Source organism: Oreochromis aureus, linkage group 3 (genome assembly GCF_013358895.1).
Source record: "Oreochromis aureus strain Israel breed Guangdong linkage group 3, ZZ_aureus, whole genome shotgun sequence".
Taxonomy (NCBI): Eukaryota; Metazoa; Chordata; class Actinopteri; order Cichliformes; family Cichlidae; genus Oreochromis; species Oreochromis aureus.
In genome coordinates this window covers 55,101,734-55,169,483 of record NC_052944.1, presented here as the reverse complement: position 1 = coordinate 55,169,483, position 67,750 = coordinate 55,101,734, and the positions used below count along the sequence as shown (strand labels likewise).

The following is a 67,750-nucleotide window of genomic DNA, read 5'->3' as shown; positions in this document are numbered from 1 at the left end:
ACGCTGTTGAGATATGTCTCAAAAGTAGTAATCTCTTCTAGGGGTACTCAGCCCACTCAGGGAATCACCAAAATCATTAAAGTTATTTTCAATCACATGACAGTAAATGTTACAATAGATAAAGTAATGCCATTCTGTCATTCATATATAGTTCATTTTATATTGATGTACCCAGTGATTTAATCCAGATACACTCAAAATGATGTCAGGGAGAGAATCTGTTCATGTGTTATGATTTCCATATCTGCTTAAAATGTGTTCCTGCGGTGGAAGTATGCAATAAATAAATAACTTTAATGTACTGTAACTTTTGAACATTTATTTCATGTTTGTCATTTAATTGCACTCCACGGTGATGTCATATTATAACAGTAACAGATGAGAAACAGATGCCACAAAAAATGATTAAAGAGATTTAGAGGTTGCTTTTTTGTTGGAAATGGTTTAAATGGTAATAATAAAAATGTTGAATAACTTTACCATTTTGCAAAACAGAAGAAAGTGAATAAGAAAAAGGAAAAAGAAATATTACTGAAGTGTTAATAAGACTGCAGTTTAACCATGAAAATGCAGACTTTGGCATATGTGCAAATATATTGAGATTTAAAAAGTGAAATGTAAAAAAAAATATCAAATTTCTTTGAAATTACATTAGAAGTTAATGAACCCCTTTCCTCCTTAACATCTCCCCAACCTCCCCTTAGTAAACCAGGGTATGTGGGAATAGTACAATTTGAATATACAGAGGCTCAAACAAATGGGCTCATCATGCAACATACATTGAGACTATCACATTGCAAACATCATTTCAATTTATAACATCAATTTTTCACTTGGTGGCTGCATTACCAGGTACACCATGCTAGTGCTATGTTGGTCCCACTTTTGCCTCCGGAATCTTATTTTATTTAGGTTCATGGTTCAGGAAAAATTCTTCTGAGATTTTGGTCCAGATGATAGCATCACACAGGTCCTGCAGAATACTCAGTTTGTACTAATGATGTCAAAGTGTGCCAAGAAGTGATTCCATGCACCATTCCACCAGATGGTCACTGTGGTGGGGTGTGGTTTGTTGCTCAGTTGCAAGGAAGGGATAGAGCAGTGGGTTCAGGGGACGGTGTTAGGGATGGCTGATATCCATGTGCGCCAGACACAACTGGTAGAAGCCTGGCTCAGATAATGACATATATGGTGGGATTTCCTGGAGCGGGAGCAGGTGGCAGCACATAATCAACTGCCGTGTTAGAAGCTTTGGCTAGTCATCCTGGTTTATCTCCAGCGTTGTTGCCGCTGCCCCCAGCTCCGTTGGTGACTCTCCACTGTATGGCGGCGGGAGACCCCGAGGTATTCCTGGGCCACTCTCTGCCTTGAGGACCATCGATGAATCTTCTGGGGAGGTAGCATGGGGTTGGAGGACTGTCCCTTCATTCATGCCAGGTGTACATGGCAACCAGACTGTTGCAGCCCAGATAACATAGCAGGTCATCCTGGAGCAGTTTATGGAAGGGCTGCTGAAGGGGCAGCAAATGGGGTCTGCAGTTACTGGTTGGCTTCTCTCAGCTGCCAGCAAGAACTCAACTGATCCTGGCCTGGAGGGGGTACATGCCAGGCTTTGATGGACTCAGGCTGTACGCAGACCCTGGTCCACCAAACCCTTGTGCAGCCCGGGGCATCGCTGGAGGCAGAGTGGGTGGTAGTTGGATTTGTGCATATAGACATCCACAAATATCCCATAGTGCCACTGGAAATAAAATATCAGCGCAAGCAAGCATAGAGTAGAGGCTGCTGTTAGTTTGCACTGATGCATCCCCTAATTCTGGGGACAGATTGTCCAGTGGTTGATAACTTGTTGGGGCAGTGTGTGAGGAATGCATTCACGACCATACTCAAGCTGAGAGTAATAGAAGAGTCACACTGAGTCACACTGTACTCGGTGTAGCCCTACAGTTCTTGTGGTGAAGTAAGATGGGTCTATATGGTTCTATGTCAACTACTGCAAGGTGAATGAAGTGTCACAGTTTGACGACTATCCCATGTCCCAGAACGATGAGCTCATTGACTGATGAGCACTCACTGTTTAACAAAATTGGATTTAACCAAGGGATACAGTGGTCCCTCATTTATCGCAGGAGTTACGTTCTAAAAATAGCAGCAATAGGTGAAATCCATGAAGTAGCCAGCTTTATTTTTTTTTACAATTATTATAGATGTTTTAAGGCTGTAAAACCCCTCACTGCACACTTTATACTCTTTTCTCAGACAGGCATGAACATTTTCACACTTTTCTCTCTTGTTTAAACACTCTCAAAGTTCCAACCTTCATAGAAAAATAAGTCTAGTATTATAGAATGAAACCAAAGATCCAGAACATGGGAATAGAACACCTGACAGAGAATTCAACATTAATGAACCAATGGTATGGAAGTGGAGGAAGCAAGAAGAATGAGTTGAGTAAAGTTTGACTTATCTGACTGTTTTGTTTCGCTTAATGCACCTTATAATTCGGTGGTCCTTATGGTTCGAAAAATACAGTAACTTCAACCTTCCTTTAGCATGTCCATAAGTCCAAACTTTTGTGCGATGGTTAGCATTTTCGTTTTGAATATTTTTATTTATATTTTATTGGGTTGTGGTTTGCAGTGTTTTGTGTTGTTTCACTTTAAATAGCTGAAAATTTAAGTAGTTGTAAATAGTTAATAGTTAAATGTAAATAGTTGTTTTTTGTATTTTATAACTTATTACAATTTATTTGGAGAGAATAAATAAAAGTATATTTACGGTGGCCTCTAGAGACAAAGCACGTACAAACTCCGAAGCACGTACAAACTCCAAAACATGGGGGAAAAAATAAAAAACAGAAGTGTTCCAGGATGCTAGGGGCAGTGTTGAGCTTTTGTTACCTAGTGGCTTCACAAGCCGGGAAGTACCAACGACCGGATTTGGTGTGTGGTAGTAGCAGGTAAATGAACATTTTTCTTTTTTAGTTATCTGAATATATATGAGTGTTTGTGTATAAATACACATACAATACACATATGCTTTAAATTGTGTAATTAAAGTGATCTATGTAGCTTTGTACGTGCTTTGGACTTTTACTTGTTTTGGAGTTTGTACGTGTTTTGTCTCTAGAGGCCACAGTATATATTTATATATAAACATATATAAATAAAACCATGTTTTTTTTTTACATTAGTCATTCCTTTTGTGCATAATTTTATATTGTTGTTGATAATAAATTAATTAAAGCAACAAAACAACCTGAAGAGCCGGTTCGGAGCCGAAAGAGCCACTAAAAAGAGCCGGAATTCCCATCACTACTGTACAGCAGACACTGCACGGAGATTGTTTTACAGTGGTCTACAGCCAATCAGGACACAGAACACGATGCGCTGTTTAAAAAAAAAAAAAAAAAAAAGCATTTAAAATTGCAAAAATAAAAATCCGCAAAACAGCGAGGCCGCGATAACTTAACCGCGTTATAGCGAGGGACCACTGTACTAGCATAATCCCTTCTCTGCAGTGTCCAAGAAAACACTCCATACGGTTTGTACTAATTTGTCACATATCCATACGCCTTGTTCTGAGCCCCATCAACCTACCACCACCTTGTGCAGTGGATGCTGCATCCACACACTGCATATGCTGCTGCCTACCTGGACAGGGTTATCATCCACAACGGCACCTGGGCGATGCATGTGAAGCTGTTTGCTGCGATCCCAGAGTCCCTGAGGCAGGCAGGGCTGAAATGCCATCCCAAAAAAGTGGGCAGTTGGACGGAGCTAGGAACAATATCTGGGGTTCCTGTTAGGTTTATATTGGTGGTGATAGGTTTGTAGCTTGAACCTATTCGCTGGAACGTTGAAGACAATTTAATTACACAGCAAAGCAAGACACGAGTAGGCAACGTTCTTTATGTTTTACATGCACGGGAGAGAACTGAACAAGTGCCGTTCCTTCGCTTGACCCCAGTTGCTCTCGTCCGCTCCCCCGTAACACTGCTCCTTTATTGTGGTTACATGAATATGCATAGGTTCATTAACATATGACGTATACATAGGTATACATGAGAACAAAGAATACCTTGTGTGTGTGTGTGTGTGTGTGTGTGTGTGTGTGTGTGTGTGTGTGTGTGTTTGTATGTATATGCGGGGTCAGAGTGTGACCCCATAAACGACTTCCCTAAACCTGCTGGCCTGGAAGTCCAGCAGTTCATCTAAACAAAAGGCACTTAGCCTAAAACAGATATAGATACGTTTATCCTACCATAAAACAATAAGACAAGGTATGACCCTCTCCCATGCTCCCAGAATGTGGGTGTGAAAGCCAGAGTGCTCTGGAATGCACACAAAGTTTGCAGACTATTAAGGATCAAACCTCTACCAATCTAAAACTAATTATAAACCTCTAAGTATATATAAGTAGATATTTCTAAGCATAAATGACAATAAACAATACAAATCTAACAGGTGGATTGTCATTTATGCTTAGAAATATATACTCATATATGCTTAGAGGTATATAATCAATTGTATAGTGATAGAGGTCTGATCCTTAGCAGTCTCCAATGAGTCTGTGTGCCTTCCAGAGTGTTCTGGCATGCACACACATCCTAAGGTCATGAGAGAGGTCATACCTTCTCTTACTGTTTTATGGTATGGTAAACACATCTATGTCCGTTTAGGTATAAGTGCCTTTTGTTTAGATGAACTGCTGGACTTCCAGGCCCAGCAGATTTAGGGGAGTCATTCATGGGGTCACATCTTGACCCACACACTCTTCTCTTTGATCACATGTATGCCTATGTAAGATGTCATACAGTCGCGGTCCTAGCCTGTTTGGCGCCCCGGGCGAACACTCCCTCTGGTGCCCCCTCCCCCCCCAAATTGTTGCACCCTTTTTACACACGCTCTTTTCTACTCTGTAATATTCTTGTCAATTTTCTTAATATTTATTTATAATCACCTCTGTTAATCCTTGATATTTATAATTGAGTGATCTGTATATATTAGTGCTATTTCTTAAATGGGTAAAATCTGTAACACAAGTTTAGTCTGTTACTGTATACTACCATTTCTTCTTGGAGCAACTGTAACCCACATAATTTCCATAGGGATTAATAAAGTATTCTGATTCTGATTGTTTCAGGATCTGCTTACCTGTATCTTTTGCTCGTTTCTCCTCCTCCTCTTTTCTCTTTTTCCTAAACTGAGGACCTGATGGTTTTGAACTTTTCTTGTCCATCTTCCATTGGTTTTAATTTTGCACTCCAGTATGAACACCCATCCCCCAACTCGAAGATCAGCACACCATAACCTAATAGACCTACACCTTAGTTCACAGATTCACTTTGTCTAGGGTTTATTTCTGGGATTTTGCACAACCCAGGATTCAAATCATGAATACATAATGGGCTTGGATTTACAACATCATGAATAAAATGTGCTCTATTTGGAAGCAGCAGGTCTCCCTCCCCTTTCGACAGGTTGTGTGTGAGACTTTAAATCATCAAACTGTAAATTATAAATTTTAAATTGTTATTGATCCCTTTACCCCTGGTCCTAATTTTCTTACTCTTCTTATATTTATTGTTTGTTTACTTGCACTGCTGTAATTGGAGCCTCGTCCTCTCGTCTCTCTATATACTGGACTGTATGTAGCGGAGATGACAATAAAGTTTACTTTGACTTCAGCAGAGAGCAGGCGCACTGAGGGCTCTCGCGCTCACTTTTCGCGTATAGAATTTTGAAAAAACATCGGTGGAAATTATAAGTCTGTATCATGATGTCTGGTGTTTTCGTGTTTGTTGGTTTGTTTTTATTTTGTTTTAGTTTGCAAGTTGGTTATTAGATGCTGCTCCAGCCAGCGAGTGAATCCCCCGCCGCCCCGCCCTCTCCTCCCTGTGCTGCAAGCAGCAGGCGCACCTCACTGACGGAGGGCGCCCTTACTCCCAGCAAATGGGCGATAGAAAACCGATCGGTGGCTATGCCATTCCCAATATGGCATCATGTCGGGGCAGCATGAATACGAGTAAATTTTTTTTTTTTTGCCGATGCCCGTGATGCCGCCCCCCACCACGATGCCGCCCCGGGCAACCGCCCGTGTCGCCCGTATCAAAAACCGCTACTGATGTCATATGTTAATGAACCTATGCATATGTAACCTCAATAAAGAGCAGTGCTACGGGGGAGCTAACTGAGAGTGACTAGGGTTCGAGCAGCAGGAACAGCGCTCGTCACAGTTCTCTCCCTCGTGCATGAGATTACCCAAAGAGTTCAGCCTGGTGTTCCACTTGGGAGGCAGGCAGGTGCACCTGCAAATGGAAAGAACAGCAGCCATCACATTCTGCCAATGCCCCAAGACCAACAAAGAGGTGAGGTGGTTCTTGGGGTGACTTTGCAGATGTCTGGCAGCTGTTTTAAAAATTATATTTACATATATGACTTTTATATAAAAGGTTGCACAAAGTCCTTTCAAACTATGTCAAATTTATATTGAGTGTTATCATAAATTCATTTCTGACAAACAATAATTTTTATAAACTGTAGTAAAAACAAAAATCTATTGTGCATATTGTGAACAATTTAACAACATGACAACAAAAAGACAACATCAAAATGAACTATTTACAATAGTGCAATCAAACTTCTATGTGTTACAGGAACTTATATCCAGAAAGACAGTCAAATGTTATTGCTCAGTAGCCCCGGTGGAGCAAAAAACAAAAACAAATAAATTCAAATTTTTGCTAAATTTGGCAACATGACAATAAAAAACAAAAAGAAATAATTTACAATAGTGCAGTCAAAGTTCTAAGTGTCACAGTAACTTTTAGACAGAAAGAATTTGATAGGTTTGTAGCTTCAACCTATTTGCTGGAACGTTGAAGACAATTTAATTACACAGCAAGCAAGACACGAGTAGGCAACGTTCTTTATGTTTTATGTGCACAGGAGAGAACTGAACAAGCGCCGTTCCTTTGCTTGACCCCAGTTGCTCTCGTCTGCTCCCCCGTAACACTGCTCCTTTATTGTGGTTACATGAATATGCATAGGTTCATTAACATATGACATCTTACATAGGTATACATGAGAACAAAGAATACCTTGTGTGTGTGTGTGTGTGTGTGTGTGTGTGTGTGTTTGTGGGGTCAAGATATGACCCCATGAAGACTCCCCAAAGCTGGTGCCAGGAGTCTAGCAGTACATCTGAACAAAAGGCTCTTACACTCAAACAGATATACGTGTGTTTGCTATACCATATATCAGCAAGAGAAGATACGACCGAGACGTGTGATCTATGCCAGAACCCTCTGAAGAGGAGTGAACGCACTCCCCTCTTCATGCTACACAGACTTGTCACAGACCTCCTAGGATGAGACATTCTTTTCAATCTACAAATGATTATATACTTCTAAGCATATATGAGTAAATATTTCTAAGCATAAATGACAATCACAATACAAATCCAACAGAATTAGTCAAATATTATCCTTCAGTAGCAGTGGTGTAGGTGTGATAGGCCCTGTGACAGTTCCTGTCCAGAATAAAGCCACTTTGCATGCCACATACTTGAAGGGTGTGCACTTCCCACACAGCTTGCACTTCCTGCGCCCCTTTGTGGCTTTTTTTGACCAGATGCCCCTCCAACAAAGGCAACTGGGATGTGTTGGTGGCGCTTCGGGGCTGGTTATGAGGACACCCCACAGAGCTCACCAAACAACTACTCCTGGAAATTCTGGTGTGTCTTTGGCTGCTGCTCCAGTCTGCCACAGCTCCTTGCTGACTAAATAGCTGTTTGTGACAGCAATGTCTATAAAGTGATACAGCACTGTCACATACCACTTTCTGCTCTTTCTCCATGAAGAATACAAGCCAATCAGCTGCTCTGACACGTCAACTCCTCCCATAAAGCGGTTGTAGTCCTTTACACCTGATGGCACTGGCACATCAACTGCTCTGTACTGTCCTTCAACCTTGCACATCCTTTTCCCTGGGGGTGTCCATGGCTCCACGGGGAATGGTCAGGGAAATTCACACACACTCCTGTTCTGCCACACCTGACAAGACACTGCTCTTCACTCCTCCCCACATTTGTAATACAAACTTATGGTTGAGTTTTCTAGGGACAGGAAACATGAACGGAACCAGGGAATCGAGGTACGGAGACAGATGAGAGAATCAACACTAGGAAAGCCATCTAGGCAACACTAATGACAGTCATTTAATATTCCAACGATAAGAAACACTGAGCCACCGGCTTAAATGGTGGCCAGGAGAGCAGGGCCATGCAGAGATGTTTAAAGGGGTGGATGCTCAAAGTTAAAAAGGGGCACATAGAACCAGGCTGAAGAATGATAACCCACAGTACACACAACAATCTAATATGAAATCACATCATATTATATCACTGTCATCAGGTGGGAACAATGCAAAACAAACGTAACCTATGTTTTACCTGACAGTGTTGCTGTTGAGGGGTTGCTGCTGCTCCTGCTGCTCATAGTGCTGGAGGGCAGGGCTGTGCTGATCTGGGACTGTAGACTGTAAAAAAGTCCGTATGAAAGATGATGGCTGATTAAACAAGTGAGATAATAATAAAAAGCAGAGATTGGTGACAGTGTGTGGGTGTGTCCTACTATCTCTCCCGTACGGTGGCCCTGAGAGGCCACACGAACTGCAACTTAAGAAAACACCAGCAATAAAAAAAAATGCTGCAAAAGCACACACACACAAAAAAAACTGAAATAGGAAAAACGAAAACAGAAATGGGAAAAAACAGATTTCCAAAAGCACAAGGGAAGTGTTTCTGGGGAGACAATAACCTGACGGACCAGTTTTTCTGGGAGACAATTAAAAGAAGTACAGGATCTGTTGGTTCTGTGAGGAAAGAAAAGCTGAGAGGTAAGTGTCTTGTGGCTAACTATTAGCCTAAAAATCCATCCGTTTTCTTTTTTCCCTATTTCCATGTGTTTTGTGTGCTTTTGCAGCATTTTTCTTTCTGCTGGTGTTTTCTTAAGTTGCAGTTCGTTTGGCCTCTCAGGGCCACCGTACTCCTGCCTTAGGTGACATCTTTTTTTTGTACAGCTGACTCCCATCAGCAATTAGAAGTATTTAAGGCCAGAGAAAGGTGAGCTCTAGTGCCAGAGAGCTATGTGGTGGTTGCAGCAAGTGAGCTCTGCGTGCGTGCGCGTGTGTCTGCTCCTACTCGGTGGAAAGGAGTGTGTTTGGTGACTAATGCCTATTTACTTACTTTACAGTTTACTGACCGATGCCTGAGTTTTGGTTTGTTTTGCTGATAGCGGCTTGACCATCTCTTTTAGTTCAGTTATTAATTGAAGCATTAATAAAACTTGGATCAAGAATCTCTCCCTTCTTGTTTATTCCTAGTGCTATAATAATAAAGTAATTAAAAAATTAAGTAATAAATATAAAATAAAGTATTTATGATGATTCAATTTGTTTCTGGGATCGCAGGAACCAGCTTCACATGCACCGCCCAGGTGCCGCTGTGGATGATAAACCAACCACTCTGTGCAGACAGTAAGCTTATTAAATGTTTAAACTGTAGAGATACAATAATTTTGCTGCTGTAAAATCAGCATTTTGTCATATTTGTCATGTCATATTTGAAATATAAATCTATTATAATCTGTTTCTTAATCTATTTTCTTTAAGACATTTTTTTCATAATATTGTAATCCATAATTATGTGAATATGCATATTAGATCATTTTTAGAGAAATATAAGCCCTCTAGAAAGGCAGCAAAAGCCCTGTAACTTACTTTTAAACTAAATATGTTCCCTAAAATGGTGGACAGAGCTACAGACCCATGACACCATTACCCAGTTAGCCAGCAGGTAATGACCAGCACTACTTGTGTAGTTAATAAAAGGACGTGCAATGTTTGTTGTGCTGTTACACACACAGCACGCTCATTTGTTTCAGTTCGTCAGTTGTCACAAGTTGTTTACCAACGTGTACGTAATAACCTAATACTGCTGTGTGCTGTAGACTATAGAGTATGCTGTACACCTACATACTGTTTTTTGTTCCATCAGTTTGCGTTTCCCAATTAACTTGTGGTTCTCCTACAGCTCTGCATCGCTCAGACAGCAAAAAATGCGCGTGCTCTTTGTGAGCTCGTTCCCGGTTCGTAACCAGCGCGCTTTGCCATCAAGGGCCATCATTGGTTAATGGTAGTCATGTGACTGATGAAAGCCAGATCCTTTTATTTAGCAAAACTGTGATTAATAGTTAAATATTATTTTTGAGGGGCACAGACAGGACTCCACACACAATTTAAAAAAATAATAATAAAATAGAAAATCAGGTGTGTTGCCCAAGAGTGGAGCCCACAGTGAGCACCGCCCAGGTGAGCAAGACAGAAGAGAGAGTAATTGTAATTCATCACAAAACATGATGAACAGTTGTATCGTCATAAAAACACTTGTAAACTTACAAAGTTCTGTTTACTTCCCTGTTTGTTTTTAACAAGTAGCTCAATAAGGTTTAGTCACCATTTTGACCTTTTGAGAACAAATATATAGCCTGTCAAATATGTTGTATAAAAATAGTAAGGGTCAAGCAGAAACGAGCGGAGCACCACCTCTCAGCATTTGAATCCCACATTGTTTATGTTTACCTTGACCTTCATTGTTAGCACCCAATTCGAAGTTGCCCTTGAAGAAAAACTGTATCAAGGAATATTTCATATGAAAGGACATGGAAAGCGCTGTGTGACACACTTTTTTGTTCAATATAATGCTCTATGATTTCACAATGACACCATAAAGTTTCATAAACTCAGGGACCCAAGGGCCCTAAAGTGTCCCAAGAAAACACTCCCAATATCATTATACTAAAAAGGAAAATTTTCAAATCTCTAATTGCAAAATTTTGTTAAAATCTCAGTAGAGCAAAGATTTCTGAAATGCTGAGACCAAGCAACCCAAGCAAACATACAGACACTGATACCCATTTTGAACTTCAGCAGGATCAACATTCAAATTGAGTATTTACCTCTGTTCATATGCTTAAATCAGTTGATTTGTTGCAATTTAACTGGCTTGTCAGATGTTTGCATTATTGATTTTTTAAGTGAATATCAAATTTGACCTTTTAAGCCTGAAATGTTTTGTGTGGAATGTATTATATTCATTATTATTGTCACATTGGAACCATTTAATTTTAAATATAATGTAATACAAATGTATGTAAATATCATGATTAAAATATAAAATGTGTATAAGTAGGTTTAACACTGTTTTGCTTGTTGATGTGTTATCTGCTTTTTGCAACAGGAGGTGCTGCAGCACCTTTACATGACTGTGGTTTGCTCCAGTGTGTCATTAAAAGGGTTTTCTAGATGAAACCTTTAAAACATCACATCATTTTAACAAAATTATGCATTTCAACAAACTCTAAAATTTAGTTTTAATATGGAAATGAATACAGTGCTCTGATGTAAGTCTGATGCAGAAAGCTTAATAGTACTGAAGCAAGGACTTTTTTTTTTTTACATATATGTTATCTGATGGAGATATATATATATATATATATATATATATATATTCTAGTGACATGTGTTATCATTGAAGTGTCTATAATATAAAATCCAAATGTATTCATCTTCATTACGTTTTATTTGAATTCAGTACATAAGGTATAACTGCCCCCAGTCTTACCAACTGTACTGCAGAATGGAGGGGATCCTCTGCTATGGTCAGGTTTACAGTTGGACCCTTACCCAAAACAGTGGTAGTGAAGGGATTGATAACCACAGTAATATTTGTGTGCATTCATGTTTTTTTAAAGATGCTTCATACTTACATTCTAGGTGATTATCATTAGAGATGTAAGTTCAGTAATCTCAAATTGTCATTAGCAATAAATAACACATCAATGAAACATTCGGATAGAAATCTGCTAGATTTTATCATCATCATTATTGTTATTTTAGCTTCTGACATAAAATAATTTCTTAAATATAAGGTAAAGAAAGTATTTGTCATAAATGTTACTTCTGTTCCACTGACCCATTTGTGCTTTAGTTGTGCCTTATTCATCTACTTTTGTTGATTGACAGAACAATGCACAAAAAAATTACAAGAAAAACAAAAAAAAAAAAACCCAAAGAGATCTCTTTCAAACATTACATGTCAAATTCAATTAGAGAAGAGTTGATATGAGAGAAAAACCCCATCCAAATATTAATTATAAATCAGTGTTCAATGGTTCTTCGTACTGATGTGAGAGATGAGACCTGAGTCCTGGTAGGCAAATCTTGAAACGACAAGGACAACACTGCTTGAACGTTTAAAAACACTGAGATTTCGTTAAAGTGAAATGTCTCCAAAAAATTGTGCTTCATTGTTTCTAAATTTGGTTGAAAAGTTGAAGGAGACCTTTTATTAACATCTCTTTAAGGGCGTAAAAAGTAGTCATGGTACACAATAAGCTTTTTTGCCCACAGCTGACTAGAGCCTATCTAAATTCGAATATTTTTCCAAGCCCAAAACCCACATTTGCATAGCATACAAAATGGTCTCTACTCTTTTGAAGTGAGAAAAGACATGTAAAATTATTGCTTAATGATGATGTTAACTTACTATTGATGTTAAAACACTCTTTCTCTCTCAGTGTGTGTGTGTGTGTTTGAGTAAATCACACCTTACAGGGTCGGCCCTCCTTCTTCTTCTCCGTCTTCTGGTGATCAGCTGGCTCCTTTAACCCTTTCATGCATAGTGGTCACTGCAGTGGACAGCTATTCAAAGGCTGTTTTCTTGTATTTGTGTCAGTGTTGATGGTATACTTGCACATAAACAACTACATTGGACATTGATGTGTCACTCCATTCCATCCTGCCACCCATTGGTCATTTTTTTTCTCCCTCTCCTGTGTTCCAGGTCTGCCTCATGAGCCGGAGCTGAGATGTAATGTGGCTCATCAGCCACGGCATAAAGACTGCTGTTCCAAGGCGCCATGCTCCTTCCTTTCCTTCCCCGTTTTGCCTGAGCTGAGAGCTGCAGTTGTTTGTGCAGCAGGCTGTAGTGGTGTGTGTGTGAACTTATAAACACTGGTTACACCAAGATGTAAAGGTGTGCCTTTACTGAGATACACACAGTGGAAGCAGGTAGGGGTTCTCTGCCATTTCTGTTTCAATCATTTTCTCCTCTTTTGTGGCTAGTCAGGGAGCTCAGCCAATGTATTTTTGTTTTTGATAAAGAGATCTCAGTTTTTTTTAGTTAGAAAGGGGTTGATGTGTTTGTTGTTTTTGGCCTTGCAGACCTTGACGAACAGAGCTTCCCTGTGACTTTCTTGCTTGAGTAGTTTTGTGTAATAAAGCATGTTTTAACGACATCTACTTTGTGGCGGTTTATCATTTCTTTTTCACTCTGTGTTACCACACACCCCAGACAACACTTCATTTTTAAGTGGGGCGTAACACTGTCATGAATGAATCATGGCAGGAAAAGATAATAATAATTATCTAAAGATGAATAAAAATACTTGAGAAAAACATCCAGATTGAGGTTGTCATTATTCTTGCATGAAAGGGTGAAATGCAGGAGTTTTTCATTCAGTCTTTGTCTGAGTGCTAGACCAGTCACAGTAGTAACTGAACTGTAAGTCAGTTTGGATGTTTTCATGCCTGCCATTTTCTTACCTCTCTTCTCATCTGCTGAGGAGCCTTTTCTGTTTTCCTCATGGATTTTGTCGCACTGTCATTTGTCGAGGATAACAATATTAGGCTACCTGTTTGGATTATGGTATATAGAGACTGTGGATTTTCCTTCCTCTGAGATTTTGTAAATAATTTCATCATCCATCCATTCGCTTCCGCTTATCCTTTTCAGGGTCACTGGAGTCTATCCCAACTGTCATAGGGCGAGAGGCGGGGTACACCCTGGACAGGTCGCCAGTCTTATGAAGGCCAACACACAGGGAAAGACAACCATTCGCACTCACATTCACACCCAGTGGCAATTTAAATTATCCAATTAACTCCACAAGCTGCATGTCTTTGGACGGTGGGAGAAAGCCGGAGTACCCGGAGGGAACCCACACAAACACGGGGAGAACATGCAAACTCCACACAGAAAGACCCCAGCCTGATGGTGGAATTGAACTCAGGACCTTTTTGCTGTGTGGCAACAGTGCTAACCAGCGTGCTGCTTAATTTCATCAAATCCACTGAATTTGCACTATGAGTCCCATGTTTGAGTCCGGCCTGCTCCGGCTGATTTCAAACAACCTGACCAAACATATGTAGAAATTCAGATCATTTTCTTTGACTTTATTAAAGATAATTTGCAGCATGAAGTAAGACACCACTTATTTTTTCTGAGTACTAGACCACACTTAAAGTCAGTTAATGTCGTGTTCAGTATCAAACTTGGCTGTTATATTTCATTGTTGACCACAAACTCAGTGCGTCTGTTTTGGAGAAAAAGTAATGTGACACTTTGACATTAGCAGTTGACCTAAGTGGGTGTCTTTGAAAGCTGCAGTAGCTCTTTTATTGTAACAGCATTCATACATGTATAAAAACAGAAGATTGAACAAGTTAAACTTCTAAATGTCAAGCAGGTGTTTTTGCTTGTGTTCAGTCTTTATATATACTTATAACCACACGGGAATGGCAACTAGCTGCATCTGACTGAATAAAGAAAAGCAGTTTATAGATATATAGTCAAGCAGAGATGAGCATGTACAACTTGGTTAATAACAAAAACAAAATGTGATAAAACTGAGTTACTTCTTTGTTTTTTTTTTCTCATCTTACTCAGATGTGATTATGTCTTCAGTCAGCTCTCTCTCTGCAACCTGTAAGACACACAAACGATGTAGTAATAGTAGGCTAACAAGGCAGAAACAAAAACATAATAATGTGGTAATTTCTAAGTTATTACTGATCAAATACCAAAGTAATAAGCACTTAATATCCAAATAATATCATGATAGCAGCAGATGTCACAGTTGAGTAATAGTACACCGAGAGACAGTGATGCAGCTTCATCTTGTAATGAAGAGGGACAGTGAGAGTGTCTGGAATAATAACCACCGCAATATTAGTCATAATGATCCCTGTCTGTTATTCAATGCATTCATTAGGCTTGATTTAAAATTTTAAAGAAATCTGACATTCAGTGGTAAAATTGATGTCACATTTTGTAAGGCATTGCTAAGGGAAAACTGAGCTAACAAAAAGCTTACATTTTTAATTGAATTTCTGCTGTCAGTTCTGTCATATATATTTCTTTGTTTTATGGGTCATCAACTGGTACAAGTATTGTTTGTGTTCTGCATTTTTTTTCCTGCAGTACAATACTTTGTGAGACAAGTAATGCTAGTCACTAAATGTTATTGTTCAAAAGAGAAAGTAATTGGTTTCAATTTAAAGTTGATTTTGAAAATGAATGCATGTCTGAAGTTGTACTTCATGCCACATGTAACTATTTTGGGCTTTATGTGCTACAGTACGTGTCTAAAAGAGAAGCTTTAAAATTGTATTTCATGTGGTTTTGATCTGAAGCATAAGTTTTGGAAGCTCAAATTATTACTTGCATCTATACATTTATAAATATTACATACATGTTTAACAAAGATACAGACAACACCACACAAAAAAACAAAACCAATCCTTTTGGCTGCACTTTTAGCATTGATCTCGTATAGAAAACTATTTCTGTATCAGTAATATGTTTTCTTTTTGTCTGTTAATAATCATGTGGAACTGCACATGATTATTTGCAGCTAGCAAATAATGCTATCCACCAAGTCTAAAAACAGCATGTTAATATGTGGAGGTCCCAAAGGCTGCTCCAAAAATGATTAGATTATATTTTAAATATTTGTTCATTTATCTTCCAAACCAAGTGTCTGTAAGTTTTGAGTGTTTACTAAAATAAAAATAAAAGGCTTCTAACATCTCACCTGTTTGTTTTTATTCAGGCATGTACTATTTTTATTAAGAGAGATTAAGCTTGTGTTTCTGCCAAGTAGTGGTTGTGGTTAACTGTATGAAGCTTATTAGACATTATGAAACAGATGATACATAAAAGCGAATTTTGCCAAAGTGCTTAAGATACTTTTTTTTTAAATTATCTTTATTTTTCTTAAAGAAATCTATTACATCATGTGCAATTTTTTGTGTCATGTGTAATTCACATTGCAAATATTAATTACAGTTAAATTTAGAGGGGCTGTGATGTAATCACATACACTGCAGTTCCAATAGTAGAACGATCACGCTGTGTTCTCGGGAAGTCTGGAGTCCCAGTTGAACTTACGAATTCCAGACTAGCGAAAATGGAAGTACGTACTCGCGTATTTGAGTATTTAGAAACGGCCTAACAGTCTGCAGTCTATGAACTAACCTCAGCTAAGCCCAGCTAACAATGTTAGCTTGGTGGTGAGTAGCCTTCATTACTGGTAATAAAAATCACACAACAGAACATTGAAGATACTGATGTTTCGCACATCCTATTCTTCTTATGAAGTGGTGTCGGAAATGCATTCCTGCCCGTGCACTGCTGGCTCTGTTGTGCTGGCTCTGGGTCTATTGTGTAACTGACGCCACCAACTTTAACAGGCCCCTTACATTAGAGCCTCTTATTGCGTGTTTTGTTTGGGTTTCTGGTAATCGGAATCAGAGAAGCTTTATTAATCCCAGAACTTTAAAGTTAAAAAAAAAATAAAATTAAAAAGGGCCATGGATTGTACTCGAACCCGGGCATCCGCTCTCAGCCATGCAATATATGACTACATGTATTTTAAATATGTAACGCCGGTGCATGTTTTCCATAACTCCGCAACACTGTGCGCTGTGTGCAACACTTTTTGTTTTTTTCTAAACAAATTAAACAGGTATAGACAATTCCTTACTTCAAGGCAAAGAGTTTATTACATTTATTTTTATTTAAAAACTTTAGATTAGCAATTTAACATTTAATAATTATAATAATAGTATTAATAATAATAAAAAATTTTATTACCTCTCTTACAGCAACTTCTGAGAATGTGATACAGTCCCACTGCCACCAACAGAGCACTAACTAAGATGGTTGAAATGATCCGTGTGGCAGCAGAGGAACAATGACTCGCCTCATCGTCTGGATTAATTGTGTAATGTAAATTTTGAGAGTCTGATGTTTCTGATGATAAGAAAAGACAGGAAGGTTTAAAGGAGACAAAAATGTTAAACCATCAAATGTTAAGTTTAGTTTCTTCATAATGACAATAAAAATCTTGCCAATCAACTTAAACACTTCTAAAACACCATGGATAGTTGGCACACCTGTTTTGGTTTTTAAAACTCCAAATTAAATGTGCACACTGGAAATTTATTTGTTTAAAAAATGCTAATAAAAACTGTCATTCAGATCACAATTGTGCATAAAAACCTTAAAATATCTAAATGTCTCACCTGTGACTTTCAGCCAGCTCTCTGGTGATTCTCCAGCTCCTGAGATGCTACACTTGTAAAGTCCTTCATCTGACTTGGAAACTCTCTGGATGGTCATACTTCCTGTGGAGCTTCTGTGGGTGAAAAAACCATCTTTGTAGAAATCAGCTTTGAAGTTGGAGGAAGGAATTTTGCTTCTGCAGCAAAGAGTCACAGTTTCTTCCATTAACACAGGAACAGCAGGACTCTCCAGGATCACAGGACCAGCTGAATGACATGCATTTGATAATTAAATACAAGAAATTAAATTTAATTAAAACTTATTATAAAAAATGTTCTTTAATTTTATAAAATGTTTGTTTCTTCAAATATACCAGTAACAGAGAGGTTGATAATGTTGCTCCTTCTCCCTCCTTCAGTCTCATACCAGTACTCTCCACTGTTGTCTGCATAAACAATTTGAATGGAGCAGGATGATCCTGTTGGTGTCCTCTTGTTAGCTTTACTACATGATTCTACTTTCCCCTTAATTTTATGCACAACTTCACAATAATCGACTCCTTCACAGTGAAATGTTACTGATTCATATTCGAAGAACTGCAATCTGTTTGGAACAACACGAAGAGAAACTGCATCTGAAACAAAGAAAAGCAAGACTCTGTTTAAAGTTTACTACTAAATCTGGCATCCCGCACATCAACAGTGAATGAATAAAACAGTAAATAAAACAATAACAAATATCACAGAAACATTTTTTTCTCTCACAAGTTAATTTTTTTCTGCTAAATTCCTTATCCAAAATGTGAACTTTGATCTGGAAAATTAAACAGCTGGTACTCACCAACTTTCTGATCCTGTACACTGAGATGAATCATGATGGTCATCACTGAACAGAGATAAAAGAGGTACAGAGTAACTCAAACATGTACTGTAAAATTGCTAAATGTACTAAAAGTTTAAAAGTATTATTACATCTCATATGTCCACAAAAATACAGGAACCTACTTTTCTAGCCTAAAATATAAAACAAAGCAAACTGTCATATTTTTAATCAGAATGAATAACCTACATTTTATAATAATGTAGAAATAGAGAAAGTACTCACACAGTCTGATGCATTGCGTACTGATCTCCATGTCGTCTTGATTTATGCTGAGGACTGAAGTGTAACACCAGTGAGCAGGGGTGTTTCTTTGCTACCAAAAGTATTTTAATATTATTTAAATACTTTTAGGACTTGATGCAGTAATCTAGTAATACAAAAACTGTTTCCAAAGAAGCTGAGTTGTTTTTGCGTCAAGTCAAGCTTCACTGTTTCAGTTCACTGTCAGTGGGAGGAACAACAAACCAGTTCAGACTAATGCTGTGTTTGATGCAGCTTGTAGACTGGTTCATGTTTCCTGTGCTCAGTTTGGTGGACGCTGTTGAGATATGTCTCAAAAGTAGTGAACATTTTAAACCTCTTCTAGGGGTCATGTCTGAAGTCAAGTCACTGAAGTTATTTTCAGTTAAAGGACAGTAAATGCTATTATAGATAAAGTAATGCCATTCTGTAATTCAAACATAGTAGATATTTATCTGCCCAATGATTTAATTGAGATACACTCAAAAAATGCCAGGGAGAGAATCTGTTCATGTATGATAATTGCCATTTCTGCTTAAAATTTGAATTTCTGATCTGAACATTTATTTCCATCTTTGTCACTGAGTGCACTCCATGGTGATGCTCTAGGATAAGACAAACAGATGCCTCTGGCCTAAAAAATGCTTCAAGAAATAGAGGTTGCTTTTGTGTTGGGATGGTAATAAAATAAAAGTATTGATGAAAATATTTAATGTCTTTATCATTTTGCAAAACAAGAGAAAGTTAATGAGATAAAATTTGAGGGGATAAAATTTGTACTGAGGTCTTAGTAACACTAAGGGTCTCCCATCAAAATTGAAAGACAAAAACAACATTGCAGATGTGCAAAAATACTGAGATTTAAAATGTGAAACATAAAGCTCCTGGACCTTTTAGGTACCATTCCTTTTTAATGACACTGGATTTAATCAACGGCGACCAGTATATTCCCTTGTCTGCAGAGTCCAAGGAAAATAAAATGGCCTCCCTATGGTTGTCTCACTTACGTTGTTTGGAGTCACAACCACCTTCCAGTGCCCCATGGACAGGGTACTCCGTCCACATGCAGGATATGCTGATGACCACCTGCACAACACTATCATCTACAGCAACACATGGGCAGAGCATGTGCAGCAAGTGGCCGTCGACCTGGAATCCTTGACGCAGGTGGGGCTCACGGCCAACCAAAAGAAGTGTGCGGTTGGATGGATGGACAAAACAGCAGCCATCGCATCCTGCCCACACCCACACAAACAAACAAAAACATCAACAACAACAAAACCGAACAAAAAACAAAAAGGTGAGGCAGTTTTTGGAGTTGGTTTTTACTACTCCTTGTTGGTGCCTGTGCAGAAAGGGTGCCTCAGATCTGGTCCAGTGGATGGTGCAGTACCTGGGAGCATTCGTGAAGGAGACGAAGACTCTCTGTGGGGAGCCCCAGCTCCACACACCTGCTAGGCCATTTTATCCCAGGATTTAAGGGGGATGACCACCCAGTCGTATGCATGCACAAATTTTCAATAGGAACAAGGTAAGCTGGCTTTGGGAAGTTCATTCTTAAAGTTGAGTAAACGTCTGCAGGACATTTCACCAGCTGGAACATTTTCTCCAAGGAATGCAATGTATTAAAGTTACTTATAGTCTGACACTGAATATTTAAGGATGGTATTTTATTGCTGTTAACAGTATTAAACTATAAAATCAGCTGTATCTGAGATTCATCTATTAAAATCATTTAAAATCCCCAAATATTGTTTCCTTGTTGTAAACACACAACTGATAGAGTTGATGCTGTTGCTTCTGTCCCCTCCTTCAGTCTAATACCAGTACTCTCCACTCTCAACTGGATAAATATTCTTGATGGTGCAGGATGATCCTTTTGGTGTTCTCTTGTTAGTTTTATTATGATTCAATTTTCCCTTTGACCTTATGCACAACTTCAGAAAAAAAAGCCCCTCACAGTCAGATGTTATGGATTTATATTGAAAGGACTGCAATTTGTTTGGACTGATTTACAAGAACACTGGATCTAAGAAAAGAACAGAAAAGACTTAGTTTAGGCTTTTACTATTAACACTGATGAATTTTATCTACATAATGAAAAAACAACATTTGAGGAAATGAAAGCAAAATAACTGAAAAAAGTACATCACAGCTCCTCATACGTACCTGAGGAGACAAGTGACCATCGTATTAACCAATTTTTTGATACTCAGAAACTTTCTAATCATGTGCACAAAGTAGTATGATAAGTCTCATGGGGACCATGTACAAGCTCCCTGTGGGGGAAGATCAGCCACAGGAGGCGTTCTCACCAGTGGCATAAGCTGGGCTGCTGCCTAGATCAGGGTAACAATTTCACCTAGGAGATGCAAAAACATTTCCTCGTGATGGACCAGCAGCGCCTCCTGTGCTGCCAGGGCTCACTGGGTCGGGTCCTGGTCTTCATCTGCTGAGTCCATATTCTGGCTAACGGACGGACTCACGCGCAGACAGAGTTCTTGCCAGCAACACACAGGAATCAAAGGGAGGGTCCGTAACAAGGTCCAGGGAAATCTATATACAGAGAGCACAGGTTACTCCAACAGGCGAGTACACAAAGGGAGATTTCTTAGAAAGAGCTGAGAGTAGGAACACGGGGGGTTCAACGTTCCAGCGGTGAACTGCGTTAAATAGTTACAGACAAACCCTGACAGATTATCAGGTGGTGGCAATCATCACAGGTGCATGTGCCAAGATCAAGAGCCCTTAACGAGCTCCGCCCAGCCAGGCAGGAGAAAGAGAGAGAAGCAAAACATAAACAAAACCTGTAGCCAGCGTGAGCCTGCCAGAGAGGCACAGAGAGGCGAGACCTCATATGTACTTTTAACCATCTGGGTCTGGCAGCCAGTTGTTTCTAACTGACAAGACACAAGCTTGTCTTGTCAATTTATGAACATGCAAACCAAGACCAAGTGACAAATGTTCAATAACAAAAACAATATGTAATACATCTAGAATACTTTATTTTTGTCTTCAGTCAGTTCACTCTGCAACATGTAAGGTATTATGGTATAGAATAAAAATAAACAGCATTTAAAAGAACAAACACACATAGAAACAATTTTGTTTTCTTAATATTATATTCCAATATTATCTTCAAAAAGTAGTTCGCAAACAGGTATGACCATTTTAAAGTAATCTTCTTATAGTCTGAGTTCCATAAGAATGCATTTGGAATACCTGCTTAAGATTTGTTGAATTCATAGTTATAACTATTCAAAACATAATTTTAATGTACTGTGACCAAACCTTTGATCTTTTGGTTTGTCTTTTTCATTGAAGCAAGCAAGCAGATTCTCTGTTTGCTACTGTTTCTGTACTGCATGGTGCTGCTATGTGATCAAGATGGTCTCGGAAGGTATGTCATATATCAGTTTTATTTATACAGTAACGCCTCAAGGCGCTTTTTATTGTAAGCTAGACCCTGCAATGTGTCACCTCTTTTAAGATGAAATTGGAAATACATGCATCCCTATATTTCATGTCATTATAGCAGCATTACCCTGGATTCAATATAGTAACACTTTCCATTGTTCACTGATCGTGAACTAAAGGTGGATCTTTGAAAAGGGCCTGCATTAAGAACTAGTAAATCTCTATCTATGCTGTTTCATGGTGATATTTCAAAGATCGTCACTAAATAGGTTGGTAGGTGGTGTCCAACAGCTTTACAATGTATTTTGTAACGAATTCCGTTACGTTACTCAATGAGAGTAATGTATTCTGAATACTTTGGAATACTTAATATAATATGATGCTTATTACAACTACATGAATGTACTATTGCTGTGTGATTTATTACTATTATTGAAGGTTACTCACCATACAAATACAAACTCGATTTTTAAATCTTAATATAAAATGAGTAACAGTAGGGTGGACATTAGGTAAGGCTGCACTTTTTGCAGCGATCTCGTATAGAAAACTATTCCGCGCGTATATAATACAGGTCAGCGGCTCCGAGCCGTAGTAAAGGGACCTCTGGCTAATACGTGTCGGGCTCGTAGCCGAAAACTAGCTTTACTTTGTTGTCTGGGTCAACTTTGCTAGCAAGAGACAGAGAGAGGCGTTGAAAGGCTGCTCCAACGGAACTTATTGTTTCGGAGGAAAACACGAACACAGTGTACAGTTGAGTTGTAATAATTTACTTAAAACTGGGCTTGTCAGGCACTCTTTTTGGCTGCAGTGGTTTTTATTATATTGACATGCTTCCATCTCCCATTTCTGGTCGGTCACAACTCGTACTTTTCTCACATGACACAGTGCTTATGCATGTTATGTCTTGTTTTTGCCATGCATTACTGCTTGTCATGGCCCTGGGTCATGTGACCCAGTATTCTGCGTTTCTTGGTGTTTTTGTTATTCTTTTTAGTCTAGTTTCATTTCAGTTTATCTAGTTACATTCTGCCATGTTTCATGTCCAAGTTTTCTTTGTTTGTCAAGTTCAAGTCATGTCTGGGTCTCCTTATGTTTCCTGTTTTATTTTGAAAGAGCTTTGTGTTGTGTGTTTATTGTATTTAGTTTCACGTGTCCTGTCATTATGTTAATTGTTGTCAGCTGTTTTCCCCATGTGGTTCTACTTCCTTTGATCATTCCTTATGTGTATTTAGTCTGTGTGTTTCCACTCAGTCAGTGTCAGATCATCTGTTAACCTCATCACAGTTTTCATAGATTTACTCCATTGTTTCTCTGTGTTTCCTAGTTACTCAGTGTTCATAGTTTGTCATAGTTTTTCACTGAGTGTCACAGCCTTCTGTTAACACAGTGTTCATAGCCTCCTTAGTTTCCCTAGTTCCATGTTTTTCTTCTGCAATCAGCCAATAAAGGCTCGCTTTATTTTTGAAACTACGTTTTTGTCTCCACCGTGTCTGCATCTGGGTCTACCTCTTTCCTCACACCGGTGTACCCTGCCGTGACACTGCTAACATTCATATGCTCCATTCCCTGTAGGTCAGAATTCTTGCCATGGTAAGATAGCTTTACTTTTCTTTGGGGTCCTTCTCTAATATCTTCCAGTGCTGAGGATCCATTCTGCGGACCATCTGAGTCTAACGGCCAAATATCTCTGTCTATATTCTGTACATATCTAAATTTTGTACATCAATAAATCCAGTTAATTTCTTTCTAATGATCTCTCCTTATTCAAAAACATTCTCATGTAACACTGTGTAAAACTGGTTCATTGCATTGGGAGAGGAAATTCTGATGAAATAATTCATATTAGTGACCCTATTTAGCCTCTCGAAATGTAACCTACTGTAACCTATTAGGCCAAGGCCACATGAGTTGAGCACTTCCTCCCTAACTCAGCTCCTGATTTCTGCTTTTCACACAGTATGACCAAACATAAAGTAGAAATTCAGCTTTATTGAAGAGAAATTCCAGCATGAAATAAGAAACCACTTATGTTGTCTGGGTAACAGACCACACTTAAAGTCAGTTAAAGTGACGCTCAGTATCAAACTTGGCAATTATATTTCATTACTGACCACAAACTCATTGCGTCTGTTTTGGAAAAAAGTAATGTGATACTTTGACATTAGCGGTTGACCAAAGTGGGTGTCTTTGAAAGCTGCAGCAGCTCTTTTATTGTAACAGCATTCATACATGTGTAAAAACAGAAAGAAGATCAAATGCATTGGTTAAAGTTCAACTTCTAAATAAGAGGCAGGTGTCTGTGCTTGGTTCAGTCTATATATGTATTTATAACCACGCGGGAATGGCAACTAGCTGTATCTGACGGAAAAAAGAAAACCTATAACAGTTTATAGACACGTACACCAAACCCAGATGACAATGTACAACATGATTAATAACAAAAACAATGCGTGATAAAACTGGGTTACTTATTTGTTTTCATTCTCACATAGATGTGATTATGTCTTTAGACAGCTTTCTCTCTGCAACCTGTAAGACACACAAAATAAGTGTAGACATTTTTTTTAAAGAATAGAAAATGAAATTACTATAATGGTGCGTAGAGCACACAAGTGTTCACCTCTTAGAGCAGTTCTCAAAGGAGCATGTTAGATAAAAAAAAGTTTTCTTATTCTATGTAGTGAAATTAGCATTTTTACATATGCAAATCCAGGAGTGAGTGATACATATTACAAAGTATACATATGCCATGTATGACGTTGTCTAATTTACCAATCCCAAACTTATAGATCTCTATTATCCATCGCAGATTGTGTGAATGCAGCTCATGAGGCATCCCTGTCCCCAGTCTTACCTACTGTATTACAGAATAGAAGGGATCCACTGCGATGGGTTGGCAAGGACTTCCTGAGGACATCTCTCTGCTGGTTCCTGCTTCTGCTTCGTCAACAGATTAAAAAATTAGTTGGTAGGCAAAAGTTTTTACATAATAAAAAACACATATTTCTTTTAGATCAAATTACTGTTTCCGATATCTCAGTGCCATCATGGAAATCCCTTTAAATCACAATGAGTCTTACCCTGTGGTTGAGTGTCACTGAGGCCTAAGCTGTAGTAAAAAGGTCTAGACTGTGATGCAGCTTTGTCTTGTGATGGAGAGGGACAGTGGGAGTGAGGGGAATAATAATCACATCAATATTAGTGATGATATCTGTGTCTGTTATTCAATTAATTCATGATGATTGATTTAATTCATAGTTGGAAAATTAAATCAGTGTCATTCCTACATCGGCCCAGTATGTAAAGTGTGCTAACAGAACTTTTCAACTGAATTTCTGCTGTTTGACCTGATTTGACCACAAGAATGTCAGCTGCTCTTAACAGCTTCTTGTTGTTTTCCTACTTTTGTACTAAAAAAGTTATTACACTTTACAGTTCTGAGAAAATCTAGTTGTACTAGATTTACTACTTTATACAACATATACTCTATCCCACAAAAATGTTAAATATATTTTTGAATTGTATTTCATTCATTTATTCTCTAATTTTTGACCTCTATGTTATAATCCAGAGTAGAATGCTTTGTGAGACAATTAATGTTATTCACTGATGTCAATATTATGGTTCAGGTGTTCAGTTACTTTCAAAATGGGAATTAATTGGGTTTAATTTAAAGTTTATATTGGAACTGAATGCATGTATGAATTCCACATGTCCTGTTTGATTTTGATCTATATAAGATACAGTACATGTCTAAAAGATGAGCTAAAATTGTATTGTATGTGGTTTTAATGTGAGGTGTACATTTTGGAAGCTCAAATGATCACTTGCATCTATACATTTATAACTATCACACAGACGTCTAACAGGCAAAGAAAGATACAGACAACAACACACAAGAAAACAAAGGGAATCCTTTTCCTTACTAAAGTAATTTTGTGCTACTTTTTCTCAGTAAAATACCTTCAGTCTTTCTGTTTTTTCTTACAACAGCATACGTTGCTATGTCTGTATTCACTGCACTGGCATCTATGGAGATGAAAAAACGAATTAAAAAAGAGAAACAAGTTAAACAGGCACAGACAGTTAATCAGCTTAAACCATTTAGCTTATAACATTCACTTTTATTTAAAAGCTTTGAATAATAAAATCTGACGACAGAGAAGCTGACAGAGAATTATTTTTTAGGTATTATAATAATAATAGTAATAATAATATTTATGTAATTTTCTTTACCTCTCTTCCAGTAATCTTTCCCAAAGTGATACAGTCCCACTATCAGTACTTTGGCCACAAGAATATCAGCACCTCTTAACAAATTGTTGCTTTTTAACTAAGATATTGCACTTTACACATCTGATCTATTTGTATTAGATTTATTTTACAATAAATACTCTATACGCCAAGATCATCACATATTTTTTGAAAGTATTTTATCTATTTTCATATTTTTGACCTCTCCATCATGTATTTCTTTATTTTATGGGTTTGTCAAATGGTAAAATTCTTGCTTGTACTCTGCATTTTTTTTCTTTATTCAATAGAACACTTTGTGAGTCAATTAATGCTACTCACTGAATATTACTGTTAAAAAAGAAAGTAATTGGGTTAAATTTAAAAGTTAAATGGAATGTATGTCTGATGTTGTACTTCATGCCACATGTAACTACACATGTGGCATTTTGAGCTCTATGAGATACAGTATGTGTCTAAAAGTTATATTCTATGTGGATTTCATTTGAGGCATAAGTTTTAGAAACTCAAACTCATCTTTACATTTATAAATAATACATATACATCTCACAAAGCTACAGACAACACCATATAAGAAAACAACAGCAATCCTTTTTACAGAAGTAATTTTGTGCTTCTGTTGGTCAGTAAAATACCTCCCATCTCTCTTACAGCAGCATATGTTACTCTGCCTGCATCCACTGTGCCCGTCTCTATGACGATTAAAGAAATAAATGAAAAAAAAAACACATTTTTTTGTTTTTCATTTTCTATACACACGGGTAGGCGTATAGACAATTCCTTAAGTCAATTAGCTTATAATGTTCACTTTTATTTAAAAAAAACTTTGTATAAGAAAATCAGATAATGTATCTGGCTGACAGACCAATTTACCATTTAAAAATAATAATATTTTTTATTACCTCTCTTCCAGTAACCTTTGCCAAAGTGATACAGTCCCACTGCCACCAACAGAGCACTGACTAAAATGGTGGCAATGATCCAAGGTGTGGCAGCAGAGGAGGAATGGCTCCCTTCTTTGTCTGGATTAATCGTGTAATTTAAATTTTGAGAGTCTGAATGATGGTTAGAAAAGACAGGAAGATTTAAATGAGACGAGGATGGTAAACCATCAACTATTAATTTTAGCTTCTTCATAATGACATTAAAAATCTTGCCAATCAACTTAAAAGCCTCTAAAACACCATGGAAAGTTTGATGTGTCTGTTTTAGTTATTTAAATCTGCAACTTATGTTTGGAAATAATTTTAGAATTTTGGAATTCTTAATACACTGGAAATTATTTCAAAAGGTATTTCAAAGATACTAGTGCAAACAGATTTACCAGCTTTGCATAAAGAGTATCAGCTGTTATTCATATCATAATTATGTATAAATCTTATCTTAAAACATCTCAGTGTCTCACCTGTGACTTTCAGCCAGCTCTCTGGTGATTCTCCAGCTCCTGAGATGCTACACTTGTAAAGTCCTTCATCTGACTTGGAAACTCTCTGGATGGTCATGTTTCCTGTGGAGCTTCTATGGATCTGACTTCCATATCTGTAGAAATCAGCTTTGAAGTTGGAGGAAGGAATTTTGTTCCTGCAGCTCAGAGTCACAGTTTCTTCCATTAACACAGGAACAGCAGGACTCTCCAGGATCACAGGACCAGCTAAATGACATGCATTTGATTTTATAAACATGACATTTAATTCAATTAAAACTAATTTTATAAAATGTTTGTTTCTTCAAATATACCAGTGACAGAGAGGCTTATAATGTTACTTCTTCTCCCTCCTTCAGTCTCATACCAGTACTCTCCACTGTTGTCTGCATAAACAATTTGAATGGAGCAGGATGATCCTGTTGGTGTCCTCTTGTTAGTTTTACTACATGATTCTACTTTCCCTTTGAATTTATGCACAACTTCACAATAATCGACTCCTTCACAATAAAATGTCACTGATTCATATTCAAAGAACTGCAATCTGTTTGGAACAACACGCAGAGAAACTGCATCTGAAAAAAGGAAAATGAAAGAGTCAGTGCATACTGCACTTAAACAGTGAACAAAGAAAACGGTAAATAAAACAATAAAAAATATCTCTCACAAAAAAAATTCCCCTAAATTGCTTGCTCATTCAAAATGAGAATTAATGTAGATATAAACGAGCAAACAGCTGGTACTCACTGACTTTCTGATCCTGTACACTCAGCAGTATCATGATGCTCATCACTAAAGAGAGACAAAACAGGTACAGAATTACTAAAACACACACTGTATAATTACAAAATATACTGCACATACATACACAGTCCACAAAAATACAATAGCCTACTTTTCCAACCTAAAACATAAAACAAAATAAAACTGTGATATTTTTAATCAGAATAAGAAACCTAAATAGTATAATAATGTAAAAATAGAGAAAGTACTCACACAGTCTGATGCAGAGAGCTCTGATCTCCATGTCATCTAGATTTATGCTGAGGACTGAAGTGTAACACCAGTGAGCAGGGGTGTTTCTTTGCTACTAAAAGTATTTTATTATTTAAAAAAAATTAGGAGTTAATGCAATAACCTAGTCTTACAAAAACTGTTTCTAAAGAAGCCGAGTTACTTTTGTGTCAAGTCAAGTCAAGCCTCACTGTTTCAGTTCACTAGTGGGCGGAACAACAAACCAGTTCAAACTAATGCTGCTGCAGCTCGTAGACTGGTTCATGTTTCCTGTGCTCAGTTTGGTGAACGCTGCTGAGATATTTTGATCATTTGAAACCTCTTCTATTTTCAGTCACAGGACAGTAAATATTACTATAGATAGAGTAACGCCATTCTGTAATTCAAACATTCATTTTTAAATTGATCTGCCCATCAATTTAATTCAGATATACTTAAAAAAATGACAGGGATAAAATCTGTTATTGTGTAATAATTACCATTTCTGCTTACAATTTGTTGCTCTGATGGCAATACACAGTAAAAACATTGCGTACAACTGCACAGGTTAATGTGCAAGAGAAAAATAAAAATGAGTTTCCCCATGAGGACCATAGCCAATATTTCTAGATATGTTGGATGGGTTTAGAGGACAGACATTTTGTCTATACCCGGCAATTGCAGGACACTGTTGGGTTTATCTAAGTACAAACCCTGCTGGAACAATTTAGACAACCAACTGCAGCAGCAAAACAAGACACAAGACCGAGCTCTTTGCGTGAACTCGCGTGAGGGAGGCTGACCAAGGTCAAGCGCTGTTCCTTCCACTTGAACCCCATCACTCTTGGCCGGGCTCCCGGTAGCGCTCCTTTTATTGAGATTACGTGAATATGCATAGTTCCATTAACACATGACATCTTAAATAGGCATGTGTGTGAACAGAGTATATGCCTGTCTGTGTGTGTGTGCGGGTGTGTGTGTATGTATATGGGTGTGTGTGTGTGTGTAGGTCAAAATATGACCCTGTGAAATCTGCTTAGCCAGGCCTAATGATATTTCACTGTATTGTCTGCAAATGAATACAACTCCGAAGATAGCTGGCACCAGGAGTCTCCTTTGCAGCAGCCCAACTAAACAAAAGACTGTTGTACCTGAACAGATATAGAGTGTGTGTTCCGCCATACCATATATCACCAAACAAGTTTCGACCTTCCCACGAACTTCAGATGTATATGAGGTATGCCAGAAGACCATAGGGAGTAAACGTCCATCCCATCTCATCTCATCGCACAGAGCACACAAAGAATCTTAGCAGACCTAAATAAGGATGAGACATTTTATCAACATACAAATGATTATATATCTCTAAGCATAAATGATTATATGTTTCTAAGTACAAATGACAATCTTAAATTATCACTCTCACAGACGCAGCTGCAATGGATGGTTTATTTTATTATTTTTTTCTTTGAATTTTGCAAAGGTTGCTACGATATCTGCCTTTTGCAACAGGGGGTGCTATAGCACCTTTACGTCACTATGCCTTGCTCTGACGTGTCATTGAAAGGGTACTCTACAGGAAACCTTTGAAACATCACAAGATTTTAACAAACTCTATAGCTTAGTTTTTATATGGAAATAGAGACAATGCTCCTAGAGTCTGATGCAGAAAGCTTAATAACCTCAATAGTCTCAACAGCCTCTTCCTGTGTAGGTTTATCCTGGTCCTGAAATTGAGATAAACAACTATACTGACACATCAGTCCAGAAGGCTGACATCCGGGGCTTCTCAGAATATCTGGAGCATGCCAGCGTCATCAGATTCAAACTACTAAGAAAGAACAAAGAGACCTTCATTTGGTCTTTTTAGATCTTGCCAACGCTTTTGGGTCAGTTCCGCACAAGACCTTGTGGATGGCCTTCAACTATTTCAGGGTACCAAACCACATCACAGGACTGGTCAAGACCTACTTTCAGGACTTACAGTTTTGTGTGACAGCTAAGAACACCACCACAGCCTGGCAGCACCTGGGAATTGGAGTTGGTCATGCAGGCATCTCGGTGGGTAGTGGGAGGTGAGAGACTCAAGAGTGGCCTTCGTTTTCCTCCCATTAGAGCCTACATGGATGACATGACCATCATTACAACAACCAAACCATGTACTAGGCGATTGCTACAGAAGCTCCAGGAAACCATTGCATGGGCAAGAATGGAGTTTAAGCCAAGTAAATCTCACAGCATCTCCATTATAAAAGGAAAACTGACAGCCGAGCAATTCTATATCAGTGGAGAACCAATTCCAACAGTATTACAGAAGCCCATAAAGAGCCTGGGACGGTGGTATAATGCAGACCTCAATGACACGAGGCGACAAGAACAACTAAGGCAGAACTTGGCTAATGACCTCAAGCGGATTAACAACACTGCACTCCCAGGGAAACTGAAGCTCTGGTGCTTCCAGTTTGGGTTATTACCCAGACTACTGTGGCCGTTGACAATGTATGAGGTCTCACTCAGTCATGCCAATTGACTAGAGAGGCTAGTGAGCTCCTACGATAAGAAGTGGCTCAGACTTCCCAAATGCCTCAGCAGCATAGCACTCTATAGCAACGGGATACTGGCATTGCCTATCCCTAGCCTGGTTGAGGAGTTTAAATGTGCAAAAGTGAGGCTTGAGATGTCACTCACAGATTCCCGGGACCCATAGTGAGAGGCACTGCTCCCACCCTAGCAACGGGGAGGAAGTGGACCCCAGCCACATCTGTGCTACATGCCAAATCTGCTCTTCGGCATCGTGACGTGGTGAGTCACGTCCAACAGGGCAGAGGAGGATTTGGTCTTGGAACAGTAACACCTCGGTGGCAACAGGCATCTGTAAATGAACGTCGAAAAATGGTAGTGGAGGAGGTGCGACGACAGGAGGAAACAGCCAGACATGCTAGAGCTGTAGCGCTGGCAAAGCAGGGTCGCTGGATGAATTGGGAGAGTGTGGAAAAGAGGAAAGTCTCATGGAACTCTCACTGAATATTTGTACACGTTTGTGTTCTGCAATTTTGACATGGTATACTACAGATTTGACAGAATACAAATGCAAGAAAAAATATTCACAACTACTTTTAAAGAGGATTAGTTTAACAGACTGGGAATATTGAATAGTAACATTTATGAATAAGAAATAAGTATGATTAAATGATAAGAAATACACTTGATGGTGGAATGAAATGTATCAGTACAATTAAATCATAAGTAGCATGTGTCTCAATAAATACATCACAGTTTATATACTGCATTCTTTACAAACATTAATGAGAATGATCCATCAACTTTCCCACTTACCCACTCTACTCGATCCACAACACCTGGTATTGTCAGGCAGTCCCACATCCAAGTACTAACCAGGCCTGACCCTCCTGACCCAAGATCAGGCATGCTCAGGATATTTTGGCCATAAGTCCATATTAACAGCTTCCTGTTTCTATTTGTGCTATTTTTTCATATTTGCCTTTTTACTGTACCATAAGATAAGATAACTCTTTACTGTCATTCCACAGTCATACTTAGTACAATACCACAACAAATTTGGAAACTGTCCCACATTGGCACTAAACACAACTAAACAAAACACAACACATCACTGTAGACTTTAAAGTGGATTTTTTAAAAGTGCAAAAAAGGTACAATTTAATACAATTTGTTCAGCTATTAGCATTGATAAGGGCTATTTCCCTGTTGGAAAAGCTGTCTTTGAGTGTGCTTGTCCAAGACCTCAGCAACCTGAATCTCCTGCCAGACAGTTGTTGCGTGCACACCAGTCTGACAGCCTGTGAACCTCAGTTCTGTATGGTATCTCATCACCCCCAGGGACGAGCCTGGGTGGGTACTGACACAGTCGTGTGTGTACAGCGTGTACAGTAAGGGACTTAGTACACAGCCTTGTGGAAAGCTGGTATTAAGGCTGAAGGATAAGGAAAGATGAGGACCCACTCTAACTCTCTGTACAAGGTCAGAGAAAATGTCTCTGGTCCAGCAGCAGTTGGTAAAAGGAAGTCTGATATCTAGCAGTTTTACTATGAGTTTGTCCGGGAGTATCATATTAAAAGCTGAGCTAAGTACACCAAGAGTAACCTAGCGTAACGCCCCTGTTGTTCCACGTGGGAGATAGTGCTGTGGACCATTGTTACAATGGCGTCTTCAGTTGATCTGTTAGCTCTGTATGTGAACTTAGAGCAACTGGTCAGTAGTCGTTGAGGCTGCCAATGTTGGTCCATCTAGGCAGTGGGACAATTTTGGCCTTCTTCAGGCATGGCAGGATGCAGGACTAGGACAATGAAACTTTGAAGATCTTAGTGAAGACCCCAGCCAGCAGGTCTGCACATTCTTTTAGGACCCTCCCAGTCACCCCATCTGGAATGGCGGCCTTCCTGGGATTCACTGCCCTCAGTGTGCACCTCACCTCATATTCTGGTCAACGTGGTATTGCAAGGTTGTAGTTGGTTAGGTGCTGAAGTGATCTCCAATATTCCTCTTGTGCACTGCCTTGGCATCTCTGATACCTCTTTTCAGATCAGATCTGGCTGCACTGTAATACATATCGTTACCAGATCTGAAATCAGCGTCATGTTGCTTTCAGATCTGGACCTCTTTAGTCATCCAAGATCTCTGATTAGAATACACCCAGAGAAGTCTGTCCACAGTGAAACTGTAGACACAGAAGTTGATGTATGAGAGCACTGAAGTTGTGTGCTCTTCGAGGTCCTGGTGATCAAACACACTCCAGTCTGTGTTTTCAAAACAGTCCTGCAGCTGATGTGATGCATCTTGTGGCAAGGTTTTTACAGTCATTATGGCTGGTGGGGGGCATTCCTGCTGACAGGAGTCTATGCAGGGATCAGCGGCATGGACATGTGGCCTGACAAACCTAGTTGTGGTAGAGGGGTTGCTCTGTAGCCTTTTTGGATGTAGTTCTAGGCTTTATTAAGTGTGTTTTTCTCCCTTCGGTTTTCCCCCTTGTTGTAAATCTTGACAATACTGACCTTAGGTAAGCATGGTTAAAGTCCCCAGCTATGATGTGCACTGCGTCAGGATAGGAGTTCAGCTGACTGCTTATTGCCTTGTGCAGCTCTTCCATAGCTGAGTTAGCATTAGCATCGGGTAGTACATATACAGCCGGGGTCCCTGCAGGTTTTAGATGTGTCCTTGATCCAACACAGCTGATTTAAATGAATAAATTAACTTCTCAACATGTCTTGAAGTTCTTCAGAGGCCTGGTAATGAACTAATCATGTGATTCAGGTGTGTTGACCCAGGGTGAGATCTAAAACCTGCAGAGATACCGGCCCTCGTGGACTGAGATTGGGGACCCCTGATATACAGCCATTACCATGACGACAGTAAACTTGTGAGGTTTGTAGATGGGTCTGCATTTCACAGTCAAATTGATATAGATGCATAAACCCCCTCCTTTGTCTTTGGCCATTCCCGTCATAATGGTGGACCATATGACATGCTAACTCAATAGACAAGTCCAGAATTGATGGCTGCAGCCAAGTCTCCATAAGCAGTATAATGCTGCTGTCCCGTACACACTTGCTGACTGCAGTCTGCAATATCAGTTTGTTGATTTTGTTTTTGTTTATGGATTCAACATTGGAGAAGAAAATACTCAAAACCTGTGACTTAAACCTGTGGTTGCTTAGCCATGGTAGCGGGCCCGCCCTACAGCCTTTTAAAATCAGACAACAGAAGCCAAAGTTATGGTCCCTCAGGATTAAATGGCCGCGGCTATTTTCTAAAAGTGTGTTTTCTAAAAGGCAGAAAGATCCAATGTACCTGAGTGTGTGGGTAATTCTTCAAAAAATATATAAAAAAAAAACCCCAACCATTTTAGGCATGTATATAAAGGTCAATCACTTCTGCTGTTCGATACCTAAGAAATTTAAACTGACATTTTGTGTCAAAATGCTCCAAATGGCAACATCCCTGCCAGTGAGCTTATTAAAAGTTCTATCACCTTTTACTATTTCACTTCAGCAGCATCAATCATTATATAATGTCCATATGTTGGTTTCTGGTTTTCTGGAGTTTATTGTCTACTGAAGCATATTTTCAAAGTGGTTTTATGCAATAAAATCCAAAAATAAATTAGAAGAGGTTAAAATATACTTACTTTTTCTATGTTCCAGCCTCAGCAACATTGTCACAGAAACATCTGCTGTAATATTTACATCTCTGAAGAAATCTCACAAGTTTTAGCTTTATTTTGACACCAAGATTATTTACATGGAGTTTGTTAAGGCAGACAAATACTCTGTTCTTTTTGGGTGTGTCATTTCCAAGCAGGAAGCTCAGTTTAACTGTGGAAGATATTTGAAAGATTAACATGTGAAAAATAAAATAAAAATGCTGCTTTTTCTGAATCAGTTTCCATGAAATATTTCTATTTATGGTGCAAAGTACAAGGATTTTGGAATAAATCATGGAATGAATAAAGATAATTAGTTTTCCATATATATACAGTACATACATGGGTGTGTACAGTGAAGAGTATAAACAGCACGCTGTGGTTCAGCAGCAGGTGTGGTGGATGTTTTAAATACAGACGGTTTGGCCTGGGGGAAGAAACCGTACATGTCTGCTTGTTTTGGCTTTTTTGGCCAGAGGTTAGCAGCTGTTACAGTGTTCAGGGGGTGATGGGCCTGCAGAGAGCTGCACATATCAGGCTGGTTGTTGGTGAGTTCTTCCAGGAAATGTTTCACATCCAACTCACTGTTGATGATGTCACAGTGAGTCGTTTGAGCGTTGACTTTAAATAATTATTTTACATTATGTCATTATTTTTCTTTGAACTTTTTTAGGGAAATTATTATTTGATATGTCATGTAGTATTTTTATCTTTCTCTGTTAATTAAAAACATTTTTTTCACAGTCAAACGTTGCTAAAACTGTGGCGACAACAACAGCGCTGTGATCCAGACCTCTGCAAACAGCAGTTTTGAATGGAAAAGAATGAAATTCGAGGTGAAAATATTCTTTGTAAAGATCATTACACACAGTGATGTGACATATGAACCAATATGTGTGCCCTATTTTCAAATAAGTTGCAGCTTTGTAGCAAATGTAAATAAAAACAGTCATTTACAAATCACATACTCATTTCATTCACAGCAGAACATACAAAGCACCAAGTGTTTAAATTAAGACCTTTTACTATTTATTGAAAAAAAATAATATTGAAAAAATATTATTTTTACTGGCAGCAGGTCAGTAACATGAAATGCAAAGAGCATCTCAGAGAGGCAGAGCTTCACCTGTCAGCAAAAACCTGTTTCTACTAATCGTGGAACAACTTCAGAGTAAAAGTGCAAAGACTTTAAGTTCTCCTTCAGTAATGTTTCCTTTGTGGCATTTTCTTATTTTTAGGTGGAGGAGGACTGATCACTGCTCCTGCTGCTACAGTGTGGTTCTTCATCCTGCTGATCCTGGGTGGAGCAGGTGGATACTGACTTAGACAGAGGTCAGTCTCTATCAAAGCACTTTCATCAAATATTATTGTTTCTGTTGTTCCGTCTCTGGTTTGAAGTTTCTTAAACTTGTGATATTCAGTTGTTTTTTTTTTGTTTTTTTTTTTTTTGTCTGTCCCATTTGGTTCTTTAGCTCTCAGAATTGTTGTCTGAAGACCAACAAGGATACCAAATGGATTTATTTTGCCAAATGGATCATCATGGCATTGCCGTATTGGTCCATTTGATCAAACTTTGTTGTTATTATTTATTTTATTTTCAGTTGTTACAGACGGGACAGACATTGTATTTTGTTTTTAAAGAAAGTGACTCCTGCTCACACACCAGTGTAGAGACCTTGATGAAGAGAGCCTCAACATGTGGAAAGCAACAGCTGGATACAAAGAGTCAGAAGGAGAGATCCTGGAAGCTGCTGAAGAGAAAACCTGAACATTTCTTCTTCAGCAGAAGTTTGGATTTCAGCTTGAATCTCAACACCAGTCACTCATTAGAAGCTGTGAGCTGATGTCAGAGTTGGGAAATGAAGGAAGAAAACACAGAGCCTGATCTGATCACAAAGACCTCAGATGTTTGTCTTTTAAGGTCAGAAACTCTGCAGCCGACCTGGAGCTACAGGCTGGTTCACCTGAAGACCTCGGAGGCTGAACACACAGAGCGCCAGGTGTGCTGTGTCCTTTCAATGCAATACCAGAGCTGGACACTAGAGGTCACTGTTTGATTTAGTGACAAAACATTTAACACGCTGACACTGACTTGTTCCACACATGAGTGGGAGCCTCTGCTTCCAGCATACAAACATGTCAAAGAGTGTTTTAAAACTAATCTTATATACTTTACATAATTTTGAATCTAATTATTTTCTGTTTATGTGACTAAATGTGTAGCATACATGTGATTTTTAGTCAAATTCATATAACTTAATAATAAATATGAATTGAAAAAAAGGTTTTGATAAGAAAAAAATTTATTAAAAAACGTTCAGGAACATTGTACATGTACTGTTTTGTATTTAAATGGTTGTAACCTGTTAGTTTAAAGCACAAAACAGAGTCATGAAGCATGACAGCAGAATGAAGGCAGCAGAATTTGAAGCATGGATGAAATAAATTTTATGAATCAAATTTATAAATTTTATAAATTTTGAGCTCCTCTTTGATTTATACATGATCTGTACTGATCTGATGCAGTATGCAATCAAGGTTCAGCCGTCCCTGTTATCGTCATGCTCAGTGTTTACCTGATGATTAGAATAAGGAATCCTAGAAACTGATCAGACCGGAGTGTGTGGTTTGCAGTGACTCGTTAATCATTGTCTCAGTTTTTGTTTCCTGCTCGGCTCCACCGACTTGTTTCCCTTGACAGCGACAGTATGAATCACTCTGTCAGAGTCTGGGGTCTTTATCTGTGGTAAGTCTTTTTTTTATTTGTTTTTTTTGTTTTGTTTTTTCATTTGTTTTGAGTCAGAGAACAAACAAACAAGAACCTTATAACTAAACATTAAAAATGTGGTGAAAAACTGGGATTTTCTTCTACATGTTACTGAATAAACTGAATAAAGTCAGACTGTTGTTTCTCTCTCAAACTGTGAGCGCATACTAGATGATAAATGTCTGTCTCCCACAAAGCTCCGAATGTAGCAGCAAAGTGTGAGAAAAGCTGTATTATGTTTATAAAGAACTGTTGTTGGAGTCGTGCAGAGACCTGCACTTAAAGCAGGACTTTGTCTCATCGAGGTGACTTAAAGAAACTCTGAGCTTTAAGTTTTAGTTATGTGCATAAGTTACACTGCTATTGAGCAAGTTCATTTCAAAATAAAAGGTCATAGTCTAAGCTGATCTGTACTCCTTTTGATGGGTCACCTCCATCCTTGGCTGAGCCTTTGTGCTTTTCTTTAATGTATTTGCCAAATAGAGATAAAACACAGAGCTGACTGCAGCAGCAGGTTTCTCAGATATTCCTTCTGTCAGTGCCACAGACTGGTGCTGATTGGTTTGCTGTTTACAGAGTTTGGTGGAGTCAGCTCACGTCAATTGTTTTGGTTTCTCCTCTAAAAATGACTGCTTGATACAAACTCAGGAGCCCAGCTGTCTGAAACGACTGAACATAAAGCATGTTTCTTGAATTTATTGAGATTAAACTGAGTTTGTACCTGTCTGTGTTGAACTGGATCCAGCTACTCTTACTGGATTGTATGATGTCATCTCAACAAGAACAAATTAAGTTGCTGAATTTCAGGCAGATGCTACTAATTAGATCCTAATTTCATTTTTTTGAGTGTATTAAGGAGCCGTGTGACCACCAGGGAGCCCCAAGAGTGATTCAATGCATGTGTGTGCGAAACAATTTTTAGATCATCTGATTTATTAATGAGCACATTTATTATGCAAACTGCACCAACACTGAAGACTTTAACAACAAAAGATAAGCACAGCAGAATATATGTATAAATTTGGAACTGCAACTGATTTTACAGGGAAATAGTTCTTAGCAATTTTCTACTCTGACATTTTAGAGTGTGACACAAGTAAGGAGTGTTGGGCCAGATCATTAGGCTGTATGTTATTGTTGTACATGAGGGCCAATCTGAGTCACATGACTTGTTAATAAACCTTACTACCCCGTTGGGTAGGAAATAGATATTCTGGAGTCTGTCGTGAATAGGGATGGGTACCGGTGTCCGGTGCCATGATGGCACTGGTTCTGACATAAACGGTAGTAGCAGCGCACATTTCGGTGCTTTATTTCGGTGCTTTTTTTTGCTGAGCTGTGATACACTTTAGATTCTAGCCAATCATTTTACGTTTCCGAGGATAGTAGGCGGGGCCAGGTACATACGTTCTTTTAGAGCAGAGCTACAGATTAAAAATGCCCAAGGTGAAGCTGTCAAAAGTCTGGCTCTACTTTACAGCAAAATATGCAAACTCAGCAGCCTGCAACAAGTGCTTTTAAGTGATACTGTGATACTGTCAAAGGAGGTAACACCTCAAACACCTGGCGACGCATAGCGTTTTTTTTAAACCTGAGAAATGCGCCGTGTTTGATAGCTTGCTGCAAGACCTCACACCGTGCACATCTACTGCGGGTGTGGTGCCTGTTATCGGACCCGGAGTTAGCAACATCCCCCAAAAACCCGAAGAGTAGAGTCCTGGCCCCTAGCCCTGCCAGTGTAGCAGAAATGATGACGATGATGATGGCAGCAGCAGCCGTTCTTCTCTGCGTGAGTAGCTTAATGTTGTTAGTGTGTAATTCACGTTGAGTAGGCTAACCACGTCATTACATTAATGCATGTAAGATGAACTAGCAAACACCATCGTAGTTACATGCGGCTGTCTTCTTGTTTGATGGCAGATGCTCCCTTCACCCTGGCCAAAAAGGCTAAAATGACCAAATAAAAAGTGGAAAACAGTTAAACATGAGAGGTTTTTGGACAAAGTTTGTGTTTTTTCCATTGATTAAGCACTGCTTCCAGCCAAGAGTGAGACCATATATGCCCTATAGCTGCAGAAAAGGCTAACATTGTTATCTTTTTACAAAAAAACAGCTGAACATGAAAGGTTTTTGGACCAATTTTGTGTTCTCCATTCTTTAAGCACCGGTTTGAGCACCGTTTAAGCACCGGCACCATTTCAAAAGTACCGGTTTGGCACCGGTATCGGATAAAACCTAAACGATACCCATCCCTAGTTGTGAATGAGACCAGAATATAACAAGTGTGTCTCTCTATAAGTGAGGTTTATTAGAAAAGAAAAGAAAAACACTGCAGTGGAGAAAATGTTCAGGTCAAACACCAAAACAATTTTCTGAGGAAAAATTGTACCTTCCCAGAACACTCCCAAGCAAAGAACATTCCACAGCACATCATATATCTCTGTACCTTTAATCCAGCTCATCCTTGCCCCTCTCCCACTCTAAGAAAAGTTACGACCACCCATCACCTCCCTAAAAGCAGGATGTTCTGGAGATCTTCAAGTCTACAATGTACCCTCTGTGAGGTGTAATAAAACCCTAGGCCCACTTGTGATAAAATTCCACATGCATTTATATACAAAGAGGTGTCAGTAGTGATTTTGCTACTAAAGTAAGAAAGTGATGTTACTATTACCAATGTGATATGATTAAAATATGTGATCAATACATAAAATAAAGAAATTTCCAGTACAATGTTTTGTCTAGGTATATGCTTTCAATCTTACATGCAAATCAAACCACCAACCTTCAGATTAGCAGATGACCTCCTCCTCCAAATCTGCCAAAATGTCAACAATTCTGTTTTTCTGTCAATATGGGGTGCTGTGTGTACATTAATGAGGGAAAAAATGAACTTAAATGATTTTAGCAAATGGCTGCAATATAACATGAAACATTTAACCCCTAGATGCACACATGGGGTCAAAAATGACCCCACGGGTTGTTTTTCTTCAAAATCTTTAAGATGAAAAGTTGTAATATATTCATATTCCAGGTATTCCTCATAAAATATGTTTGTAACGTGAGGCCATTTGAATTTTTATTTATTTTTTCATTAATTTAAAAAAAATGCAGTTTTTTGTATCACTACCCCACTCTTCCACAAGTGGGGTCAAAAATGACCCCAAGCAGTTCTTATGGAATCTTCTATGAAACTTTCATTCTTAGCAACTCTGACTGACCCACTTACACTTCTGATGGATCAGGAATTAACTTTTACACAGTAACATCCATGATTTACAGTCAGGGCTGCACATAAGTGGTCCGCAGGTGCACATTCGGTGTCAAAATAAAAGTATTCCTAGAAATTCTGAGAATATGCGCTTCTTTTGCGGTGGAGGAACACCAAAGTAATTGCTTACGGAGCTTGCTTCTTCGACATCTTTAAAAGTTCTGAACAAATGTCTGTCCTCCTCCAGAGCGATCTAATGCACGCAAACGAGCGTTCCAACTAATGCGCACCTGCGGACCATTTTTGTGCAGCCCTGTTTATAGTTTCCTGTGCATTTCAAACATTGTACTTTCTGATGGGTTTTTTTAAATAATTAAAGTAGCATGGCCGCTGTGAGGCCAGCTAGGGTCCCTGTGGATCTTGCCCTACAAATGATCTCCCCCACTGAACAAGGCCAATGGATATTGAGTCTAACAGAATATTCTGAATTAGTCGGCCAGGGCTTGCACCTGGGTTTAGTACTGTTTAGTACTGTCTCCCCAATAGATGCATGGAAGATGTTCATGTCTGATAATTTAATAGAAGAGGTGCTGACATGCACAAACATGGAGGCACGAAGAGTAGCAACAGAAAGGGGAAAAGAGTGGAAAAATTTAATTAAACATAAGCTGCTGGCCTTCATTTGATTGACCATCCTTGCAGGAAGTGAGAAGTACTGGGATGTACCAGTCGGTGTGTTTTTTGGGAGTCCTCTGCAAAACCCATTTTACAAGGCCACTATTTTAATTCAAAGATTTGAAGATATTCGCCCATCTTGCACTTTGATGACAAGAGGACCAGAGCCTACCAACTGAAAACAAACCACATGGCAGCTTTCCGCTACATATGGGGCCTGTTCCTGGTCAACTGCAGGCAGAAATTCATCCTCAGTGATTGTGTTACAGAGGATGAACAACTTGTGCCTTTCAGAGGGAAGACCCAGCTTCTGCAGTATATGCCGAGCAAGCATACAAAAGTGATACAAGTGATACAAAAACTCCAATTTCTTAAAATTAATGAAAAAATAAATAAAAGTGCAAAGGGCCTCATGTCACAAACATGTTTTATGAGGAATACCTCAAATATGAGAATGTTACAACTCTTCGTTTTAAAGATTTTGAAGAACAACAACCGAGTTTATAGCAAAATGCATTGATTTTTTGGGGGGTCATTTTTGACCCCACTCGTGGAAGAGTACCTATTGGTAGGTTGTGCATCCAAGGGTTAAGGGAGTTTAACTTAACTTTCCATACTTACTGTATTTATATTATTTTTACTATGCAGAAATCGAGAATGAGTTCAATGAAGGACAAGCTTCTCTTGGTTTTGTATCATGATGTTATCCTTCTTCTTCTAACATGGCATTGTGGAGGTAAGTTGCACAGTAATATTAAACAATGAACATAACCTCAAAGTAGTGAGAGTTTGTGTGTATATGTGATGGGGGTGTTGCAAGACAACTGGAAGAAAGATATAAAGACAACACCACCTGGGAAACTACAGCCCAAGAAAAATTAACCCAATGAAGTGTAATTATTATTAATTATACTTTATCCACAGGTCAGTCTCAGATGATTGGTCCAACTCAGCCATTGATTGCAATGACAGGTGATGACATCATTTTACCATGCCAGCTAGAACCAGCTAGGGATGCTGTTGACTTGACTGTGGAATGGTCTAGACGTGACCTTAAACCTAGATTTGTCCACTTAAAGCGGGACGATGCAGAGCACATGACCCAGAATTCTTTATACTCAAAAAGAACATCCCTGTCTTTCAACAAACTGAAATGTGGTGACATTTCATTGAAACTCTCCAAAGTGCAAGTCTCTGATGCAGGAATGTATAACTGCCTTGTTCCTGAAATTGGTGCAGAAACTGGAATGGAGCTCGTTGTTGGTAAGTTGACGTCAATCCCATTTGCTCTTAAAAAAAAGAAAAACATTAAACGATGCGATATTGACAAATAACAGAAAGGTACCTGGAATGACAAGATGGATATTCTACTAGGAAGTGGATCATCTACAGGGGTATAGAAGTTGAATAAAATTTGGGAAAGACAGATTAGCTCTTACTTGAGCTAACATAGCTAACTGGATTGAGATTTGGACTGACCAGACGCATGGCATAGTTTATTGAGTTATCAAGAAGTGCATTTTACTAACAGGGGAGAGGTGTGGAAGATAGTCAGGGTATTTAGAATTAGAGACATTTCATAGGGCATTGAGGCCAATGAGAGGAACATTTGGGCAGCTGGGTAAAAGACAACAAAAGAAAAAAGCATTTGACCTGACCAGATGGACATTTAAATATGTAACAGGATTAAATTGAACAACCATGATGTATCTTTAAAAGAGCATAGTAGTATTTATAATTACAATTTAGGCCACTGTACTATTTCAACAAAAGCTTAAGTATATGGCGTGACCACAGGGTAATCGAAGGTAATCTGGAAGGAATTTGGACTAACATGAACCATTGAAATAATTCAAAAATGTTTTATTTCTGAACATTGCATTCCAAGTAACTTTTATCCTTATTTCCTCTGTAGGTTCTGTTTCTTCTGTAGTCATGGAGATATCCAAAGTCACAAATGAAATCTTCTTTAAATGCAAATCTAATGGCTGGTATCCAGAGCCTCAGGTGTTTTGGCTGAACAGTCAGGGAAACCAAATCACAGCTGAATCTACAAACAGTGCCAAAGGTTCTGATGGCCTCTATACCATCAGCAGTACTGTGACTGTGAACAAGAGACAGACCTACAGTTTCACCTGCAGAGTCCAACAGAAGAGCATCAACCAGACTGAAGAAGGACATATCCATGTATCAGGTAGAAAAAATGATATATGTTTGGGATCATAAGTTATTCACAATTTTTCTCAGTTACACACAATATATTCAGTGTGCTTTCTAATTTCAGCTGATTTCTTCCTGATCCAGTGTAATCCTGCTGTTCAGATTACTATCAACGTAGCTGTCTGCTTAATATTGATTGTTACAACAGTATTACTAATATGGAAACGTGGACAAAAGAAAACCAGTAAGTTCTAACTTTATCATACTTTTCTGACAACCACTAAATGTATCCCTGTTATTAGGGATTCCTATTATAGATCCCTATTATAGATTATGTTGGAACCAACATAATCTCTATTTTTTAAGTTAGTTAATTTAAAATGTTTCGTAAAAACAAAGGATTTATATCTACCTGATTTTTATTAGGTTTCATTAACACTGTTTCAGTGTGAATTATTTAACTTTTTTGTGATGTTGTTTATGGTTTCATTTTCCCCTGCAAATGTGAATTTTGGGGGGGCAATGTTTACTGTAGCAAGCAGGTATGTGTTTTAGCTTTCAGTGATATTACTTTTGAACATTATTTCCTGCATTTTTATTCACACAGAAATCAGGATACATGATGAGGATGAAAATGAACTACATCAAACAGAGATGGAGGAGAAATTACAGAGAGAATGTGAGGAAAAGAAAAGACTTGAAGATGAGTTGCAGAACAATGAGGAAGACTTAAAACACGTCAGACAAACCATTGAAAAACTGATGGAGCAGAGGACGTGTCTGAAGAACCAGAGAGAAAAACTCAACACACTGATTCAGGAGGATAAGACAGAGATGAAAGAGGCCGTGAAAAAAGAGAAAGAAACCCCATTACTTGACAAAGAGAAAAAAATGAATAGACGTGGAGATAAAAAAACTAACCTGGAAAAGAGAACAGAGGTACATGAAGAACTGTTAAAGATGACAGAAAAGCTAATGGAGGAAACAGAGAACATAATAATCCAAATGACAGAAAGGAAGGGAAAGCTGGAAAAAGACAAGGAACAAATTATTAAACACTTGAGAGAGAAACAAAGAAATGAAAGAGATTCAGAAGAAACTGTCAGAGAAACAAGTGAGAAGATATGAACAACTGTCCAAGAAGTCAGGATGAATTTTTCTTTAATATATTTCTTGCTAAAATCACACGTACAAACTGTCGTGTGGTGTTCAATTTACATTCCCAGTGTCTTTAGTGTCTCTCCTTTTTTTAATCAGTGAAGGACAGAGTAACACAACAAATAAAACATGGGTTATTTTTGTCAGTGCTGTCATTTTGCAATGTGATGCCTGATATTTCTATATTTTTTGCTTTAAATTTATACTATATACAGTTTAACAGGACATGTATTTTGAGTGAATTTTATCATAGATTTTTTTTTTCTTTAGAACAAAATAGAAGAGATTCAGAAGAAACTCACTTGATGAACATCCGTCTAAGAAGTCAGATGTTTAATTCACTTGAATTTTTTTTCTCTCTTTGTGTTTAATGAATATGCTAAAATACAGAGGGAGAACCAATTAACTTAATATGCACACAGAAACAAGGAAAAATTTCAAATGTCACGTAGAAAGAATCTAGTTGAACATGTTAATTCTATAAAAGCCAAGACAATAAAACATCCAGTATGTTGAACTGTAAACTGTAAACCTGTATTTTTTAAAAACAAACTCTAACTTCTAAACAATAGTGATTTATTAAGGTATACACAGCAAGTCCAAGAAGAAGAGGAAACAATTTACTATGTACCATAAACACTATTCTTAAGCAGCAGAGTTTCAAAAACATCATGTTCTGACTGTACTGAGTTGCATTTTGGTAAAACCTATATGGATTTTGTAAAGTGGACCGAATAGGAGAGACTACAACAATAATATTTTCCATTAGCTGACAGTAATGCTCTTGAAAGTGCTCATGTGTCAGTGTTACAAAAAAGATATTGATATTATTGTTTATTATTTAAGTTTAAGATTACTATTAATATTTTTACTGTTATAATTCTGAGGATTTAATCATCAAAACTGATCCATGATGAAAACACATCTGTGTGTAAGCATGTATTCCTATCTTTGTGGGGACCAAAATTTGGAAGTCAGCCATACTTGTTGGGACCGACAGCCCTTATGAGGACCAAAATCCCATTCCCACAAGTTTAAAGGCATTTGAGACTCAAAATGTGGTTTTAGTGACAGGGATAGAATTGTGTTTTGGTTAACTTTAAGGTAAGGGGCTAGGGAAGCTAGGGAAAGCATAATGCCTACTAGATGTCCCCAAAAGATATGGATACCCAACATATACGTATGTGTGTGTGTGTGTGTGTGTGTGTGTGTGTGTGTGTGAGTGTGTGTGTGAGAGAGAGAAACAGCCACAAAGCTATTTTGTTCTTTTTAAAGTTTAGTTATCCAAAACAATAAATGTGTCAGCAGGATCTGCTTTGAAATTAAACATAGAAGTGCCTGGTTATGATGCATGTAAGGGTGGGTGGGTGGTGGGTAGAGGCCAACAGCATCCCCTCTCTTACACCTGGCACATGGAAGTGTTGTGTGGCCCAAGAGGGAAGTAGTCTGTTCTTGTCCTGTTTGGTGGCTGATCCAAACAAATAGTGATGGACGAGCAGAGAACAGATGATTAGTGCAGAGTGGAAATGGATCAACAACTCCAGCTGAAACAGTTGTTGGTGTTTTATATGAAGTCTGAAAACACTCTCTGTCTGCTGTTTCACGTAGTGACCTACTCTAACGCTTTTTTCCAAAGATTTTCACCATGACATGAAAGCAGCTCCCAGTGACTCTCATATGCAGGAGTGTTTGAACATGTGTAGCAGGACTCCTTTGCTGTGTCTAAAATTCAGGGGAAGGATGCTCCGAAGGATCCTACCTACCTGCTCCACGTAGGTAGGATCCTTCGACGGCCGGGTAGGACGCAAGTGAGCGGCTATGAAATTGGACAGCCTTCCAGCCTTCGTTCAAGTCTGCCCTTACTTCCGCATTTTTCCGGTCATGAGCGCCACAGCTTGAAAACTTTAAAATGGACTCAGAAATGTTGCTCAGTTTTGTTGTACATTTTTAATTCTCGAGGAGCTAGAAAAAGTGACATGTTTTCTTTGATCTACATGCATTTAGGAATTACTAGTTTCATGGATAATATCAGTGACTTTTATATAACACAGTAAATGTGTACGAATGACCAGAAAAGACAAATCGCAGGTCTCAGTTGCAGCACCCCATCCATTTCTGATCTTGCTCCGGCAGATTCAGCAACACTGCCAGAGACTTCCTGTAATCTAATACAGTTGTTAAAGAAGCGGTGCAGGAACAGGTCGCTCATACTGTGTGAACAACTGTAAATATTGTTTTTCCTTCTTTAAATATTGTTGGTGTTTTAGAAATATTTTTGTTTAATTGTTATTGTTATTTACTTTGTAATCAAATAATTAAAATTGTTCAAAGTTAATGTTAAGTTCATACATGTTAAAATTAGAAAAAAACAATCTCCTGTATGGCCCACAATGGATCCTGGGATATGGTGGGACATGAAGGATACACCTGACCCATCCTTCAAATTTGGGAAAAACAAGGACACATTTGTCACCATATTTGGAGGACTTTTTGAATTTGGACAGCCTTCGTCTCGTTTCTGTGATGTCATTGCCTCCAAGTACGGCATTTGAATATATAGATAATATAAACCTTCCCCTGAATTTGGATACAGCCCTGGAGTAAGAGATGGCGTGAATGTCCTCCAGGCATGCAGGGGTCGCCAAAGAAACTATTTGCAAAAGATGTATACAGTGAATATTAAACTGTTTAAAAACTAATCTGATATACTTGACATAATTTTGAGTATAATTATTTTATATGTATGTGGATATAGTACATGTGTAGCATTTACTATATAATTCAATTGTTTCGTGGTGGCTATTGCAGAGCTTCCACAGATTCAGTAACATTAGCAAGTGGTGGAGGCGCAGATGCAACACGCTGGCAGGTAGATGATGGAAAGGCAGGAGGAGCAGAGACCCAAGGCGGTGAACTGCACTTCAGGTAAGAAGTTATGACCTGCAGTCTATCTGGGTCAGATATAAACCAAGTTTAGGTGGAGTTTATTATCGTTATGCTGACTTTTTACAGTCAGTTACAATAACTCGTACTGCGTACTAGCTAGCATGACGGAGTTTCTATACAGCTGGGTGGGTGCTATGATGTTAATGATGATGAACTTGTTTTATCTTATTTTATTTATAAGGTTAGTTATTAGAGTTTCCAGCCGTCCCGTAAAAAACGGAATGGTGTCGTTAAGAGAAAATATTGCGCGTTTCGTATTGAGGTGAAAAGGAACACAGTTTGTCCCGTACTTCAGCTACAATGAAAAAGACACAAAGCTGCAGTTATTCTGTGTCTTTGCTGCACAGCTGCCTCTTCTTCTCTCATTCTCTCCCTCCCCTGTTTCTACTTCAATCATGAAACTGATCAATGATCAGCTGATCGGCTTTCTCTCGTGTTTGTTTATCGCTCACTTTGCGCCAGAAAGAGGAAACCAGCGGATGTTGTGCTAAACAACAGCAGCACGTTTAAGTTTGATCAGCTGTTGTTAGAATTTATTTAATATTACTTTCTAGTATCAGCTGATGTTTGCTGGAGCCACAGCTGTAAAAGCTGCTGGTCATGATGTCGGTTTGGTTATCTGGTGAGAGGGAAACATGCAGATGAAACCAGGAGATGTCCTTACTGAATCATCAGAGCTGAACAGGTGATGGAGAAACAGGTTTACCTTTTAGGTGACATGAATGAGTTGAAGGGAAGTTATGAACTGTTTCTGATGACAAATAACACCAGGATCCTTTTATATGTAGCTGACAGCTGGTAACTGTGCAAAGTTTTGCCAGGGGCCCAGGTAGGGCATTAACAGGGAGAAGGGGGCACTATGAAATACTTTTCTTTCTTTTTCTCATTTAAAATGTCTAGCTTTTAACAAATAATTATCTGAATCTTACAAGAAACGTTTTCATCTGATGTAAAATGTATAGAAATCCATTATTGTACATAGTAATTTTTTTTTTGGTCCCATCATAATTTCTTCAGAAGTAAGTACTGTATATGATGCCAGTATTTTCCCACATTTTCTAGATACTGTACCAGTACTGTGTGTAAAATGCCATCAAAAAGTCAATTAAATTTTATTCTTTCCCACCTGTCTTTCTGTCTCCTTTCAGGAGGATGTGCGGAGGTACTTCAGGAGAGTGAACCCACGCAAAGCTACTGGTCCGGACGGGATTCCCGGCCGCGTCCTCAAGTCATGCGCGGCTCAGCTGGCTGGAGTGTTTACACACATCTTCAACCTTTCCCTCTCTCTGTCTGTAGTCCCAGCCTGCTTCAAAATGGCCACCATCGTCCCTGTACCCAAATCCTCCACCATCTCCTCATTGAACGACTGGCGACCTGTAGCCCTGACCCCCATCGTGAGCAAATGCTTCGAGAAGCTGGTCAGGGACTTCATCTGCTCCGCACTACCCGACTCACTGGACCCTCTACAATTTGCATACCGCCACAACAGGTCCACTGATGATGCCATAGCCCTGACACTCCATACTGCCCTGTCACACCTGGAGAAGAGAGACACGTATGTGAGAATGCTGTTTGTAGATTACAGCTCAGCATTCAACACCATCGTTCCCTCAAAACTGGACAGGAAACTGCAGGATCTAGGACTGAGCAGCTCTCTCTGCAGCTGGATCCTTAACTTCCTGTCTGACAGACGCCAAGTGGTCAGACTGGGCAGCACCACCTCATCCCCCATCACACTGAACACTGGTGCTCCACAGGGGTGTGTACTGAGCCCTCTCCTGTACTCACTCTACACCTACGACTGCACGGCCACTAACAACTCCAACATCATTGTGAAGTTTGCGGATGACACTACAGTGGTGGGTCTTATCACCAACGGTGATGAGACAGCCTACAGGGAGGAGGTCAGCGCCCTGACCCACTGGTGTCAAGACAACCATCTCACCCTCAACGTCGCAAAGACAAAGGAGCTGATAGTGGACTTCCGGAGGTGCAGAGGAGTACACACCCCATCACCATCAACGGCGCCGCTGTGGAGAGAGTGAGCAGCTTCCGCTTCCTTGGTGTACATCTGGCTGAGGATCTTACGTGGTCAGTACACATAAACAAGACAGTGAAGAAGGCGCAGCAGCGCCTCTTCTTTCTCAGGAGACTGAAAAGATTTGGCATGAGCCCCCGCATCCTCAGGACCTTCTATCGCTGTGCCATTGAGAGCATCCTCACTGGATGCATCACCACCTGGTACGGCAACAGCACCGCTTACAACCGCAAAGCTCTCCAGAGAGTAGTGCGGTGTGCTGAACGGATAATTGGAGGTGAGCTTCCCTCCCTCCAAGACATCTACAGGAAGCGGTGCCTGAGGAAAGCGGGGAGGATCATCAAGGACTCCAGTCACCCCAGCCATAAACTCTTCAGACTACTTCCATCAGGAAGGAGGTTCTGCAGCATCCGGTCCCGAACCAGCAGACTGAGAGACAGCTTTTTCCACCAGGCCATCAGACTGCTGAACACGTCATAGACACCTCACCCTCACTACTGGAACTTCAACATTATGCACTCCATACTGTACATTAATGCCACTGTTTTGCACATACCTACCTCTGTATATTTTATATTTTATATATCTTATTTTATTGTTTACTCTATTTCATTTGTAAAACATGTATATACACACTCACACACACACACACACACGTAGAAAAACATATTTAGTACACACATTCAGTAATGTATATACCTTTATATATGGTACATATATTTATTACTTTTTAGATTAGCCATTTTTATATTTTGCTTGTTGCACGTTATTGTATTTTGCACAACTCTGTTGCTTGTGAAGCTTGCACACAAGAATTTCACTCGCATGTACTGTACCAGTGTACCTGCACATGTGACATGACAATAAAGGTGATTTGATTTGATTTGACTTTTTAAAGGTTGCCATGTTAGAAAAAATATTTTGCCCTGCCATGCTGTTTATTGAGGTGGCAAATGAATAGTTTATGAAAATATATCTAAATCTGTCATCAGTAATCAGTAATGATCATGTCTCACCTCTAGTCTTCTCTGTCTTAATTTCAGGTTTTCACCATGTGTTGTAGATAGTTCAGGAGGTTAACTCGACCAAGCAGTCTACTTTTGGGTACTGTTTAGAATACCAGAATAGGGAGGATGGTGAAGGTTTAAGTTTATTAGACTGACACATATATACCAACAAGACAGTGTACATCACTGTGACAACAGCGTTTGTTTTCATTCAAAGGATTTATGGTTTTTTCCTATAATACTTGGTGGGCCGGTCTCTAGTCAAAATGCCCGGGCCGATTTTTTGTTCCAGTGCAGCCCTGAATACATATACATTTATAATGATAAATATCAAGTGAAAAAAGGTTTTTGAAAAGAAACAATTTAAAAAAAACATTGAGGAACATTGTACACGTACTGTTTTGTATTTAAGTGTCGTAACCTGTTACTGTAATGCACAAAGCAGAGTATAAAGGCAGCAGAATTTGAAGCATAGATGAAAATCATTTTATGAAAGTTTGACCATATTTGATCCTAAAGAAGAGGTCAGAGGTCCAAAGTAACCTGATATTTGCTATTCCGAAGTATCATTCCCTCCATGCTGTCAGTGCCAATGATGACATAGTTTTAAATAAACGGCTGTATATAGCATCTGTTGAACTTAGGGAGAGGTCAGAGGTAAAATGTGACATGATATTTTAAATCTTTATACTTGTTATTACACAGCACACTTTTAAGACTTTTAAAAATCATAGTTTTGAAGTTTTAAGGCTTTTTTTCAAAAGTTGACCTTGAACACCTCTGTGGATGTGTGACAAAGTGGAGGAGCAGTTGCAATGCTCTCCATTTGTCCCATATCTGTTTACCTTTTTTTTTTTTTTGCACATTGTACACATTATTCTGTTTCTATGTATTTGCTATGATTTGCTATTTGTCAAGTAACATTGCTTCACTCACTATCCTGGGTTTGTTTGTGTAAGCGTTCTGTTGCCGGCAAATCAAACATTCTGCAAATTAAGACAAATACTAAGTTATGTTTCTTTATATTTTATTATGTTACAGATTAAGTCATTTGTTCATACTTACTTTGTTTGTCTTTTCAGTCTTCATGAGGGTCAGATGTGTTTTGTTAAGTTACATTAAATTAAGTTCACTGTAAATACATTGCTCACCTTGGAAACATGAAATGTCTGCATAGTCTGCTTCCCTACCACCTTCCTTGACGTTCGAGTCTGACTACCTCACAGGATGTAAATCAAATTTTATTGATTGTTATAACATGATCCTGTTCTTCACCCTACAGAGTATCAGAATATATTCAAAACCTTTAGAGATGCTACCAAAAACATGAGCTCCTTGTTGAAGGTAATAAGAAACAACTGAACCCATTTACAAATGATCTGTACTGATCTGTTGCAATATGCAATCAAGGTCAACCGTCCCTGTGTTCGTCATACTCAGAGTTTCTCTGATAGACCAAGGAATGTGCAGCAATGAACGTTTGAAACTGATCCGACCGGAGTGTCCAGTTTGCAGTGACTCGTTAATACTTGTCTCAGTTCCTGTTTCCTGCTCAGCTCCAATGATTCATTTTACTTTAACAGCGACAGTTTGAATCAGTTTGGATCACTGTGTCTTTATCTGTGGTAAGTCTTTTTTAATTTATTTGTTGGGTTCTTTGTTGTTTTGTTTTTGATTCAGAGAACAAACAAACAAGAACCTTCTAACAAAACACTGAAATATGTGGTAAAAACAAAAAAAAAAAAGGCATTTTTTTCTACAGACAAGAGTCTGAATAAAGTCAGACTGTTGTTTTGCTGTCAAACTGTGAGCTCATACTAGATGATAAATGTGTGTCAGTTGTTAAAAGCTGCACAAAGCTCCAAATGTAGCAGCAAAGTTTGAGAAAAGCTGTATTTATGTTTATAAAGAACTGTTCTTGCAATCGTGCAGAGACCTGCACTTAAAGCAGGACTTTGTCTCATCGAGGTGACTTAAAAGAAACTCTGAGCTTTTAGTTTTAGTTATGTGCATAAGTTACACTGCTATGGAGCACGTGCATTACAAAGTAAAAGGTCATAGTCTAAGCTGATCTGTACTCCTTTTGATGGGTCACCTCCATCCTTGGCTGAGCCTTTGTGCTTTTCTTTAATTTATTTGCCAAATAGAGATAAAACACAGAGCTGACTGCAGCAGCAGGTTTCTCAGATTTTCTTTCTGTCAATGCCACAGACTGCTGCTGATTGCTGTGCTGTTTACAGAGTTTGGTGGAGTCAGCTCACATCAATTGTTTCGGTTTCTCCTCTGAAAATGACTGCTTCATGCAAACTCAGGAGCCCAGCTGTCTGAAAACAAGAGTCAGTTTCCTCCTCAGAAAAAATCTTGAAAGTTCAGAGGTGTTTGTTTGATTTTAAGCTTTAGACTCATCAGGTTTGTTCCACACTATGTCAAGCAAAGGTAGAGAGCTCGCTTTTCTACTTTCAAAGGAAAATATAGTAGGGACTCGAGGGGTGAGGGTACTAGCCCAAAGACTCACAGTTCATAGTGAAAAAAACAAAAACCTGATGATGACATATCACCTGTGATCAGTTGTGGGAGGATGACAGTCATTAGTACAATGTCAGGAATGTTACTCTAGTGAGTGAAACACAAGAGTGTGACTACATTTTGGCTGTGTTAAAGCTTGTAACATGGATTTTTGCAGGAAATCTTTTTTTTTTAATATCTAGAGTCTTTTAGCCTTTTACTCATCCATACTCAGCTGATGCATTTTGCACCATTTCGATACCTTTGTGTACAAAAATCTACACACACAAAATCTGCCAGAAAAACCTCAACCAACAATATTTTTTCTGCTTTTTTTCACAAATCACTTAATCAAATATTAAATTATCTTCAGGATTTTAAGCCTTTAAATGCCACTTTAAATGTTTGAATTATAAACTATTTATTGAAAAAACTCATAAAAAAACATTTTTCCATGTAATAAATAGCATGAGGATGGGACATTGGGGTTGAATAGATTCTTGGACATGTCAAAGAACACACACAAAATTGATTTGATTGCATTATTATTTTTTTGTGTAGTGCCTCTCGATACAAAAATGCCTCATTCACTTCGACATGAAACCACGTTTTTTTAATCTCTGCTGTTGTATTATAAAACCATGCATTCTGTAATGTCAGCATTTTATTTTGAAGAAAAGTTGTTAATTTTTACGGTGGCCCTGAAGTGCAAACCACAAAAACAAATCACAAAACGCACAACAAATTGAAAAGCGCAAAAGCAAATTGAAAAGCGCAACAACAAAAACCAAACCGGAAGAGGTAGGTACCAATGCTGCAACAACAGGCATCACTGATTGGATGATGGATCCGGTAGCCTTTTGAACCGGAAGTTGTTCTGCCGAATGCAGAACAACTGTCCACAACTTGGACAAAACATGTTGGGCGTTTATCAATATGCGTACTTGTGCGTACTTGCGTTCTCGTGTACTCGTGAAACGTCATCAGTCGGAGACCAAGTACTGTTCCAATTGGCACGCGCATCAAGCCGAGAACGCGAAAAAGTCCCGGATGTGTTCTCGATCCGCCCGTTTTATCGAGCATGCATCGATGGTGACTTGGTACAGCTAAATATCCCAGAATGCATTCCATCCAAAACTCCCGGACTCCCGGCACATCGTTTTCAACCCCCCCCCCCCCCTTCCCACCACCACCGCTCGCGGACTTCCCACTACTCAGGTTAAAGAAACTCCAGCAGCTGTCTATAGTATTGGGTGTCCACTAAAATAAAAATAAAAGCTTTCTAACATCTCACCTGCTTGTTTTTATTAAGGTATGTACACGTATGTACATGTACACTATTTTTATTAATAGAGGTTTCACTACTGAGGTTACAAATGATATATAAGTCACTTAGATCACTTCTAAATGTTAATGTTTGGTTTATTTCAGTGTTTTATTTTTTCCTGAGTAAACCGGTTTGGCTGTGATTACAGTTAAGCTTCATAACATGTTACTCACAGTTAAATTAAGAGGGGACGGCAGTAAAAACTCCGGACCTGTGACATCATCACATACGCAGGTGTTCCAATTGTACATATCGCGAGTCCGTGCTCGCGTTCTCGGCCAGTATGTACTCACCGAGAACGCGAGTACGTACTCACATACTTGGGCATTGATAAACGGCCGTTGACTGCTCTTTCTCATAACCACGTTCGGCAGAACAACTTCCGGTTCAAAAGGCTACCGGATCCATCATCCAATCAGTGATGCCTGTTGTTGCAGCATTGGTACCTACCTCTTCCGGTTTGGTTTGTGTTTTTGCGCTTTTCAATTTGTTTTTGCGTTAAGTGATTTGTTGTTGCGCTTTTCAATTTGTTTTTGCGCTTTTCAATTTGTTGTGCGTTAAGTGATTTGTTTTTGCGCTTTTCAATTTGTTGTGCATTTTGTTATTTGTTTTTGCGCTTTTCAATTTGTTGTGCGTTTTGTTTTTGCGTTAAGTGATTTGTTTTTGCGCTTTTCAATTTGTTTTCGTGCTTTTCAATTTGTTGTGCGTTTTGTGATTTGTTTTTGTGGTTTGCACTTCAGGGCCACTGTAAATTTTCACTTTTCTACTGTTTTTGCCACTTATATTATGGAGACATGTGACCACCAGGGAGTGATTGATGTGTGTGTGTGTGTGTTCAGTTCTGCAACATTTGACCTGGTGCTCTCTACAAATCAACTTGTTAAATTTGATTGAATGGTAAATGGCCTGCATTTGTATAGCGCTTTACTCAGTCCCTAAGGACCCCAAAGCACTTCACACTACATTCAGTCATTCAACCATTCACACACATTCACACACTGGTGACGGCAAGCTACATTGTAGCCACAGCTGCCCTGGGGCGCACTGACAGAGGCGAGGCTGCCGAACACTGGCGCCACCGGGCCCTCTGACCACCACCAGTAGGCAAACATGGGGTTAGTATCTTGCCCAAGGATATTTGGCATGCAGCCTGGAGCAGCCTGGGATCGAACCACCGACCTTCTAGTTAGTGGCTGACCTGCTCTGCCACCTGAGCTACAGCCACCCACATGATTGAGTAAAAAACCTTTTTTTTACAGCCTCACATTAGCATTTACAGTTACCAGAGGCACAAAGAGTGCTGTAAGTGCTGAAATTTTCTGCAGTGAAGGAGTAAAAGTAACATCATTATTATTTCTGGATACTTGTGCATTCATAAACATCTAAATTGTGTATTTTAATTACATTCTGTTATTGGTAGCTACTTGGAGAGTTTGCAATTTGAAACAAAATCCATATCTTCTATCAGCATTAAATAGACAGTAAGTCTATTAATTGCAAACAGGACAATAGAAACCATGACCTATGCACAGACACAGCTTATTGGAGGAGGGCATCATGGATATACTGGACTCAATATTACATGTGTCTATTGTCTCTCTACTTTCATCGCTCTATCAATTTGATCTCTTTAGCGGTTACTGGTAAGAGTCGATGTGGCAATCAGAAATGTGAAAGTGGCCAATGTTTTATCACTGTTTATCAACAAAAACATACTTTTGTGCAAATTTTCACAAACCTTTGATTTTGTAAAAAAGTGTTTTTGTTATTTTGCTTGTAGTTTAATGACTTCACAAAGATGAGTAACTGGGCAGTGTCCAGGTGACATGCTAGCTCTCACCAAGAGCTAAGAAGAAAAAGTCAACAATTCCCAGTTTGTCTTTCAGTTGAATGTCCAGATTTCCTGCAGTGTTCTTGATCTCTCTTGTTACTGTTACTCCTGGAAAGAAGCGCATTTCTAAATGATTAAAAATAAATTTAACATAATTAAATACGTTTTCCAAATGTAATATTACCGTGACAGTCTGCAAATCAGTCTTTGACTGTTTCATTTTTCTATCAGAGAATGGCTTAATATGAAAAAAGTGTCTTGCTATGCTTTTTTTTGCAGACATCGAGAATGGGTCCTATAAAGAATAAACATCTCTTGGTTTTGCATCATGTGGTTGTCTTCCTCCTTTTTCTAACACAAACTTGTGATGGTAAGTTGCACACAAACATTTATAAAATCCACAATTTAGAGTGCTTACCTCTAGTCTTACACAGATGATGAAAACACACTGTAACAGAAACAGTTTATGTTGATGTAGTTAAATAAATCAATTACATATCTTACTCGGCCTCATCTTCACAATTACAAAACTGCTGAACTGTATGTGTCCCTAAATTTGTTTAGGTCAGCATCAGATGATTGGTCCAACTCAGCCAATAGTGGCCATGATTGGTGATGACATCATTTTGCCATGCCACCTGGAACCTGCTGTGGATGCTGTTGACCTGACTGTGGATTGGTCCAGAACTGACCTCAAACCTAGATCTGTCTATGTGAGGCGAGAGGGAGTGGAGCTTCTGACTGAGCAGAATCCTTTGTACACAGGAAGAACATCACTCTCTGTCAACAAACTGCAGTGTGGAGACATTTCATTGAAACTCTCCACAGTACAACTCTCTGATGCAGGAACATACAAATGCCTTGTACCTAAATTTAATGCAGGAACTGTGGTGACGCTTGCTGTAGGTAAGTTTCATTTAATTTAGGTTAATTTCTTCACTTTGCAATTTAGATGTCAAGAAAGACTTCAAGTAACATAGATATTGAGGGTCAAAGGGCACTCAGAATAACAAGAGGGATAAAGAAACACTTGGGTCAGCTCCAGTAGAAAGTGGATCATTCACAGAAACATATGAGTTTTATTCTGGGTAACCAAAATAGCTCTTACTTGGGCTAGAAAATACTTCCTTGACAGATATGTGGACTGAGCATATTGACATGAACTGACAAGAGGGAATGAGTACAGAGTCATTGGCATTCTGGTTTTCTGGCCATCAGGGCACACAACCTGACCAGTGTAGCACATGAAGCAGCTGGGTTATTAAGCAGTGCAACTGGACAAATAAGAGAGGTGCATAACAAAAAACAAAAGTACTTGGAATCACAGGGGATTTGTGCACCCACTAAATGGGCTTTTTGCCAACCGAGGGGTATCTGGCCCCATGAGAAAAACAATTCAGCCAAGGAGGCCATTTTACCAAGATGAACCAGAGGAAAGCTGATTTGACAAAGAACTACTTGGATAGGTACAAGTTAATTTCAGGCTATATACAGGAAGTTTGAAAAAAGAAAATGGAATAAATAAGTAAGATTATTAAAATTTTGACCAGTTAGATTGGCACAGTTGATGTCACATAGCATTGGGCCTCTCTATAAGTTTACAAGGACAATTTGAGTTAAGGTCAATAAGAGAGAAATTTAGGCCGACTCTAACTATTTTACATATATATATATTGGCAACTACATTTCAATATTTTGTCTTTCTTTGCAGGCTCAGCTTCCTCACCGGTCATAGAACTCACCGATGTCAAAAATGAAATGGTGTTAGAGTGTAAATCTAATGGCTGGTATCCAGAGCCTCAGATGTTGTGGGTGGACAGTGAGGGAAAACCTATTTCTGTTGAACCTACAAAGAATGTCAGAGGTTCTGATGGGCTCTATACTGTGAGCAGTAAAGTGACTGTGGAGAAAGGACAGAGCTACAGCTTCACCTGCAAAGTTCAACAGAAGAATATCAGTCAAATCAAAGAGACACACATCCATGTTTCAGGTAGAAATGCCTTTTTTTTATATCACTCACATTAATTTTCAGTTACAGAAAGTAGAATCTGGCAAATTATGTCTCTTTATATTCACAGGTGATCTCTTTATGGTCCAGTCTAATACTGCTGTTCACATTATCATCAACTTGGCTGTTTGTTTAATAACCGTCGGGACAGCAGTAATCCTAATATGGAAATGGGGACAAAAGAAAACCAGTAAGTTCAAACTTTATTGTACTTTTAACCCCAACCTCAAATTATTATCAGACTTTTTTAATGTCTTGTTTTAGTGTCACTGTCTTAAGTAGTACAAACGTGATTCAAATAAAAATGACACAAACAGTTATGTTAAAGGTGCTCCAGGGAAAACAGTGGATATCTTGACTCTCTGTCTGCATTTACAAACTAAGTGTCAATTATTGGCAAGTGATTGCCCATCTGTCGGAGAGTAACTAGACTTAGTTCAAGTCACGCTGTGATTATTTGTTGGCAGCTTGCATCCTATTAGCAACCTGTGCAATTGCCTTGTGATCAAAGTGGAGCATAGAGCACCCTCAACCTCTAGAAGAGCAACTGGTTGCCACAACCACCTGCTGAGTGTGTAGAAATTCCACAAGTTGCCTTCCTATTGTTTTCCTCTAGTGTGACTGAGACATTTTGGGGGCCAAGGTAAAAATATTTGAGGAAATCACCCACTGTAAAATTATAGTTATAGATACAATATAAATTAAAACTTTTTGTGCTTTATCCTTGTTGTAGGAATTGTGACCAAAATGTCATGTTTGCACTCGTTTACTCATATAAACAAAGCAGTGAAAGAAAATTAAATGTGAAAATTAGATATGCACGAACAGATAGATGTGGTTTTGAATAAAATTGGCCAAACCTCTCTGATTCACACGTAGCAGTTTCAGTACATCTAATGTTATTTTTTAAATATCGTTCATTAGTGATTTCTGAAAATCTATTTTCACTGAATTTTGAAATACATCTGAAAGTCAGTCCTTCTCAAAAGACTCTACATTGTTGTAGGGTGCTAACCATAGTGTCAGTCTCTATAGTAATGCTTCAGACTGTTTATTTCCATTTATATTTGATTACTGGTATAGTAAATTAATACTGTCAACACATGTGAACACATAAAAATGACTAATATGTTGTCCTTATTTTCCAAATATTTTTTTCCTGCAATTTTATCACACAGAAATCAGCAAAGATGATGAGGATGAAAATCAAACAGAGATGGAGGAAAAATTACAGAAAGAATGTGAGGAAAAGAAAAGACTTGAAGATGAGTTGCAGAACAAGGATGAAGACTTAAAACATGTCAGACAAACCATTGAAAAACTGATGGAGCAGAAGACATTTCTGAAGAACCAGAGAGAAAAACTCAACACACTACAGCAGGAGGACAAGACAGAGATGAAAGAGGCTGTGAAAAAAGAGAAAGAAACCCCATTACTTGACAAAGAGAAAAAAATGCAGAAGCGTGGAGATAAAAAAACTAACCTGGAAAAGAGAACAGAAGTACATGAAGAACTGTTAAAGATGACAGAAAAACTAATGGAGGAAACGGAGAACATTATAATCCAAATAACAGAAAGAAAGGGAAAGCTAGAAAAAGACAAGGAACAAATTATTAAACACTTGAGAGAGACAAAGAAATGAAAGAGATTCAGAAGAAACTGTCAGAGAAACAAGTGGGAAGATATGAACAACTGTCTAAGAAGTCGGGATGAATTTTTCTTTAATATATTTCTTGATAAAATCATATGTACGAGCTGTTGTGTCATGTTCAGTTTACATTCTCAGAGTCTCTCCTTTTTTTCATCATATGGAGACAAACACATATGCATAAACTAAATACAAGAAATTGAAAAAGGAGGAAGGGAACACAGAATAAAAGAAAATCAATTAAACACTCAGCACTGGCAACATAAGACAGGAAGTACAGACTACAGAGACACAACCACTTCTTGTTCTCTGTGTTTGTTCATCTTTCTGTCTGTGTGTCAAGGTTAAGTGGTTTCTATATGTACAGTACATACACGGCTGTGTACAGTAAGATCGGGAGGCAAGATCTGAAAACTGTTGTTCACAAACGCTGTCCATCTAATCTGACTGAGCTGGAGCTGTTTTGCAAAGAAGAATGGGCAATGATTTCAGTCTGTAGATGTGCAAAGCTGGTAGAGACATACCCTAAAAGACTGGCAGCTGTAACTGCAGCAAAAGGTGGTTCTACAAAGTATTGACTCAGGGGGCTGAATAATTACGCACACCCCACTTTTCAGTTATTTATTTGTAAAACAATGTTTGGAATCATGTATGATTTTCGTTCCACTTCTCACGTGTACACCACTTTGCATTGGTCTTTCCCATGTGACAAAATGTGGAAAAATTCAAGGGGGTCAAATGCTTTTGCAAGCCACTGTACATGTAGAAAATATAGAAAACAAAGCAACGAACGTGAAGAGCAGAAAATCACTGCATCAAAGCACACCGCCATCTTTGATTTAATGACAGTTACAATTACATGATGTTGAACATGAGTTATTTTTTGTAGATCCAACTTTCCCATAGTGAAGTAGAGCCAGCAGCAGCAGCAGAGCCACCATCATATTGATGAACACAGTCTGCAAGATGAGGTAAACATTATGGTAGGGCTGTGATGAATCTGTTTGAAAAACACAAAAATAACCAAAGTAAGTACAAAAATGTAGTTTTTAAAAGATGATTAGATTATTAATGGAAATATCCAAACCTACCTGGCCCTATGCAAAAAAAGAAATTGGCCCACTCTTGTTTGCAAAATCCTTTAAGCAGCATTTTTTTTTTTACCACACTGGAGGGGTTTCAAGCATAAATGGTTTGTTTAATGTTATGTCAAGCATTTCAAACAGATTTAGGTCCAAAGTTTGACTAGACCACTCCAAAATCTTTATTTTGATTTCAATGACTTTGTTACTTTGAGTGTCCTACTTTTTTTTCCTAGTCTATCATTACTTGTTGAGATCTTGTAGTGTATTTCACTTTATCAGATGAGTTCTGTTTAAGTGAGTCAGCAGGTCTATGGGTGTGACATGTAAAACGCAAATCCTGTTTAAATTTATTAAAGTAAAGTAAAGTATTTTTTGTACAACACTGTATTTTATCTTGTACTAGACCATATTTCAGTTAGAGACATGCTTGTTAGGCTCACCCAGAAGGTGATGCGTCTGTTTGGGGAACAAATGTAATGCAACAGTTTTAGATCAGTGGTTGACCACAGTGAGTGTGTGTGTTACAAGCTGTAATGACTCTTTTCTTGTAAAGAGCATTCATACACATCAAAGACAACAGACAGGTCAAGTCAGGTGCTTTTAGTAGCATTCAGCCTCATATCCACTTATAAACATGTGCGTCTGGCAGCCAGCTGTGTCTAACTAACTAGACAAAAGTTATCACGATTTATAAACATGGAAACCAAAACCAAATGAAAAATTTTCAATTACAAAATCTCTCACTGAGATGTGATTATGTCTTCAATCAGTTCACTCTGCAACCTGCAAGATAGAATGGTATAGAAAAAAAACATTAACTAAAACAAACAAAAAACATAGAAACAATTTTTGTATTCTGTACATTGTAAACCAATTTTAACTTCAACGAGTAGTTGCCAAACGTGTATTATCACTTTTGATGTAATGTATATTTTTCTTGTACTCTGTACTGTATCAAGGATTTTTTTCTACATACGTGTTTTTTCATGGCAGCATTATTTAACACAAGTTTGGGAGTGAGTATATAAGCTATATACAGTGATGTGAAATAGTGTTTGCACTCTTCCAGAATTTTTAGTTGGTTTTTTTTTTGTATTTTTGTTACACCTGAATGTTTCAGATCAAAGAAATTTAAATATTAGAGCTAGATAACACAAGTAAACACAAAATGCTGTTCCTAAATACAGGTGTTCATTTTAAGGGTGAAAAAAAAATACAAATCTACATGATATTGTGCCTTTTTAAGGTCATGCAACAGCAAATCAGTTTAGGTCAGTATTGAGGTCAGGACTTTGACTGGGTCACTCCAAAATCTTCATTTGGACTTGCTAGAGTGTTTTGCATTGTCCTGCTGTAAAACGCAAGTCTGCTTTGCTGGAGGTCACAAACAGATGACCATACTGTACATACTCCTTCAGGATGTTTTGGTAGAGGTCCTGAAACAGGAAAACAGCCCCAGACCATCATACTACTACCACCATATTTTACAGTTGCTATGATGTTTCTTTTCTGAAATGCTGTAGGTTTTATTATATGTAAAGTTTATTACATGTTATGTAATGTGACTCAAACCTTCCAAAAGAACTTTTTGTTAAAGGAAATTTGTATTACTGTTTTTAAAGTGTTTGTACTCTTATAGTGTTTAGCTTCATTTAAACTTAGTGTGTGTGTGACATTAGTGTAATCACTGCATGAGGAAGCTGCTGAACAAACCCTGATATGGCCAACGAACTCACATATCTTCAGTTTACATATACGGAGTTGTTTCTCTTTGTATGCTCCACCCAAGAATGGAATGCAAGCTGTCTGACTATATAATAAAGAACAAGGGAATGCCCTGGCACGAATCCTCCGTGACTCGTCTCATACACGTCGCTGTGTGGAGACTGTGTCGGGGCACCGCCCATGTACATGTAAAAAGCGCTGAGTCTGTTTTTCTTGCCTCCTGAGTTTTCTCTTAACACTTTTGTTTTGTCAGTCCACGAATATTTTCCTAAAAGTCTTGGGGATCTTGAAGATGTTTTTGGCAAATGTGAGACATGCCTTTGTTCTTTTTGTTCAGAAGTGGTTTTCTCTTTGAATTCTTCCATCATTTTTAACCAGTCTCTTTCTTATTGTTGAATCATGAACTCCGACCTTAACTGAAACATGAGGCCTGTGGTTCTTTAATGTTGTTCTTTGAGTTATTTTGTGACTTCCTGGATGATTCGTTGATGTGCTCTTGGAGTAATTTTGGTAGACCAGTAACTCCTGGGAAGATTCACCACTCTTCCAGGATTTTTCCATTTGTATAATAATGGCTCTCACCGTGGTTCATTAGAGTGCCAAAACATTAGAAATGGCTTTGTTACCCTTTCAAGACTGATAGATTTCAGTGACTTTGTTTCTCAGGTGTTTCTTTAGTTGATGATGATGTTGTTGTTTTGATATATTTTAAGTAGATTCACTTTGTCAGACAGGTTCTGTTTAAGTGATTTCTTGATTCAACAGGTCTGCCAGTAATCAGGCCTGAGTACTGTTAGTGAAACTGAACTTTCCCAGCTTTCCGAACAATGTGATTAATCACAGTTAATTCATGATTTAACAAAAAGAGTAATCATTTCTCACACAGGACCAGGTAGGTTTGTATAACTTTTCTCCCTCAATCAATGGAATTGTTAATTAAAAACCGCATTTTGTATTTACTCGAGTTATCTTTGTCTATTATTAAAATGTGTTTGATATTTCTGAAACATGTTATTATGAAAATGCAAAACACTAGGAAATCAGGATGGGGCCAACACTTATTCACACCACTGTATATCTATATTATAACACTGGAGTTAGCATTGGAGTGTCTACACTATGAAACCCATTCATCCCATTTATTCATCTTCATCACATATTATCTGAATGCAACACATAAGGCATAGCTGCCCCCAGTCTTACCATCTGTATTGGAGAATAAAAGGGATCCTCTGCTATGGGTTGGTTTATACCTGGTGAGAGGATCTTTGTAGTGGGTTCTGACTCTGCTTTGATAATAGATGGAAATAAATTAGTTGGTAACCCATATTTTTATATAATAAAACACTTGTTAGGGGATGTTTCTGTTGTTGCTTAATCTAAGCATCATTATTAAATGGGTTTAATCACAATGAGTCTCACCTTGTGGCTGAGTGTCACCCTGGGCTAAACTGTAGTAAATGGATCTAGAAGACAGTTCATCTTCATCTAATAGAATGAAACCGAAAGAAACAGTGGGAGTGAAAAGATAGGAAACCATAATAACATTATGGCTTTTAATCACAATGAGTCTTACTTTGTGGTTGAGTGTCACCCTGGGCTAAGCTGTAAATAGGTCTACTGGACAGTCCATCTGATGGAGAGAAACAGTGAGAGTGAAAGAATAGATGACCACAGTAATATCAGTGACAATGACCAAGGATTGCTAATCTCTATATTCAGTGGTTTTAATTTAAGGTATTAGGGAAGTCTTGAATATGTTGTCCTATAATAAAATTACATTTGTTTGAAGCCCATTTTTTATGTAATAAAACACTTATTTACCTTAGATTGTTTCAAATACTTGGTGATATTTCTGCTGTTTGCGTAATAATAGTGTCACTATTAAATGACTTTTAATTACAGTGACTCTTACCTTGTGGTTGAGTGTCACTCGGGACAAAGCTGTAGTAAATGGGTGTAGACAACAGTGCATCTTCTTCCATCAGAGAGAAACGGTAAGAGTGAGAACATGAATAACCACATTAATATCAATAACAATAATCCATGTTTGCTTTTTTTACTATATTCATAGATGTGGTTGAAAACTCAGAAACATACCTTTCTTCTTCTTGTTTTTTCTTACAGCAGCACATGTTGCTCTACCTGCATTCACTCTACTGGCCTCTATGGACACGGAAACACAAAACATTAAAACACTAAAACATTGATAAACTACGTCTTAGAGTAAATAGATGTTACTGTAGTGTAAAACAGGCACGCTGATTTCAAACAATGCCTAACCTAATCAGACAATACATCTCTTGGGCTGAGAATAATCTGCTAAATATTATCATTATAATAATTATTTCAGCTTCTGACTAAAAATAATTTCTAAAATATAAGGTAGAGAAAGTATTTGTTATGAAAAATAACTGAACAATAACAATAAACAGATAATATTAACACAGTATCTCTGTTCTGACCTGTTTGAGCTTCAGTCGTGCCTTAACCATCTACGTTCCGAAAAATGAACAAGATATTTTTTCAAGTATTATATGTGAAATGCAGTTATTACTTTTAATTTTTCCATGTCACAATATTTAAGGTGCCTTGATTCCAGATTACTGTTGCTAAGAAAACATACATTTTTGGTTTAACAGCACATGAGCACAGCAAAAAAAAAAAAAAAAAAAGCAATGAATCCAAAGTTTTGCATGAAAAGACAATTTTTCAATATTTTCATTACCTCTGTCACACTAGCCTTTGCTAAAATGATACAGTCCAATGGCCACGACCAGGAGAAAAATAAATAAAATGGTGGCAGTGATCCAAGGTGTGGCAGCAGAGGAGGAAGGACCTGCCTCTTTGTGACTGTCTGGATTAGTAGTTGAATTTACATTTTGAGAGTCTAAATGACAGTTTGAAAAGAGAGAAGAGTTGATTTAAGAGAAAAAAAATCCAAATCTTCATTTTCAACTATTCAGTGTTTGTTCAGGCTGACACATTTAAATAGTTATGTGTCAGGCTCAACAGTTTTGCTTCACTTTCGTTTGTCTTTGTTTCACCTGTGATATTCAGCGAGCTCTCTGGTGATTCTCCAGCTCCTGAGATGTTACACTTGTAAAGTCCTTCATCTGATTTTGAAACTCCGTGGATGGTCATGTTTCCTGTGGAGCTTCTACAGATGTGACCTCCATCTTTGTAGAAATCAGCTGTAAAGTTGGAGGAAGCAGTTTTGTTTCTGCAGCTCAGAGTCACAGTTTCCTCCATTAACACAGGAACAGCAGGACTCTCCAGGATCACAGGACCATCTGAAATTACAAGCATTTGACATTTATTTAATATAATGAATTAAATAGGAAGCAATATTAGATTATACTCAATATTTATCAAACACTGTTGTTCTTTCTTTATTTTTCTTCAAACGTACTAGTGACACAAATGTTGATAATGTTACTTCTTATTCCTCCTTCAGTCTCATACCAGTACTCTCCACTGTCGTCTGTATAAAGAGTTTTCATCTTGCAGGATGATCCTGTTGGTGTCTTCACGTTAGTTCTGTTACATGATTTTATTTTCCCTTTAAATTTATGCACAACTTCACAATAATCGACTCCTTCACAGTAAAATGTTACTGATTCATATTCAAAGAACTGCAATCTGTTTGGAACAACACGAAGAGAAACTGCATCTGAAACAAAGTATAAAGAAAGAGTCAGTTTAGAATTTTATTACTAAAACTGCTGCACTATACTGCCGCAATGACAGAGTAAAAGGACGTTTTTTTTTAAGTGTATCATAATTCATGATAATTAATCATCACAGGACACGTTACACTAAAATCACAAAAGAACAAGAAACAACAACTTTTCTTCTGAATTGCTCTTTCCTCCAAAATGTTTAATAATTTTTATATAGGTGAGAAAATAGCATGCACGCACCAATTTTCTGATCCTGTACACCAAGCAGAATCACAATGGTCATCACTGAAGAGACACAACAAAGTTTCATATTTTCTTTTTGACTTTTAAAGCTACGAGTGAACGTATCATCACATCTTATAACTGAAAAAATGGATTTGGTTACTGTATCTTTAGGTAAAACGAAAAATGTCATACGGTGAAGTGGAAATGAGAAAGTACTCACACAGCCTAATGCACAGAGCTCTGACGTCCATGTTGTCTTGCTGCCGGCTAAAGACTGCAGAGTAAACTGAAGTGTAACAGCAATGAGCAGAGGTATCTTCTTGCTAATAAATAAATTTTAACATTAAATATTTCTAGGACGTTGCAACACAGTAATCCAGAGAAGCTGAGTGGCTTCTGTGTCAAGTCAAGCCTCCCTGTTTCAGTTCACTGTCAGTGGGCGGAACATGAAACCAGTTCAGACTCTTTTTGGTGCAACTTGTAGGCTGGTTTCCTATGTTCACATTCTCAGTTTTGGTGTAGTATGTGCGTCACTAGGAACTTGTTCTTGTTTTTAATAAGACGGCAATTTTTTTTTTTTGTTATTTTCTGATTTCTCTATTGTAAAGGCGACACTGAGTATCAGTGTGATTACTTGTAAAAATAAAGGTTAAATATATAAAATGCTGAGATATATCACAGAATTAGTGAACATTTTAAACCTCTTCTGGTGATACTCAGGGCACTCGGCGAATCACCGAAGTTACTGAAGCTCTTTCAGCCAAAAGACAGATAAGACAGACAGCATGAAGTAATGCATTCTGCTATTTAAACATAGTTCATGTATGCATGAATTATGTACACAGTAATGAGCAGTTGAACAACTACCTAATGAAGTGACTGACAAGCAAAAAAAATAAAAAAAATAAAAAAAAATCCAATGTTGTAATAATTTTCTGTGGAGCTGGAG

At 38.3% G+C, this 67,750-nt stretch overlaps 3 protein-coding genes and 3 long non-coding RNA genes across 6 annotated transcripts; 2 read left to right on the top strand and 4 right to left on the bottom strand.

Moving 5' to 3' along the window:
* Positions 1 to 24,091: 24,091 nt before the first annotated feature.
* Positions 24,092 to 27,189, bottom strand: LOC120437813. Its single transcript, XR_005611419.1, has 4 exons — positions 27,108 to 27,189; positions 25,915 to 25,980; positions 24,806 to 24,888; positions 24,092 to 24,480 (listed from the first exon to the last, which is right to left on the bottom strand). It is a non-coding gene; the product is annotated as an uncharacterized LOC120437813 (long non-coding RNA).
* Positions 27,190 to 28,125: 936 nt separating this feature from the next.
* LOC120437889 lies at positions 28,126 to 28,832 on the bottom strand. The gene is made up of 3 exons (XR_005611479.1): positions 28,625 to 28,832; positions 28,376 to 28,420; positions 28,126 to 28,203 (listed from the first exon to the last, which is right to left on the bottom strand). It is a non-coding gene; the product is annotated as an uncharacterized LOC120437889 (long non-coding RNA).
* An 8,650-nt stretch (positions 28,833 to 37,482) lies between these two features.
* Positions 37,483 to 46,127, top strand: LOC116312824 (butyrophilin subfamily 3 member A2-like). The gene is made up of 6 exons (XM_039607927.1): positions 37,483 to 37,548; positions 42,104 to 42,191; positions 42,380 to 42,718; positions 43,371 to 43,649; positions 43,740 to 43,859; positions 44,223 to 46,127. Exons 2-6 carry the CDS (start codon positions 42,113 to 42,115, stop codon positions 44,741 to 44,743), a joined length of 1,338 nt encoding a protein of 445 aa, XP_039463861.1. The 5' UTR covers positions 37,483 to 37,548; positions 42,104 to 42,112; the 3' UTR covers positions 44,744 to 46,127.
* A 6,178-nt stretch (positions 46,128 to 52,305) lies between these two features.
* Positions 52,306 to 60,609, top strand: LOC116330951 (butyrophilin subfamily 3 member A2-like). The gene is made up of 6 exons (XM_039607575.1): positions 52,306 to 52,389; positions 56,707 to 56,797; positions 56,992 to 57,333; positions 58,139 to 58,417; positions 58,506 to 58,625; positions 59,614 to 60,609. Exons 2-6 carry the CDS (start codon positions 56,716 to 56,718, stop codon positions 60,075 to 60,077), a joined length of 1,287 nt encoding a protein of 428 aa, XP_039463509.1. The 5' UTR covers positions 52,306 to 52,389; positions 56,707 to 56,715; the 3' UTR covers positions 60,078 to 60,609.
* A 3,558-nt stretch (positions 60,610 to 64,167) lies between these two features.
* Positions 64,168 to 65,051, bottom strand: LOC120437344. Its single transcript, XR_005611043.1, has 4 exons — positions 64,994 to 65,051; positions 64,809 to 64,871; positions 64,470 to 64,526; positions 64,168 to 64,381 (listed from the first exon to the last, which is right to left on the bottom strand). It is a non-coding gene; the product is annotated as an uncharacterized LOC120437344 (long non-coding RNA).
* Positions 65,052 to 65,866: 815 nt separating this feature from the next.
* Positions 65,867 to 67,097, bottom strand: LOC120433955 (Fc receptor-like protein 5). The gene is made up of 4 exons (XM_039601150.1): positions 67,022 to 67,097; positions 66,817 to 66,861; positions 66,306 to 66,566; positions 65,867 to 66,186 (listed from the first exon to the last, which is right to left on the bottom strand). Exons 1-4 carry the CDS (start codon positions 67,050 to 67,052, stop codon positions 65,867 to 65,869), a joined length of 657 nt encoding a protein of 218 aa, XP_039457084.1. The 5' UTR covers positions 67,053 to 67,097.
* Positions 67,098 to 67,750: the final 653 nt, after the last annotated feature.

Excerpts from the sequence above, each read along its gene's own strand:
- LOC116312824 (XM_039607927.1), top strand. The coding sequence starts at position 42,113 with ATGAGTTCAATGAAGGACAAGCTTCTCTTGGTTTTGTATCATGATGTT. Across the intron at positions 42,192-42,379 it reads TCTAACATGGCATTGTGGAG|GTCAGTCTCAGATGATTGGT; the intron begins GTAAGTTGCACA and ends CTTTATCCACAG. Across the intron at positions 42,719-43,370 it reads TGGAATGGAGCTCGTTGTTG|GTTCTGTTTCTTCTGTAGTC; the intron begins GTAAGTTGACGT and ends TTTCCTCTGTAG.
- LOC116330951 (XM_039607575.1), top strand. The coding sequence starts at position 56,716 with ATGGGTCCTATAAAGAATAAACATCTCTTGGTTTTGCATCATGTGGTT. Across the intron at positions 58,418-58,505 it reads GACACACATCCATGTTTCAG|GTGATCTCTTTATGGTCCAG; the intron begins GTAGAAATGCCT and ends TTATATTCACAG. Across the intron at positions 58,626-59,613 it reads ATGGGGACAAAAGAAAACCA|AAATCAGCAAAGATGATGAG; the intron begins GTAAGTTCAAAC and ends TTTATCACACAG.
- LOC120433955 (XM_039601150.1), bottom strand. The coding sequence starts at position 67,052 with ATGGACGTCAGAGCTCTGTGCATTAGGCTGT. Across the intron at positions 66,862-67,021 it reads AGCTCTGTGCATTAGGCTGT|TGATGACCATTGTGATTCTG; the intron begins GTGAGTACTTTC and ends GTGTCTCTTCAG. Across the intron at positions 66,567-66,816 it reads TGTACAGGATCAGAAAATTG|ATGCAGTTTCTCTTCGTGTT; the intron begins GTGCGTGCATGC and ends ACTTTGTTTCAG.